Source organism: Octopus bimaculoides, chromosome 1, assembly GCF_046866305.1.
Source record: "Octopus bimaculoides isolate indiv1 chromosome 1, ASM4686630v1, whole genome shotgun sequence".
In the NCBI taxonomy this organism is placed as follows: Eukaryota; Metazoa; Mollusca; class Cephalopoda; order Octopoda; family Octopodidae; genus Octopus; species Octopus bimaculoides.
In genome coordinates, this window is record NC_142928.1 from 148,825,675 (window position 1) to 148,897,763 (window position 72,089).

Here is a 72,089-nt window from a genome sequence, read left to right on the forward strand (position 1 = left end):
ATTTTATTGTTTTGAAATTTCTAGAAAATTTTTGCGAATTTGTATTCTACACACAAGAATTCATACGATTATGCAAAAGCAAAAAAAAAATTTTTTGTGCGTGACTTAAGGCCTATTTAGCTGTTATTTTTTGCACATCTCATAACCACCTCATACCGCATGTGTTTTAAGCATTTAGTAAGCGACAAAAAGAAAACGTAGTAAGCAGCTTGGTAACAGCTTGGCTTGTTACTATGGCAACAGGTACCTATGTGTCTGTGGCTTTCGATTGGTTAAAATTACCCAAAATGTGCAAACTTTAAAAGCTGTTAACTCTCTGTTTATTGATTTATGGCGAAAATGAATTTCATGTCAAGGATTACTTTACAAAACTCCGCCAGTACATCAAATATGAAATCAATTGGAACAAAAATTGAAGAAATTGAAAAGTGGCAGCTAAACAGAAAAGATCTTACAGTATGTTATTTAAAATACTTAAGTCAATGCTGAAGACACCTCCGAAAGGAGGGGCCCCGCCACGTCAAAACGGTAGAGGAGTAGGGGCCGAAACCGGACGTGGTTCCTCCTGATGATGTCTTGAGCTAACTGGATCCACCAAGGGAAGGTATGTCGGAAGAAAGTAATTCAACAACGCGGGTTGATGAACCGTAAGACGTGTGGCCAGAACCTCCTGGAAAATAACCATAGCGAGGGACATTCCACAGTTGAATTAGAACCGTCACAAACAGTGAAAGAAGGCATGCACCCAACACCAGAGCTGAAGACACCTCCGAAAGGGGGTGGCCCCACCACGTCAAAACGGTAGAGGAGTAGGGGCCGAAACCGGACGTGGTTCCTCCTGATGATGTCTTGAGCTAACTGGATCCACCAAGGGAAGGTATGTCGGAAGAAAGTAATTCAACAACGCGGGTTGATGAACCGTAAGACGTGTGGCCAGAACCTCCTGGAAAATAACCATAGCGAGGGACATTCCACAGTTGAATTAGAACCGTCACAAACAGTGAAAGAAGGCATGCACCCAACACCAGAGCTGAAGACACCTCCGAAAGGGAGTGGCCCCGCCACGTCAAAACGGTAGAGGAGTAGGGGCCGAAACCGGACGTGGTTCCTCCTGATGATGTCTTGAGATAACTGGATCCTATAAAGGAGCTGTTGTGGTAGCAGACCACGAAACATGGTTGAAATTCCTTCCTCAGTTTAAAATCACAAACTAAATATACATGATTTGATTTTTAAGTCAGCAGTTTATCAATACTTGATTTAATTTCCACACTTTTAAAGACCATATTGCGTCGTAGCAGTATGACCCTTTGTATCAAATCACTGATATTAAATTGAGAAATGCTACAATAAAATAATAGAGAAACGAAAAAACTCTATGCACTTAGAATCTACCGAGACTTGAACACGGATCGGTGGATTCAGAGTGCTAACCATTATACCATAGAACATTGAAGGTTCAGTCCTGAACATTTTACCTTGAAGTAAAATTCCGCACCGTGCTTTTGTCGTTCATATTATCAGTATGCACTGGAACAGAGAATTAGCAGAATCATTAGAGCGTTATAAAAATGCCATGCTGTATATTCTTCACCTATTTACGTTCATAGTTCAAATCCCATCGGAGTCAACTTTGCTTTTCATCCTTCCAACGTCGATAAAATGAATACGAAGTCGGTTTAACCGACTGTTTCCTTTCCATAAAATTCCTGGCATTTTGTTTTTAATGATTGCGGTATGTTCTATCCATCCAGGTACTCTTTCGATGCCTTCTCTTTGGGTTGACATATCTTGGTACGGTACTCTCCAATTATCGTCGGCCAATTTTTTTTTTTTTACTAAAGGCTTAGCCAATAAACAATTACACTCGAGAGACGGGTGTAAGTTGAACGGCAGACTTACAAAAAATTTTTAAAAACTCTACCTCATGGGGAAGGAAAGGGACAGGCGATTGAATGATTGTTTCCTTTTGTAAAAGAAGTATTTGTCAAAAACATTAATTCTTTACATTTTTGCACTCCAATTCCTTGCTTTTTTTCTGATAATTTTTTACTCGTAAAGAGCTAAGGGCAAAGACCGTATTCTTCCAATATTCTCTCAGTTCTGGAACAAAATTTTCCATTTTACCAATACTATCCAATTCCAGAACTGGGATGATATTGAAATTTAATTACATTTATAGGGATATGATCTCGTTAGAGACAAATACTAAATGTGTTTCCTTATTGAGTAAACCTTTAATGAAAGTATTCATCCTTAAACATGTAGTCCTATCATGGGTAAACAGCAGCTCGCGGGACTTTCTGTGTGTCTGCGCATGCCTAACGAAAAATTATCTTGAATCCTTTTAGTAGTGCGGCCCACCTGATGATCAGCCATGTCTCCTGCAGTTCGCTTCACGAGAAAGGTTGATCATGTCTGCTCTAGTCTTTATTTCTAAGGTAACATACAGTTAATACAGTGGAACCCGTTTATTATAATCAAGGAAAATGTTATTTACCGGTTACTGGCTTTAAAATTGACGGTTCCCAAACTTTACATTTAAAATTAATTGCAATTTATCCGCTTACTGGACTCAAAGCTTGCGATATTGTTATACAACTAACTCTTCATATGAACCGCTTCGCGATCACTACGACAAATATATTGCTTCCAATCAGTACGGGGATCAAAACAAAATTGCGCTACCTACGGAGACATAGTAATCGTATCTCGGTGGTGATGGTGGTTGATAGCAGAAGTGGTGGTAGTGGTGATATAGTCGTATGTTGGTATTGCATATTACCAAATAAATCTGTTATCAGGTAAAAATTGAAATGTTTCATGCAAAATCGTGCCACCCGACTTGACCTTCACGTTCTCATCTCCACCTTACCCAAGTTCCCATAAAAATGACATCCGCTCTCAAATTTCCTGTGTTTTGCATTAAGAAATTTCGTCAGAATTCATTAGAAGTCATGTGACACACCCAGAATTTAATGCACGTGTCAAGAGGTTGGCAATCTTTTATGAAGGCGGACCGAATAGGAAATACTTTTAATGCCTTGCTAGCCAAGACGAGTAAATTTGAAATCGTGACCCTACTAGGTAATGGATTGTTTGTTTGTTCGCTTGTGTGTGTGTGCGTGCGTGTGTGCGCGTGTATGTATGCGTGCGCGTGTGTGTACGCGTGAGTGTGTGCGTGTGTGCGCGTGTGTGTATGCGTGAGTGTGTGTGTGTGCGTCTGTGCGCACGTGCATGTATGTGTGTCAGTGTGTGCGTCTGTATAATTTGAAATGTTTTTCATCATAAGCGTTTAACGTACAATAAAAATTCTTTTCCACAGTGCTGTGTGGAAACCGGCACGCCAAAGAATAGACCCAGCATTTCCTCTGCGTGTCATAAAGGGCAACTAAAAGGGGTTGAGGTAGGATTTGCACTCCACCGTCATAAAACTTTCACCAGCAACGACTACCTAAACAAACCCATGAATTGGAGAGTTGTCGCCTGAGTGGTGCAACGGTGTCATCCGTCCGAAGTAGGGAATCACCAACGAATGGTGAATGCTGTTACAGCGCACAGCGCACACCTCCATACACCTAACAATACCACAGTGAAGGATAACCCAAAGAACAAGCTTTTTCTTAACAACATAATATTTAAAAGATATTTCTTTCGCTAAGCCACAAAGGATCCAAAGATTCAACACAAAATTATTAACATGTAACAAACACGGTAGTGAAAATAGCACAATTCTAGTATGATAATATCTTGAGGGGAGCATGTATTTTGTTATTTGTTTTAATTTCAATATATAATGTCATAAATTTTTTTTTTTAAAAACACTATTAATATCTGGTTTCACTTTTCAGTTCAGATAACTTTGTGGTGCAATGTAAATATATATATATATATATCTTTCATTTCCCGAGAGTCCAGTAACACAATCTGTATCACGTCATCGCGTTGTTGTTTTTTGTTGTTGTTTTTTGTTGTTGTTTTTCTTTTTTGAACCTATATATGTGTGTGTGTGTGTGTGTGTGTGTGTGTGTCTGGACAAACGATGCAGCGGGTTTGATCTGGACCGCAAGCCATTGTTTACCGATCTCTGCTATGGACAATAACGTAATTTGCTTAGTACCCAGCGCCAGTCCTTCATTTTAATAACTATGCTTCTAACAATAAGCATAAGGGCAGAAATTTGGTTAGGGGAAGGTTTAGTCGATTGACTCAACCTCAATAGTTCACTAATACTTGATTTTATCGAACCAGAATAGATGAAAGGCTATGCCAAGGTCAGTCTTTTTTTTTTCTCCCTTTCCTGCTTCAGGGTTTGATAAAATAAAGTACTAATGAAGTACTGTAGTCTAATTTCTTCCCCCGCAAATTTTTGGTCTTATGTCTACGTTAGAAGCAAATGACAACTCCACGAAGCAGTGGTTTCAAGCAAGCAAAAAGTTCTATGGTGAAATGGCTAGAACTTTGGACTCTGAATCCAATGTTCTGGTCTCAAATATCGGTAGGACCTACGGAGTTAACTTGCTTTCTCTTTAAGTATCTGTCGTTTATATAATTACTAATGCATGACGTTGTTCTGCGCCTGAAATAGTTAATACTTTGTTTCATTGAAATATAAGTATAAATGCAAGACAGAATTAATAAAAAGGAGGTAAATCAATATTAAAATAAAGAAACATTTAATTAATCAAAATACTTTGCTGGTCATTTTGCTTGTCACGCTGAGCTAAGCTTAATCATTAAGCGGGCCCTGCTGAGTATGAAGTTTATAAAATTGTGCATAAAGTATATAAAGTGTACATATAAAGTACATTAAGTAAACATCGTGTTTCAATTTCCTTCACTTTTCACTGATTAGCAGATGAGCAGCTATCTTTTTATACAGGCACAGCACAAACTACGCTTTCAGGTTTTTTGGATAAAGTTTTCAGAAATAACCCAACAACTTTACCATTAATTCCGTGAAATATTCACAGATCTCGTTAGTTCTTATGAATATGACAATACTGTCTGGCTTTCAGCATGTATTTACAAACATAAACACACAAATTTCTTAACGCGATCGTTAAAAACATTTAGTCCAATAATAAAGCTACCTCTTTCGAAAATAAGAAATTCCTTATTTTCAATGTGTGTATCTTAATAAGTTGTCATAACTGCAGAAGTTTGTCTCACTCACCCGACTCTGTTACTGCATAACTTACTGGAAAATGTTTTTTTTTAAATTTTCATATGAAATTTTCTACAATTAGGCGCAGGCATCACTGTGTGGTAAGAAGTTTGCTTACCAACCACATGGTTCCGGTTTCAGTCCCACTGCGTGGTACCTCAGACAAGTGTCTTCTACTATAGCCTCGGGCCGACCAAAGCCTTGGAGGGATTTGGTAGACGAAAACTGAAAAAAAGCCTGCCGTATATGTGTGTGTGCTTGCGTGTTTGTGTGTATGTGTTTGTGTTTGTGTGTGTGTGTGTGTGTGTGTGTGTGTGTATGTGTGTGTATGTGTGTGTGTGTGTGTGTGTGTGTGTGTGTGTGTGTGTGTGTGTGATCACCGCTTGACAACTGGTGTTAGTGTGTTTACGTTCCCGTAAGTTAGCGGTTCGGTAAAAGAACCGATAGAACAAGTACTAAACTTAAAGCAACAAGTCCTGAGATCGATTTCTTCGACTAAAACCCTTCAAGGCGATGCTCGAACATGGCTGCAGTCAACTGACAAACAAGTAAACGATTACGGGTGTGTGGGGGGGAGTGTGTCTTTATGTCTGTTTGTTCCCCATCACCGCTTTGACAACCGGTGTTGGTGTGTTTACGTCACCGTAACCTAGCAGTTCACCAAAAGAGGCCGATAGAATAAGTACCAGACTTTAAAGGAAAAAGGCTTACAGTTTGGCTCACAGATGTTTTAATTATTTTTTTTAACTAAACAGATTGAAACTTCATACACTGGTGAAATGTCTCACGCAAAACACGGATTACTTTGAACATTTTTGACAAAATTTAGTATTTTAGAAGTTATTTCATGTTAAAGTTGTCGTATCTGGGTAATTTCAACCAATCAACGACGTGTATTCAGTTGAAGAAAGCTATTGCTGTTTGCGATAGTAAGATAGTGAGACATTCCACCAGTATACGAAATTTCAAACTGTTTAGTTTTAAAAAAATGTAATTAAAAAATCTGTGAGCCAAACTGAACAAATTCGGGAAAAGGGACTGGGGTCGATTCGTTCGACTAAGATCCTTCAAGGTGCCCCAGCATGGCTGCAGTCTAATGACTGAAACAAGCAAAAGATAAACGATAAAAGACAACTAATTCCTGAAGGGTAAGTGTGGAGAATAGACCTTTTTTTTTTTTTTGAACACCATTGTAATCTACATCATCAAATTGTATGAAGAAACAAAGTCCAGATGCACGAAATAACCCCACCAGCATTTTTTCACATTAAATTCAGATATAATCTTAATTTTAATCTACATCATATGAAAGGTATTTGTGTGAAAATTTCATTAAAATATACCCATTTTACTCTAAGTTGTGTGAAAACAAAATCGCAGTTTGTGAATAATTCGAAACTCCTTTCATCCATCCTGAAAAAGTTTTACTTTCCATTGACACAGTCTGAAACGTATATGTAGAAAATTTCATTAAAAAATATCGATTTTTCAGACGGTTATGAGAAAGCAAAGTCAGCGGGGGCACGTTTCTATAGTTATGTCAATAAATTAGCTAAATGTCTGATGAACCTGTTGAGAAATGAATATTTCTGTACATACATACACGCATAAATACGTGCATACATACATACATACAGACAGACAGACAGACAGTACAACTGTCATATTCGTATACATATGCACTTGTGGGCACATACATATATGCATACATAAGGAAAAGAGAGAGAGAGAGAGAGAGAGAGAGAGAGAGAGAGAGAGAGAGAGAGAGAGAGAGCGGAAAGAGACAGAGAGAGTGGAAAGATTTGCGAACCAAGCCTGAAGTTAAGTGGAAGACGGACAGATTTCACGAATCAAAATTTTCTTTGCTTTATAAAACACCGTGGCTCAAAGTTTAATTTCAAGATAAAATGTTGCCAACTGATAATGTGAGGTTCTATGGTGTAATGGTTAGCACTCTGGACTTTGAATCCAGCGATCCGAGTTCAAGTCTCGGCAGAACCTTGTAAACTAAATTTTTTTTATTTTTACGCATCTGTCATTATTATCAAAACGTGTTACACTGATTTTCAACTAACAATAATTTCTTTGATGTTTTAGTATGTCAAATATTGTCATAATCATAAAGTCTCTATATCTATCTCTTCCTCCGAAGGAGAGCAAGTATCCGAAATGTTACACTTCTTTCTTCCTCGTATCATAAATTAAATTCCCTTGTTTGAACACTCTTTATTACTTTATGCCAACACACAACATCATTAATTTCTCGATGTTTACTGTTTCCCAGTTGTGAGTAAAGCAAATTGCTAGACATATGATTATTTGTCAATGACATCACGCTATGACTTGCATAAGAATTGTTCTGCTAATGTTTTTTTTTTGCGTGAGATTGATTAAACGAAAAAGATTAGTGATATGAAATAGAACTAGCAATTGAAACTGCATCACAAACTAAAGTCCACTTTAAGCTGGCTCTTGATGTTCTGTGCTCAAATCTCTCCAAAATTAACTTTGTTTCTCGTTTAGTAGGAGTCGGCAGAATCGTTAGCACACCGAGCTTAGCAGCATTTTGTCCGTCTTCATGTTCTGAGCTCAAATACCGCCGAGATCAACTTTGCCTTTCATCCCTTCGGGATCGATAAAATAACTACCAGTTGAGTTCTGGGTTCATTATAATCAATTTACTCCCTCTCTCGAAATTGCTGACCTTGTGTCAAAATTTGAAACCAGTATTCCTGTGAAATATCATAGATATGATTGGAACTTTAATTGAAAACTATGACTACGTCTTGTTTTATATTGGTTTCCTCTGGAGGAAGGGATATTGTCCATAGTTTTACAAGTTTCTCCAGACTAATGAAAATTGCTGATCAAAAAGAATAAAAATATGGGCAAAGATGGAACTTCAGAATTCCAGATGGTTGAACTTCTAAGAAGAAAGGTCTAGGAATAAATGCTTGTGATGTTACAAGCCTTTAACCATTGAAATTTTTGATACTTTCACACAATTAAATCTATCCACTCTCTACAACACCGTCATGTTTTTTTATGGTGAGGAATAATTAAAAAGAAAAGAATTTAATGAAAGAAAACAATGATGAAATTATGAATATTTGCTGGGGTTTTTTTTTTCTTTTTTCGTTGGACCGTAATGGAAAAAAATAAAATGAACATTTCTCCCAGTCGTTTGAAGATTTATATTTATATACAATTAGAATAATAATGTTATTGCCATAATCATAGGTCTTGTTTTCGATCGCTAGAAATAACAGCTGAAAGGCGGCGAGCTGGCAGACACGTTAGCACGCCGGGCGAAATACTTAGCGGTATTTCGTCTGTCTTTACGATCTGAGTTCGAATTCCGCCGAGGTCGACTTTGCCCTTCATCATTTCGGGGTCGATAAATTAAGTACCAGTTACGCACTGGGGTCGATGTAATCGACTTAATCCCTTTGTCTGTCCTTGTTTGTCCCCTCTATGTTTAGCCCCTTGTGGGCAGTACAGAAATAAGAAATAACAGCTGAAATGAAGCGAAAACACATGAATTGTCAATAAAAGAAAACAATGATGAAATAAAACAATGTAAGAAAATGAATTTTTTCAACTTTTTTTTTTACACAGAATGTAATGACAGATTTTTTTTTCCTGATTTTTAAAATGAGATGCAATAAAAGAAATGGGACTGAGCTATACACTCCGGTATCTTTTCATATAGATCACATCTTTTGTACTTGCGGCGTCAAAAACTCGCAGAGATACGAGTCCACTGTAGAACGGTGAGTATCACAGCATCGCCGTTTATTCCCTCGCTTAAGTGCTTTCTCCTTTTTGAGTATGGATCCCGTCTTGCGAGTTTACAAACTCAGTATAGTAGCTCACCATTCTATGGCAAAATTGGTACCCTGTGTAGTGGATATGTATCCTGTCGTAGTGAGTTGGTCTGTTGGGTTTGAATAAACTGCAGAGACTCGGTAATCGAAGTATAATTTCATTTATTTAGCATAAATGATACAGCGTTGATCGGACATCGAAACATATCACTACATTACAAACGTGTATAACTAGCTACGAGTTATATGCGGAGAAAGCATGTATTTGGTTCAGCTTGATTGATTGCAGTGAAAACCGCTGTTAGTACATGCGAGTATCTTGGCTGAGTTGATAGCAGTTAAAACCGCTTTTCGTACGTTCGAGTCAGAAACTAGATTCAGACTGCCCATCTATTGTTCCCGGTGTTGTATTTATAGTTAGCAGCATGGTAGACGATTTATTTTTAGCTACGGTGAAATTCTGCTGCTGATTTACAAAAAGGGCGTCAATTTGAGGTTTTCACTAAGGGAGCTGTCAATCTATTTTTAGCTATGATGAAATCTTAACTAACTCAATCTAAGGCTATAAGGTGTCCGTTACACCTGGTATCTAAGGAATATGCGAATATGCGTGTCACAGGTCATTGTAAATAGTTGTTTCCGGCAGAATTGATCGGCGAATGTAATCCTCGAGCGTGTCACGATATCGAGATGGCACGGCAGAAAGACAAAAAAAACTTCTCAAGTTTCACAACACACACCACCAAAAACCAACTGTTCGGGTAGCATTCGCCTCCGGTTTTTGTACTTTCTTCTCGAAAAGACTGTTTCGTCTGTAGTAACACCGTGCGCATGCGTAGTCTCACGCATGCGTGGAATTCAACAACCGAGCTTTCCCGCTTCATTCTGACTCTTTCTTGCTGGCCAGCGATTGAGCAAGGACGTGTCTAGCTGTCTCTCCATCTTTCGAACTCACGCTAGACAGCTCACATCAATATACCAACGTCCCAACAACCATGTTCTCACACACCGAAGACGTCTCGACAAACAAGATTAAAGATGTATATTTTCCACCATGAATAAATATTGTTTGTGTTGATAGTCTGGAGTTCAGCGTTCCGTTCAAATTCTTAATTTAATATAGGAAAGTCAGGTATACATCTAATGATGTATAACCCACTTCTCTATAAGTGGTGACCCCGACGTGATTCAGACACGCAGCCCGCTGAGCTACAATAACAACTATTTCTATATAACTGATAACCAACATTCCTATAAAGTGGTGACCCCGACTAAGAAACAAACGCGGCCATGGATTCTGGACTACTAACCTATAACTGGTGACCCCGACTAAAGAACAAATGCGGCCATGGAGACTGAACTACCAAGCAACGATGACCACCAACATCTCCAACCATAGTCAACACGACTTACTATGTACACCAAACTAAACCACCGCGGCAAATCTCTCTCTTCGATTCTGTTAGGTGACTTAGCTTCACCACGATAATAAACAGACAAGAATTACAGCCTGCGATACTTCCAATTGTATACTCAAGAACTTGGTATAAAACTCTCACGTGTACTGACTTTCTATCTGCTGTAATATCTCACATACATATAGACGGCCTGTCTTTTATTATGTTCTTATATGTCGCATTCACACTCTCACATACATATTTATGCCACACTAAATATCTCTTGTTATTCATTTTATACGGTTGTATTTATCATCTTCTATCGTCACATGCGAACAATTTCATCTTGGGTTAAAAATCTCATCAAGGTCGACGCTAATGGTCGTACAGAGATTATCTCTGTACGACCATCTGTAAAAGCGCACCTCTTCAAACACCATCATCACCAAGCAGCCTTTTCGCCACCAGCTTCGTTCAACCAAGATTACCACCGCGACGACAACAACTACTACTACCAACTACAAGCATTCCCCCGACGTCACCAACAGTTTCAACTGGACATCATTACCAACGTCACACCATTACCACCACACATACAGAACACAGCTATAGCAGTTCCTGCGCCGACGTCTTCACCACCAATATACTGTCTACCACAATGTCGTGCGCCAACAACCCCACCACCAGGGACACACCAGATCAACACACTCGGTTTTATCTTTACTGTATGAGTGGAATTTTCCACTCACGCACAACAGTCAGAACTAACCGACTAGGATATTTAATACCAGGTAACAGGTCTCAACTAGCATCCGACGCTCAACTATAGCTCTGCTCACTGACCACGAGATCCTGCGTATTAACATTCCAAATTTCCTTGTGTAACTTTTATAGAATATTCCGTACCAGGTAACCAGTCACAACTAGCATCCGACGCTCAACTACAGCTCTGCTCACGGACCACAACTTCCTGCGTATGGACATACTATAATCTTGTGTAACTCTTATACGAACTGGATCTTTTTCTCTACAGACACTTTTACTATGTTCTGTGTTTTTTCTCACACACACACTTGTGCACTCACACATTTTCTTTCATTTGTACATTGCATGCATGTTCTCACGAGTGCACATTCATTTCTTTCATTTTTCTTTGTGTGTGTTTGTGCTACATCTTGTGGGTGGTTTTCAGTGGCCATCCTGCCTCAGGCGTTCCAACAAAAAAATATATTATCGTGCGTTCCACACTGGCGAGGGGAGCCCTGTAGTAACACCGTGCGCATGCGTAGTCTCACGCATGCGTGGAATTCAACAACCAAGCTTTCCCGCTTCATTCTGACTCTTTCTTGCTGGCCAGCGATTGAGCAAGGACGTGTCTAGCTGTCTCTCCATCTTTCGAACTCACGCTAGACAGTTCACATCAATATACCAACGTCCCAACAACCATGTTCTCACACACCGAAGACGTCTCAACAAACAAGACTAAAGATGTATATTTTCCACCATGAATAAATATTGTTGAGTTGATAGTCTGGAGTTCAGCGTTGCCGTTAATATCTAATTTAATATAGGAAAGTCAGGTGTACATCTAATGATATATAACCCACTTTCCTATACGTCTATTTCAACAATTCTGCCGGGATCTCCAATTTTCATTGGATTGCGAAACAAATCTTCCGCGCAGATCTCCCGTAAATAATTTTGATAATCTACTGGTGCATTGCATCAATTCCAAATTCATCCTTACGAAACCTATTAATTGTTACTTCTCTAATCCAGCAGGAAAATGAACAAAATTAAACTTCTAAACAGAAGGGTTCCCCTTTCCAACCATGTACCTCTTCTAACGGACACAGACTCTCTACATTCTCTTCTACTACATCGCCAGTACAAGCAGCCATAGTGTAGTTTTATGAGTTTTTACGCTTCTTCTCCCTACGAAGAACTCCTTTTTCTTGTAAAAATATCGCCACTTCTTCCTCAGCCCTAATTTTCTCTGACAAAGTCAAACAATTTCTAGAGAAATCATTTATGCGAGACCGTGCACAAATGAAAAAAAATTCGACGAAGCAAATTCGTGACAACAAACAGTTTCGACTTCTGCTGTGAGGACACTGGCTTGAAGTTCATTATCTAAAATTACATTATGCAACTATAAATGATTCTAATCACTTTATTGTCAATTTTCCAAAACAATGAATGCAAAACTACATCAAGAGTACACTTTAAAAAATTTTCAGATTAAAATTTGTGGTGCAAGAATACGAGAAAGCTCCAAATATTGTTTATAATGTGAGAAAGAATAGAAATGTAGCGTTTCGGATATTTCTTCGGAGAAAGAGGAAAATATTAATGGTCTTATTGTGACATAAATCATGGTCGTTCCTTCGTCGATTTTAAAGTAAGCTTTTAATCAATATTCGCTTTGCTTTCCGCAAGTATTTTAAATATCATATTTCATCATACCAAATCATTGATTTTAAACTGATATGTTGAAATCAAAAGAAAACAGATACTTAGGTACTACCGAGACTTGAACTCGGATCGCTGGATTCAGAGTCCAGAGTGCTAACCATTACACCATAGAACCTCACTTGCTCGCAAGTGAACACTTAATCTTAAAATAAATATCATGTCACGTGCTTTTGTTATTTTTTTCATTGTATCAGTATGTAAGAGAGTTGTAGATTGGCCGAATCACTAGAAAATTAGAAAAACGCTACGTGGTTTTTTTATCTGTTCTACATCTTTATGCTCTGAGTTCAAATCCTGCTGTGGTAAAATTTGCCTTCATCCTTCCGACGATGATAAAACAGAGTACCAGTCAAGTACCAAAGTCGATATAACCGACAGTTTCTTTTCCATTAAATTCCTGTCGTTTTGCCTATTATAAATATTGTTATTATATTAAAAATACAGAGGCTTTGTATGAGGTTAAAAGAAACCTGTACTACAGAGTAAAGAGTGCAGTGGGAGTAGTACATTTTAATCCGGTTGTAAAGAATGACGTGTTAAAAATGTTTGACGACACACATGACTGACTCCATTAGAAAATAACATTTAATAATTGATATTGCTTAGCCACAGGTCACGTATCTGAACTGAATAGGCTTATGATCAAATGTTTTCAATTTTTGACCATCTCGTCTTATTTATCAGATGTATCGTATCTACACTTACATTTTATGACATACTAGCAGAGATACCCGGCGTTGCCCGTGTCACGTGGCATTGAAGAATTAGACTTTTCTTTTATATTTTCTCTAATGAACTGGAATACCTATGATTTTAATTTCATCAAAATTGGAGATTAAGAATTTTTAAGAGGGTTCCTTCCCTCTTTACACACCCTAGCAAAAATTCTCATCACGACATATTTATCCCATACTACTCATCTTTATGCCCAGATTCCAAAATCCAAATCTTAGAAAACCTTTTAAAAACTTTTTGCTCCTGAAAAATGGAGCTCTAAAATGTGGGAGTTAAGACCCCTATTAGAGGAGGGGGTCCTAAAGACAACCAGAGAGGTTGAATTGTTGAGAATCTTTTTTAACTTGTGTCTTATATCCATTGTTCAAATTTCTTTGAAATCGGAAATATATGAATGTTCACTGGATTTGTAAAAGCGAGCGAAGCTAGAGGAAACCATAAAACGAATGATCACAATAAGCAGTCAGCTACCCTACCCTAATCGTCACCACTCCCCAATGTAGGATCCTTGACCATAGAGGTGACCGGCACAGTAGTAAGATGCATTACGGATCTATAGCAATTGGAAGGGTATGACCCAACTCAAATAAACATTAACAACTGTGTGACGTGAGGGCTAAGGAGAAATGAAAGTGTCACCTCTGGATTTTTCCAATGATCACTACACCGATAGGTAACTGAACAGAATAAATTTGCAATCTATAAATCTCTCTGAATGACCAATCACTTACCTGTAAAGGACTTGAAATCAGTGTTACCATCTGGGGACTATCTCTGACCCAGTGATAATAAAAGGACACAAAGGAGGTCTGCAAGCAAAATAACTTTTCTCAAAATAACACTTTGCAACTGAATCGATGGAGGCAAAGATGCGTCTCTTTTACTTGACAATTTATGCACCACATTGCAGAAATCACAATCTAAGTATATCTCAAAGCAAACTTTTACACTGTTGTACCATTGAATTACAAATAACGCTCATCTTGTATCCTCGAGTGACGCTACAGCTTCCAAGACTACAATTGTATCCGTCTTGGCTTAGAAAAATTGACTAAATTGTGGGGATTAAGCCCCCACTAAGGGGTCTTACTAACTCTTAAGAAGTTGAAATTTTAGGAATATTTGAAGCTGGGTGGGATTTATTGGTCGTTTTAATTTTTATCAGTAAATTCTGCCTAGCTCTGGGGCAATTTCGCCTACTCTTGGTTAGAGACTTTTTCAAGACTTTTAATGAATTTCAAAGTACAAAACTCTAATCTTCTTGGAAGTAGGATTCGCTGACTTCAGTGCACTTACTGTTGCGCTCCTGCCACTTCATGAGGACCCCTGGAAGGTCTTCAAAGTGAAGGTGTCCAGGACTCTCGTCACAGCCTCCTTCCACTTTTCCTTCAACTTGGAAAACAACCAAAATCAAAGGGTGCAAGGTCTGGACGGTAGGATCGGTGAGAGACAGTCTTGTTGCCTATCTCTGTCAAGTAGATAGGCATCAAAAGGTAGATTCGAGACGCATTCCAGATGTTTTGAGATTTTTTAGGAGAGGCTAAAACTGTTCTAGATTATTAGAAAAAAAATGCAGACGACAGTTATCGACACGATCTGTATTGTATCCTAGTTATATTCCTTTGTATCTTCCCTTTTTCAAAGAGGGACAATTCTCTAAAACTTGTCTTTCTATTCTTCAAACGCGAAAATTTATTCCCAATTCAGAAAACACGATAAATCAAAAATAAAAGATAAAAGATTTCAGTAGCATTGCAAGATGATAAAAAAAAAAAAGGAAAAAAGATTTCAGTAGCATTGCAAGATAATAAAAATGGAAAAAAGATTTCACACACTCCACTACGATGTTTTATTTAAAGCTAAGCGACATCTAGATCGTGTTGATTAACTGTCGTCTGCATGTTAGCTATTAGTTTTAATGCCCAGAGAGACGGTAAGTTTTAACGTAATCCTTTCTACTATAGGCACAAGTCTTGAAATTTGTGGGGAGGGGACTAGTCGATTACATCGACCCCGGCGGAATTTGAACTCAGAACGTAGTGACGTGCGAAATACCGCCAAGCATTTCGTCCAGCGTGCTAACGATTCTGCCAGCCCGCCGCCTTACGTTTTAACACTTAATAAGGCCGAGGGAAAGTACTTTAGTGTAGGGTTCAGGGTACTAAAAATACCCCCATTCTAGGATCTCACATATGTTATTGTGGTAAGTTGAAAAACTTCGATTATTTGACTTTATCCATGCCATTAGCTGACAAAACGACCAACGATTGTCATTGACTTATTAATCCAGCAGGCCGCCGTTTTCGTCTTAAGTCTCTGGACACTTCCTTTATATATACACGGACGTATGTAAGTTTGTATGTGTATATATATTCATATATATGTATATGTGTGTGTCTTTGTGTGTGTGCGCGTGTGCGTGTGTGTCTGTGTGTGTATGTGCGTGTGTGTGTGTGTGCGTGTGTGTATGTGTGTGTGTGTGTTTTGTGCCCTATAACACTTGACAACCGGTGTTGTTTGTTTACAATCCAATATCTTAGCGGTTGGATAAAAATGATCGATGGAATATGTACAGAAGTCGATTTGTTCGACTAAAAAACCTCATCGTTGTGCTGCAATATGGCCGCAATCCAGTGACTGAAACAATAAAAAAAATAATCTTTTCTACTCTAGGCACAAGGCCCGAAATTTTGGGGGAGGGGGCCAGTCGATTAGATCGATTCAAGTACGCAACTGGTACTTAATTTATCGACCCTGAAAGGATGAAAGGCAAAGTCGACCTCGGCGGAATTTGAACTCAGAACGTAAAGACAGACGAAATACCGCTAAGCATTTCAACCGGCATGCTAACGTTCCTGCCAGCTCGCCGCCTAAAATAATAATAATAATAATAATAATAATAATAACATAATGACTCACTCCAAAATCAATGAGAATCAATATTTATTTTTTAAAAAGCCTGTAATTAATAGGTTCTACCGAGACTTGAACTCGGATCGCTGGATTCAAAGTCCAGAGTGCTAACCATTACACCATAGAACCACTCCGCAATCGAGCCAAAGTTTTATCTTCAAATAGAATCTTGAAATAGAATCCATTCTCATCTCATGCATTATAAGGAATATTAAATCAACTCAGTACTTTGGCTCTTATTTCATCAACAACCCAGAAAAATTAAATGTAAAGTTGATTTCGGTAAGATTGGAACACAGAACGTAAAGACGTAGCTTAAAGTGACCGGTGACTCAGAGATAAACTCCCATTGAGTACAGCTTGTAATGCAGTTTCCATGGTTTGTTGTAAGTATTTCACGTCACTGATATGTTCATCAATCTTGAGGAAGGAACAGGAACAGTAGAACAGTACGAGTTCTATTTCTGCCATTGTGTGACGTCATTTATTTATTTATTTTAAAAAATACTGATTTTTTTTTACATACCCATTCTAACAAATAAGTACCGAAACAAAAAAAGGTTCTACCGAGACTTGAACTCGGATCACTGGATTCAGAGTCCAGTGTGCTAACCATTACACCATAGAACCAGTTAAAAGTCGATGCGAAGTTTTATCTTCAAATAGAATCTTGTTGCATGCGTTTTCAACGTTATTTTTATTATGCTTTTATGTATACATGTATATTTGATGTTCTTGCTATCTCCTGACCGATTGTGATTAAGCATATATCCGATCGAAGGCGTTTAAACTGCAACCATTGCTTTGGTTTAAGGGTATCTAAGGCTACATCATCTAGTTATAAGTGGGAGATTTGACTGCTATTTCTTGCAAGTCAAGATACTACAAAGACTTAGACACTCCCGTGAATATATAAATGAAAATTGTCCCGTGATAGTATTATCGAAAATTCTTTGGTATTTCCTCATAATCGAAGATGCCGAAGTGTTTAAAATTCTATTAAAATTTCATTCACGTCGATGACGCTCTGTAGGAATATTTTATTCGCCTCAGGACTTGGCAAGTACTCCCTTTTGTTGTGCCCTAATCACGCAAACACACGCTCAATCACTCGGATATTTTCCACCTAAATGGTAAGCCTGTTGATTAGCATGAATTCGCTCGCCAAGGTACTCCAGCCGCCGTGGGATCTCTTCATTCTATCTTCTCTAAAACTACAACAATTGTCTCTGCTCCTCGAAGTTGACTGGTTTCGCTTCACTTTCACTTAAACACTCGCGACTCACTCGTGCTTCTGTTTCTCATCAATCCACTCCCAAGTGCATGTAGACATGGTGGTACTATCGAGTTGTGGAGCACTCACTGGTGAAACTAGGATTACTAACCTGTATTTTTCTGATGATGTGGTTATTCTTGCTGAGTCTCTTGGGGTCCTAAGGAGTGTGCTCCTGTCACTGAACGAAGAAGCAGAACCACTTGATCGTGGAGTTTCTTTGGTAAAGACAAAGAACCAATCTCAAATCTGTTGTCGGTGGAAATGTCAACGTTATTGACTGCTTCACTTATCTCGTAATTGTGATCCACACCAGCTTTAATTACGAGTTAGGAGTCTTTAGAAGACTTGGACATATTGGTGCAGTTGGAGATGGAACTCGCCAACTGTCGACGAATAAAAGTGACCTATTAATGTATAGGGACATGGTAATAATTAAAGACGGCGTTGTCAAGGTTCAACCCCCAGAAGAGATTTTATTGACAGAGAAAAAAGAAACAATTATATCTAAAACATACAGCCAAAAAGGGAAAAAAATCGAGCGAGTAAGTGAGGAGAAGGTAGAGAAATGTCTAAAGCCCAAGATATCACATCTAGCCAGAGGGAAAAAGTTCGGTACCATCGAAGTACACCTAAAAAACATTGAAACTGCACAACTGCACTCGGTAAAATCCTTGGAAACGGAGGAAGGTTTTAATCAATATTCGCTTTGCTTTCCGCAAGTATTTTAAATATCATATTTCATCATACCAAATCATTGATTTTAAACTGATATGTTGAAATCAAAAGAAAACAGATACTTAGGTTCTACCGAGACTTGAACTCGGATCGCTGGATTCAGAGTCCAGAGTGCTAACCATTACACCATAGAACCTCACTTGCTCGCAAGTGAACACTTAATCTTAAAATAAATATCATGTCACGTGCTTTTGTTATTTTTTTCATTGTATCAGTATGTAAGAGAGTTGTAGATTGGCCGAATCACTAGAAAATTAGAAAAACGCTACGTGGTTTTTTTATCTGTTCTACATCTTTATGCTCTGAGTTCAAATCCTGCTGTGGTAAAATTTGCCTTCATCCTTCCGACGATGATAAAACAGAGTACCAGTCAAGTACCAAAGTCGATATAACCGACAGTTTCTTTTCCATTAAATTCCTGTCGTTTTGCCTATTATAAATATTGTTATTATATTAAAAATACAGAGGCTTTGTATGAGGTTAAAAGAAACCTGTACTACAGAGTAAAGAGTGCAGTGGGAGTAGTACATTTTAATCCGGTTGTAAAGAATGACGTGTTAAAAATGTTTGACGACACACATGACTGACTCCATTAGAAAATAACATTTAATAATTGATATTGCTTAGCCACAGGTCACGTATCTGAACTGAATAGGCTTATGATCAAATGTTTTCAATTTTTGACCATCTCGTCTTATTTATCAGATGTATCGTATCTACACTTACATTTTATGACATACTAGCAGAGATACCCGGCGTTGCCCGTGTCACGTGGCATTGAAGAATTAGACTTTTCTTTTATATTTTCTCTAATGAACTGGAATACCTATGATTTTAATTTCATCAAAATTGGAGATTAAGAATTTTTAAGAGGGTTCCTTCCCTCTTTACACACCCTAGCAAAAATTCTCATCACGACATATTTATCCCATACTACTCATCTTTATGCCCAGATTCCAAAATCCAAATCTTAGAAAACCTTTTAAAAACTTTTTGCTCCTGAAAAATGGAGCTCTAAAATGTGGGAGTTAAGACCCCTATTAGAGGAGGGGGTCCTAAAGACAACCAGAGAGGTTGAATTGTTGAGAATCTTTTTTAACTTGTGTCTTATATCCATTGTTCAAATTTCTTTGAAATCGGAAATATATGAATGTTCACTGGATTTGTAAAAGCGAGCGAAGCTAGAGGAAACCATAAAACGAATGATCACAATAAGCAGTCAGCTACCCTACCCTAATCGTCACCACTCCCCAATGTAGGATCCTTGACCATAGAGGTGACCGGCACAGTAGTAAGATGCATTACGGATCTATAGCAATTGGAAGGGCATGACCCAACTCAAATAAACATTAACAACTGTGTGACGTGAGGGCTAAGGAGAAATGAAAGTGTCACCTCTGGATTTTTCCAATGATCACTACACCGATAGGTAACTGAACAGAATAAATTTGCAATCTATAAATCTCTCTGAATGACCAATCACTTACCTGTAAAGGACTTGAAATCAGTGTTACCATCTGGGGACTATCTCTGACCCAGTGATAATAAAAGGACACAAAGGAGGTCTGCAAGCAAAATAACTTTTCTCAAAATAACACTTTGCAACTGAATCGATGGAGGCAAAGATGCGTCTCTTTTACTTGACAATTTATGCACCACATTGCAGAAATCACAATCTAAGTATATCTCAAAGCAAACTTTTACACTGTTGTACCATTGAATTACAAATAACGCTCATCTTGTATCCTCGAGTGACGCTACAGCTTCCAAGACTACAATTGTATCCGTCTTGGCTTAGAAAAATTGACTAAATTGTGGGGATTAAGCCCCCACTAAGGGGTCTTACTAACTCTTAAGAAGTTGAAATTTTAGGAATATTTGAAGCTGGGTGGGATTTATTGGTCGTTTTAATTTTTATCAGTAAATTCTGCCTAGCTCTGGGGCAATTTCGCCTACTCTTGGTTAGAGACTTTTTCAAGACTTTTAATGAATTTCAAAGTACAAAACTCTAATCTTCTTGGAAGTAGGATTCGCTGACTTCAGTGCACTTACTGTTGCGCTCCTGCCACTTCATGAGGACCCCTGGAAGGTCTTCAAAGTGAAGGTGTCCAGGACTCTCGTCACAGCCTCCTTCCACTTTTCCTTCAACTTGGAAAACAACCAAAATCAAAGGGTGCAAGGTCTGGACGGTAGGATCGGTGAGAGACAGTCTTGTTGCCTATCTCTGTCAAGTAGATAGGCATCAAAAGGTAGATTCGAGACGCATTCCAGATGTTTTGAGATTTTTTAGGAGAGGCTAAAACTGTTCTAGATTATTAGAAAAAAAATGCAGACGACAGTTATCGACACGATCTGTATTGTATCCTAGTTATATTCCTTTGTATCTTCCCTTTTTCAAAGAGGGACAATTCTCTAAAACTTGTCTTTCTATTCTTCAAACGCGAAAATTTATTCCCAATTCAGAAAACACGATAAATCAAAAATAAAAGATAAAAGATTTCAGTAGCATTGCAAGATGATAAAAAAAAAAAAGGAAAAAAGATTTCAGTAGCATTGCAAGATAATAAAAATGGAAAAAAGATTTCACACACTCCACTACGATGTTTTATTTAAAGCTAAGCGACATCTAGATCGTGTTGATTAACTGTCGTCTGCATGTTAGCTATTAGTTTTAATGCCCAGAGAGACGGTAAGTTTTAACGTAATCCTTTCTACTATAGGCACAAGTCTTGAAATTTGTGGGGAGGGGACTAGTCGATTACATCGACCCCGGCGGAATTTGAACTCAGAACGTAGTGACGTGCGAAATACCGCCAAGCATTTCGTCCAGCGTGCTAACGATTCTGCCAGCCCGCCGCCTTACGTTTTAACACTTAATAAGGCCGAGGGAAAGTACTTTAGTGTAGGGTTCAGGGTACTAAAAATACCCCCATTCTAGGATCTCACATATGTTATTGTGGTAAGTTGAAAAACTTCGATTATTTGACTTTATCCATGCCATTAGCTGACAAAACGACCAACGATTGTCATTGACTTATTAATCCAGCAGGCCGCCGTTTTCGTCTTAAGTCTCTGGACACTTCCTTTATATATACACGGACGTATGTAAGTTTGTATGTGTATATATATTCATATATATGTATATGTGTGTGTCTTTGTGTGTGTGCGCGTGTGCGTGTGTGTCTGTGTGTGTATGTGCGTGTGTGTGTGTGTGCGTGTGTGTATGTGTGTGTGTGTGTTTTGTGCCCTATAACACTTGACAACCGGTGTTGTTTGTTTACAATCCAATATCTTAGCGGTTGGATAAAAATGATCGATGGAATATGTACAGAAGTCGATTTGTTCGACTAAAAAACCTCATCGTTGTGCTGCAATATGGCCGCAATCCAGTGACTGAAACAATAAAAAAAATAATCTTTTCTACTCTAGGCACAAGGCCCGAAATTTTGGGGGAGGGGGCCAGTCGATTAGATCGATTCAAGTACGCAACTGGTACTTAATTTATCGACCCTGAAAGGATGAAAGGCAAAGTCGACCTCGGCGGAATTTGAACTCAGAACGTAAAGACAGACGAAATACCGCTAAGCATTTCAACCGGCATGCTAACGTTCCTGCCAGCTCGCCGCCTAAAATAATAATAATAATAATAATAATAATAATAACATAATGACTCACTCCAAAATCAATGAGAATCAATATTTATTTTTTAAAAAGCCTGTAATTAATAGGTTCTACCGAGACTTGAACTCGGATCGCTGGATTCAAAGTCCAGAGTGCTAACCATTACACCATAGAACCACTCCGCAATCGAGCCAAAGTTTTATCTTCAAATAGAATCTTGAAATAGAATCCATTCTCATCTCATGCATTATAAGGAATATTAAATCAACTCAGTACTTTGGCTCTTATTTCATCAACAACCCAGAAAAATTAAATGTAAAGTTGATTTCGGTAAGATTGGAACACAGAACGTAAAGACGTAGCTTAAAGTGACCGGTGACTCAGAGATAAACTCCCATTGAGTACAGCTTGTAATGCAGTTTCCATGGTTTGTTGTAAGTATTTCACGTCACTGATATGTTCATCAATCTTGAGGAAGGAACAGGAACAGTAGAACAGTACGAGTTCTATTTCTGCCATTGTGTGACGTCATTTATTTATTTATTTTAAAAAATACTGATTTTTTTTTACATACCCATTCTAACAAATAAGTACCGAAACAAAAAAAGGTTCTACCGAGACTTGAACTCGGATCACTGGATTCAGAGTCCAGTGTGCTAACCATTACACCATAGAACCAGTTAAAAGTCGATGCGAAGTTTTATCTTCAAATAGAATCTTGTTGCATGCGTTTTCAACGTTATTTTTATTATGCTTTTATGTATACATGTATATTTGATGTTCTTGCTATCTCCTGACCGATTGTGATTAAGCATATATCCGATCGAAGGCGTTTAAACTGCAACCATTGCTTTGGTTTAAGGGTATCTAAGGCTACATCATCTAGTTATAAGTGGGAGATTTGACTGCTATTTCTTGCAAGTCAAGATACTACAAAGACTTAGACACTCCCGTGAATATATAAATGAAAATTGTCCCGTGATAGTATTATCGAAAATTCTTTGGTATTTCCTCATAATCGAAGATGCCGAAGTGTTTAAAATTCTATTAAAATTTCATTCACGTCGATGACGCTCTGTAGGAATATTTTATTCGCCTCAGGACTTGGCAAGTACTCCCTTTTGTTGTGCCCTAATCACGCAAACACACGCTCAATCACTCGGATATTTTCCACCTAAATGGTAAGCCTGTTGATTAGCATGAATTCGCTCGCCAAGGTACTCCAGCCGCCGTGGGATCTCTTCATTCTATCTTCTCTAAAACTACAACAATTGTCTCTGCTCCTCGAAGTTGACTGGTTTCGCTTCACTTTCACTTAAACACTCGCGACTCACTCGTGCTTCTGTTTCTCATCAATCCACTCCCAAGTGCATGTAGACATGGTGGTACTATCGAGTTGTGGAGCACTCACTGGTGAAACTAGGATTACTAACCTGTATTTTTCTGATGATGTGGTTATTCTTGCTGAGTCTCTTGGGGTCCTAAGGAGTGTGCTCCTGTCACTGAACGAAGAAGCAGAACCACTTGATCGTGGAGTTTCTTTGGTAAAGACAAAGAACCAATCTCAAATCTGTTGTCGGTGGAAATGTCAACGTTATTGACTGCTTCACTTATCTCGTAATTGTGATCCACACCAGCTTTAATTACGAGTTAGGAGTCTTTAGAAGACTTGGACATATTGGTGCAGTTGGAGATGGAACTCGCCAACTGTCGACGAATAAAAGTGACCTATTAATGTATAGGGACATGGTAATAATTAAAGACGGCGTTGTCAAGGTTCAACCCCCAGAAGAGATTTTATTGACAGAGAAAAAAGAAACAATTATATCTAAAACATACAGCCAAAAAGGGAAAAAAATCGAGCGAGTAAGTGAGGAGAAGGTAGAGAAATGTCTAAAGCCCAAGATATCACATCTAGCCAGAGGGAAAAAGTTCGGTACCATCGAAGTACACCTAAAAAACATTGAAACTGCACAACTGCACTCGGTAAAATCCTTGGAAACGGAGGAAGGTTTTAATCAATATTCGCTTTGCTTTCCGCAAGTATTTTAAATATCATATTTCATCATACCAAATCATTGATTTTAAACTGATATGTTGAAATCAAAAGAAAACAGATACTTAGGTTCTACCGAGACTTGAACTCGGATCGCTGGATTCAGAGTCCAGAGTGCTAACCATTACACCATAGAACCTCACTTGCTCGCAAGTGAACACTTAATCTTAAAATAAATATCATGTCACGTGCTTTTGTTATTTTTTTCATTGTATCAGTATGTAAGAGAGTTGTAGATTGGCCGAATCACTAGAAAATTAGAAAAACGCTACGTGGTTTTTTTATCTGTTCTACATCTTTATGCTCTGAGTTCAAATCCTGCTGTGGTAAAATTTGCCTTCATCCTTCCGACGATGATAAAACAGAGTACCAGTCAAGTACCAAAGTCGATATAACCGACAGTTTCTTTTCCATTAAATTCCTGTCGTTTTGCCTATTATAAATATTGTTATTATATTAAAAATACAGAGGCTTTGTATGAGGTTAAAAGAAACCTGTACTACAGAGTAAAGAGTGCAGTGGGAGTAGTACATTTTAATCCGGTTGTAAAGAATGACGTGTTAAAAATGTTTGACGACACACATGACTGACTCCATTAGAAAATAACATTTAATAATTGATATTGCTTAGCCACAGGTCACGTATCTGAACTGAATAGGCTTATGATCAAATGTTTTCAATTTTTGACCATCTCGTCTTATTTATCAGATGTATCGTATCTACACTTACATTTTATGACATACTAGCAGAGATACCCGGCGTTGCCCGTGTCACGTGGCATTGAAGAATTAGACTTTTCTTTTATATTTTCTCTAATGAACTGGAATACCTATGATTTTAATTTCATCAAAATTGGAGATTAAGAATTTTTAAGAGGGTTCCTTCCCTCTTTACACACCCTAGCAAAAATTCTCATCACGACATATTTATCCCATACTACTCATCTTTATGCCCAGATTCCAAAATCCAAATCTTAGAAAACCTTTTAAAAACTTTTTGCTCCTGAAAAATGGAGCTCTAAAATGTGGGAGTTAAGACCCCTATTAGAGGAGGGGGTCCTAAAGACAACCAGAGAGGTTGAATTGTTGAGAATCTTTTTTAACTTGTGTCTTATATCCATTGTTCAAATTTCTTTGAAATCGGAAATATATGAATGTTCACTGGATTTGTAAAAGCGAGCGAAGCTAGAGGAAACCATAAAACGAATGATCACAATAAGCAGTCAGCTACCCTACCCTAATCGTCACCACTCCCCAATGTAGGATCCTTGACCATAGAGGTGACCGGCACAGTAGTAAGATGCATTACGGATCTATAGCAATTGGAAGGGCATGACCCAACTCAAATAAACATTAACAACTGTGTGACGTGAGGGCTAAGGAGAAATGAAAGTGTCACCTCTGGATTTTTCCAATGATCACTACACCGATAGGTAACTGAACAGAATAAATTTGCAATCTATAAATCTCTCTGAATGACCAATCACTTACCTGTAAAGGACTTGAAATCAGTGTTACCATCTGGGGACTATCTCTGACCCAGTGATAATAAAAGGACACAAAGGAGGTCTGCAAGCAAAATAACTTTTCTCAAAATAACACTTTGCAACTGAATCGATGGAGGCAAAGATGCGTCTCTTTTACTTGACAATTTATGCACCACATTGCAGAAATCACAATCTAAGTATATCTCAAAGCAAACTTTTACACTGTTGTACCATTGAATTACAAATAACGCTCATCTTGTATCCTCGAGTGACGCTACAGCTTCCAAGACTACAATTGTATCCGTCTTGGCTTAGAAAAATTGACTAAATTGTGGGGATTAAGCCCCCACTAAGGGGTCTTACTAACTCTTAAGAAGTTGAAATTTTAGGAATATTTGAAGCTGGGTGGGATTTATTGGTCGTTTTAATTTTTATCAGTAAATTCTGCCTAGCTCTGGGGCAATTTCGCCTACTCTTGGTTAGAGACTTTTTCAAGACTTTTAATGAATTTCAAAGTACAAAACTCTAATCTTCTTGGAAGTAGGATTCGCTGACTTCAGTGCACTTACTGTTGCGCTCCTGCCACTTCATGAGGACCCCTGGAAGGTCTTCAAAGTGAAGGTGTCCAGGACTCTCGTCACAGCCTCCTTCCACTTTTCCTTCAACTTGGAAAACAACCAAAATCAAAGGGTGCAAGGTCTGGACGGTAGGATCGGTGAGAGACAGTCTTGTTGCCTATCTCTGTCAAGTAGATAGGCATCAAAAGGTAGATTCGAGACGCATTCCAGATGTTTTGAGATTTTTTAGGAGAGGCTAAAACTGTTCTAGATTATTAGAAAAAAAATGCAGACGACAGTTATCGACACGATCTGTATTGTATCCTAGTTATATTCCTTTGTATCTTCCCTTTTTCAAAGAGGGACAATTCTCTAAAACTTGTCTTTCTATTCTTCAAACGCGAAAATTTATTCCCAATTCAGAAAACACGATAAATCAAAAATAAAAGATAAAAGATTTCAGTAGCATTGCAAGATGATAAAAAAAAAAAAGGAAAAAAGATTTCAGTAGCATTGCAAGATAATAAAAATGGAAAAAAGATTTCACACACTCCACTACGATGTTTTATTTAAAGCTAAGCGACATCTAGATCGTGTTGATTAACTGTCGTCTGCATGTTAGCTATTAGTTTTAATGCCCAGAGAGACGGTAAGTTTTAACGTAATCCTTTCTACTATAGGCACAAGTCTTGAAATTTGTGGGGAGGGGACTAGTCGATTACATCGACCCCGGCGGAATTTGAACTCAGAACGTAGTGACGTGCGAAATACCGCCAAGCATTTCGTCCAGCGTGCTAACGATTCTGCCAGCCCGCCGCCTTACGTTTTAACACTTAATAAGGCCGAGGGAAAGTACTTTAGTGTAGGGTTCAGGGTACTAAAAATACCCCCATTCTAGGATCTCACATATGTTATTGTGGTAAGTTGAAAAACTTCGATTATTTGACTTTATCCATGCCATTAGCTGACAAAACGACCAACGATTGTCATTGACTTATTAATCCAGCAGGCCGCCGTTTTCGTCTTAAGTCTCTGGACACTTCCTTTATATATACACGGACGTATGTAAGTTTGTATGTGTATATATATTCATATATATGTATATGTGTGTGTCTTTGTGTGTGTGCGCGTGTGCGTGTGTGTCTGTGTGTGTATGTGCGTGTGTGTGTGTGTGCGTGTGTGTATGTGTGTGTGTGTTTTGTGCCCTATAACACTTGACAACCGGTGTTGTTTGTTTACGATCCAATATCTTAGCGGTTGGATAAAAATGATCGATGGAATATGTACAGAAGTCGATTTGTTCGACTAAAAAACCTCATCGTTGTGCTGCAATATGGCCGCAATCCAGTGACTGAAACAATAAAAAAAATAATCTTTTCTACTCTAGGCACAAGGCCCGAAATTTTGGGGGAGGGGGCCAGTCGATTAGATCGATTCAAGTACGCAACTGGTACTTAATTTATCGACCCTGAAAGGATGAAAGGCAAAGTCGACCTCGGCGGAATTTGAACTCAGAACGTAAAGACAGACGAAATACCGCTAAGCATTTCAACCGGCATGCTAACGTTCCTGCCAGCTCGCCGCCTAAAATAATAATAATAATAATAATAATAATAATAACATAATGACTCACTCCAAAATCAATGAGAATCAATATTTATTTTTTAAAAAGCCTGTAATTAATAGGTTCTACCGAGACTTGAACTCGGATCGCTGGATTCAAAGTCCAGAGTGCTAACCATTACACCATAGAACCACTCCGCAATCGATCCAAAGTTTTATCTTCAAATAGAATCTTGAAATAGAATCCATTCTCATCTCATGCATTATAAGGAATATTAAATCAACTCAGTACTTTGGCTCTTATTTCATCAACAACCCAGAAAAATTAAATGTAAAGTTGATTTCGGTAAGATTGGAACACAGAACGTAAAGACGTAGCTTAAAGTGACCGGTGACTCAGAGATAAACTCCCATTGAGTACAGCTTGTAATGCAGTTTCCATGGTTTGTTGTAAGTATTTCACGTCACTGATATGTTCATCAATCTTGAGGAAGGAACAGGAACAGTAGAACAGTACGAGTTCTATTTCTGCCATTGTGTGACGTCATTTATTTATTTATTTTAAAAAATACTGATTTTTTTTTACATACCCATTCTAACAAATAAGTACCGAAACAAAAAAAGGTTCTACCGAGACTTGAACTCGGATCACTGGATTCAGAGTCCAGTGTGCTAACCATTACACCATAGAACCAGTTAAAAGTCGATGCGAAGTTTTATCTTCAAATAGAATCTTGTTGCATGCGTTTTCAACGTTATTTTTATTATGCTTTTATGTATACATGTAGATTTGATGTTCTTGCTATCTCCTGACCGATTGTGATTAAGCATATATCCGATCGAAGGCGTTTAAACTGCAACCATTGCTTTGGTTTAAGGGTATCTAAGGCTACATCATCTAGTTATAAGTGGGAGATTTGACTGCTATTTCTTGCAAGTCAAGATACTACAAAGACTTAGACACTCCCGTGAATATATAAATGAAAATTGTCCCGTGATAGTATTATCGAAAATTCTTTGGTATTTCCTCATAATCGAAGATGTCGAATAAAATGCCTACCTCCAGACCGAAGTGTTTAAAATTCTATTAAAATTTCATTCACGTCGATGACGCTCTGTAGGAATATTTTATTCGCCTCAGGACTTGGCAAGTACTCCCTTTTGTTGTGCCCTAATCACGCAAACACACGCTCAATCACTCGGATATTTTCCACCTAAATGGTAAGCCTGTTGATTAGCATGAATTCGCTCGCCAAGGTACTCCAGCCGCCGTGGGATCTCTTCATTCTATCTTCTCTAAAACTACAACAATTGTCTCTGCTCCTCGAAGTTGACTGGTTTCGCTTCACTTTCACTTAAACACTCGCGACTCACTCGTGCTTCTGTTTCTCATCAATCCACTCCCAAGTGCATGTAGACATGGTGGTACTATCGAGTTGTGGAGCACTCACTGGTGAAACTAGGATTACTAACCTGTATTTTTCTGATGATGTGGTTATTCTTGCTGAGTCTCTTGGGGTCCTAAGGAGTGTGCTCCTGTCACTGAACGAAGAAGCAGAACCACTTGATCGTGGAGTTTCTTTGGTAAAGACAAAGAACCAATCTCAAATCTGTTGTCGGTGGAAATGTCAACGTTATTGACTGCTTCACTTATCTCGTAATTGTGATCCACACCAGCTTTAATTACGAGTTAGGAGTCTTTAGAAGACTTGGACATATTGGTGCAGTTGGAGATGGAACTCGCCAACTGTCGACGAATAAAAGTGACCTATTAATGTATAGGGACATGGTAATAATTAAAGACGGCGTTGTCAAGGTTCAACCCCCAGAAGAGATTTTATTGACAGAGAAAAAAGAAACAATTATATCTAAAACATACAGCCAAAAAGGGAAAAAAATCGAGCGAGTAAGTGAGGAGAAGGTAGAGAAATGTCTAAAGCCCAAGATATCACATCTAGCCAGAGGGAAAAAGTTCGGTACCATCGAAGTACACCTAAAAAACATTGAAACTGCACAACTGCACTCGGTAAAATCCTTGGAAACGGAGGAAGGTTTTAATCAATATTCGCTTTGCTTTCCGCAAGTATTTTAAATATCATATTTCATCATACCAAATCATTGATTTTAAACTGATATGTTGAAATCAAAAGAAAACAGATACTTAGGTTCTACCGAGACTTGAACTCGGATCGCTGGATTCAGAGTCCAGAGTGCTAACCATTACACCATAGAACCTCACTTGCTCGCAAGTGAACACTTAATCTTAAAATAAATATCATGTCACGTGCTTTTGTTATTTTTTTCATTGTATCAGTATGTAAGAGAGTTGTAGATTGGCCGAATCACTAGAAAATTAGAAAAACGCTACGTGGTTTTTTTATCTGTTCTACATCTTTATGCTCTGAGTTCAAATCCTGCTGTGGTAAAATTTGCCTTCATCCTTCCGACGATGATAAAACAGAGTACCAGTCAAGTACCAAAGTCGATATAACCGACAGTTTCTTTTCCATTAAATTCCTGTCGTTTTGCCTATTATAAATATTGTTATTATATTAAAAATACAGAGGCTTTGTATGAGGTTAAAAGAAACCTGTACTACAGAGTAAAGAGTGCAGTGGGAGTAGTACATTTTAATCCGGTTGTAAAGAATGACGTGTTAAAAATGTTTGACGACACACATGACTGACTCCATTAGAAAATAACATTTAATAATTGATATTGCTTAGCCACAGGTCACGTATCTGAACTGAATAGGCTTATGATCAAATGTTTTCAATTTTTGACCATCTCGTCTTATTTATCAGATGTATCGTATCTACACTTACATTTTATGACATACTAGCAGAGATACCCGGCGTTGCCCGTGTCACGTGGCATTGAAGAATTAGACTTTTCTTTTATATTTTCTCTAATGAACTGGAATACCTATGATTTTAATTTCATCAAAATTGGAGATTAAGAATTTTTAAGAGGGTTCCTTCCCTCTTTACACACCCTAGCAAAAATTCTCATCACGACATATTTATCCCATACTACTCATCTTTATGCCCAGATTCCAAAATCCAAATCTTAGAAAACCTTTTAAAAACTTTTTGCTCCTGAAAAATGGAGCTCTAAAATGTGGGAGTTAAGACCCCTATTAGAGGAGGGGGTCCTAAAGACAACCAGAGAGGTTGAATTGTTGAGAATCTTTTTTAACTTGTGTCTTATATCCATTGTTCAAATTTCTTTGAAATCGGAAATATATGAATGTTCACTGGATTTGTAAAAGCGAGCGAAGCTAGAGGAAACCATAAAACGAATGATCACAATAAGCAGTCAGCTACCCTACCCTAATCGTCACCACTCCCCAATGTAGGATCCTTGACCATAGAGGTGACCGGCACAGCAGTAAGATGCATTACGGATCTATAGCAATTGGAAGGGTATGACCCAACTCAAATAAACATTAACAACTGTGTGACGTGAGGGCTAAGGAGAAATGAAAGTGTCACCTCTGGATTTTTCCAATGATCACTACACCGATAGGTAACTGAACAGAATAAATTTGCAATCTATAAATCTCTCTGAATGACCAATCACTTACCTGTAAAGGACTTGAAATCAGTGTTACCATCTGGGGACTATCTCTGACCCAGTGATAATAAAAGGACACAAAGGAGGTCTGCAAGCAAAATAACTTTTCTCAAAATAACACTTTGCAACTGAATCGATGGAGGCAAAGATGCGTCTCTTTTACTTGACAATTTATGCACCACATTGCAGAAATCACAATCTAAGTATATCTCAAAGCAAACTTTTACACTGTTGTACCATTGAATTACAAATAACGCTCATCTTGTATCCTCGAGTGACGCTACAGCTTCCAAGACTACAATTGTATCCGTCTTGGCTTAGAAAAATTGACTAAATTGTGGGGATTAAGCCCCCACTAAGGGGTCTTACTAACTCTTAAGAAGTTGAAATTTTAGGAATATTTGAAGCTGGGTGGGATTTATTGGTCGTTTTAATTTTTATCAGTAAATTCTGCCTAGCTCTGGGGCAATTTCGCCTACTCTTGGTTAGAGACTTTTTCAAGACTTTTAATGAATTTCAAAGTACAAAACTCTAATCTTCTTGGAAGTAGGATTCGCTGACTTCAGTGCACTTACTGTTGCGCTCCTGCCACTTCATGAGGACCCCTGGAAGGTCTTCAAAGTGAAGGTGTCCAGGACTCTCGTCACAGCCTCCTTCCACTTTTCCTTCAACTTGGAAAACAACCAAAATCAAAGGGTGCAAGGTCTGGACGGTAGGATCGGTGAGAGACAGTCTTGTTGCCTATCTCTGTCAAGTAGATAGGCATCAAAAGGTAGATTCGAGGCGCATTCCAGATGTTTTGAGACTTTTTAGGAGAGGCTAAAACTGTTCTAGATTATTGTAATTTTAATATATCATTACTATACGTCTAATAAGCCCACCTATTAACTTTTGTTATTCCAGATTGATGGAGATGGCTGTAACATTTTAAACACGTCCTTCGAAACGCTGCATATCGAAATTGACTAGTTTGATTTCGTTTCACGGCACCACTTCGTGGGGTTTTTTTTAATAAACATTTTTATATGCGGTATTTACCGGAGTCGAAGATGCTATTCTTTCCCTAAAAGAATTTTCGAAAATATATTGTGCGTCCTAAGAGAAAGAAAAAGACCGGAAAGAAGACTAGCACAGCAAAAGTGGGATGATAATGCGAATAAAATTGTAGTGACGCTCTAATAGGAGACGACTATTATTGTTCACTTTCCGGAAAGCTTATCCACGCATGCGCAGGGACTAGTTGCGGAAGGAACACGAGAAGAGTCTCATGCGCATGCGTGGAGTTCAACATCTAAAACGTTCCCGCTCTTTTCATTCTCTTTCTCGGCCGGCCGGCCATGAGCATGGACGTGTCAAGCAGTGTCTCCAACATTCCAACTCTGGAGACAGTCTCTTTCCAACATTCCAACTCTGGAGCTAGACAAATAACCTCTCAACATCATTGACGGCGTCTCAGCAACCAAAGGGCGAAGTGCTGCCTATTTCCTCTGTAAATAAATACTGTTGTGTTGATAGTTCAGAATCTGCGTTCCGTTGTTTCTTCAGAATTTAATGTACGGAAGCGGGTATACACCTAATGGTGTATAACCACTTTCCTATAAAATAATTGAATTTCGCATCTTCATAATCAGTGCAAAAATAGAGAGAGAGAGACAGACAGACAGACAGACAGACAGACAGACAGAAACATACAGAGACACAGAGAGAGATACAGAGAGAGACAGAGACAGAGACAAACACAGACAGACAGACAGATAGACACAAACACACACACACGCATACATAAACACACACGCAAATACATATACACACGCGCGCGCGAGCACGCACGCACGCACACACACACACACACACACACACACACACACACCACAAACTGGCTCATATCGAAAACATAGATAAGGCGCAATCAACGTTTGATGCGTTATCAACAAGGACAGAGACTGTTTTATTGAGCAAAAACCGTAACTCTGAACAGTAAAACTGATAGAAAAAAAATGCAGACGACAGTTATCGACACGATCTGTATTGTATCCTAGTTATATTCCTTTGTATCTTCCCCTTTTCAAAGAGGGACAATTCTCTAAAACTTGTCTTTCTATTCTTCAAACGCGAAAATTTATTCCCAATTCAGAAAACACGATAAATCAAAAATAAAAGATAAAAGATTTCAGTAGCATTGCAAGATGATAAAAAAAAAAAAGGAAAAAAGATTTCAGTAGCATTGCAAGATAATAAAAATGGAAAAAAGATTTCACACACTCCACTACGATGTTTTATTTAAAGCTAAGCGACATCTAGATCGTGTTGATTAACTGTCGTCTGCATGTTAGCTATTAGTTTTAATGCCCAGAGAGACGGTAAGTTTTAACGTAATCCTTTCTACTATAGGCACAAGTCTTGAAATTTGTGGGGAGGGGACTAGTCGATTACATCGACCCCGGCGGAATTTGAACTCAGAACGTAGTGACGTGCGAAATACCGCCAAGCATTTCGTCCAGCGTGCTAACGATTCTGCCAGCCCGCCGCCCTACGTTTTAACACTTAATAAGGCCGAGGGAAAGTACTTTAGTGTAGGGTTCAGGGTACTAAAAATACCCCCATTCTAGGATCTCACATATGTTATTGTGGTAAGTTGAAAAACTTCGATTATTTGACTTTATCCATGCCATTAGCTGACAAAACGACCAACGATTGTCATTGACTTATTAATCCAGCAGGCCGCCATTTTCGTCTTAAGTCTCTGGACACTTCCTTTATATATACACGGACGTATGTAAGTTTGTATGTGTATATATATTCATATATATGTATATGTGTGTGTCTTTGTGTGTGTGCGCGTGTGCGTGTGTGTCTGTGTGTGTATGTGCGTGTGTGTGTGTGTGCGTGTGTGTATGTGTGTGTGTGTTTTGTGCCCTATAACACTTGACAACCGGTGTTGTTTGTTTACGATCCAATATCTTAGCGGTTGGATAAAAATGATCGATGGAATATGTACAGAAGTCGATTTGTTCGACTAAAAAACCTCATCGTTGTGCTGCAATATGGCCGCAATCCAGTGACTGAAACAATAAAAAAAATAATCTTTTCTACTCTAGGCACAAGGCCCGAAATTTTGGGGGAGGGGGCCAGTCGATTAGATCGATTCAAGTACGCAACTGGTACTTAATTTATCGACCCTGAAAGGATGAAAGGCAAAGTCGACCTCGGCGGAATTTGAACTCAGAACGTAAAGACAGACGAAATACCGCTAAGCATTTCAACCGGCATGCTAACGTTCCTGCCAGCTCGCCGCCTAAAATAATAATAATAATAATAATAATAATAACATAATGACTCACTCCAAAATCAATGAGAATCAATATTTATTTTTTAAAAAACCTGTAATTAATAGGTTCTACCGAGACTTGAACTCGGATCGCTGGATTCAAAGTCCAGAGTGCTAACCATTACACCATAGAACCACTCCGCAATCGAGCCAAAGTTTTATCTTCAAATAGAATCTTGAAATAGAATCCATTCTCATCTCATGCATTATAAGGAATATTAAATCAACTCAGTACTTTGGCTCTTATTTCATCAACAACCCAGAAAAATTAAATGTAAAGTTGATTTCGGTAAGATTGGAACACAGAACGTAAAGACGTAGCTTAAAGTGACCGGTGACTCAGAGATAAACTCCCATTGAGTACAGCTTGTAATGCAGTTTCCATGGTTTGTTGTAAGTATTTCACGTCACTGATATGTTCATCAATCTTGAGGAAGGAACAGGAACAGTAGAACAGTACGAGTTCTATTTCTGCCATTGTGTGACGTCATTTATTTATTTATTTTAAAAAATACTGATTTTTTTTTACATACCCATTCTAACAAATAAGTACCGAAACAAAAAAAGGTTCTACCGAGACTTGAACTCGGATCACTGGATTCAGAGTCCAGTGTGCTAACCATAACACCATAGAACCAGTTAAAAGTCGATGCGAAGTTTTATCTTCAAATAGAATCTTGTTGCATGCGTTTTCAACGTTATTTTTATTATGCTTTCATGTATACATGTAGATTTGATGTTCTTGCTATCTCCTGACCGATTGTGATTAAGCATATATCCGATCGAAGGCGTTTAAACTGCAACCATTGCTTTGGTTTAAGGGTATCTAAGGCTACATCATCTAGTTATAAGTGGGAGATTTGACTGCTATTTCTTGCAAGTCAAGATACTACAAAGACTTAGACACTCCCGTGAATATATAAATGAAAATTGTCCCGTGATAGTATTATCGAAAATTCTTTGGTATTTCCTCATAATCGAAGATGTCGAATAAAATGCCTACCTCCAGACCGAAGTGTTTAAAATTCTATTAAAATTTCATTCACGTCGATGACGCTCTGTAGAAATATTTTATTCGCCTCAGGACTTGGCAAGTACTCCCTTTTGTTGTGCCCTAATCACGCAAACACACGCTCAATCACTCGGATATTTTCCACCTAAATGGTAAGCCTGTTGATTAGCATGAATTCGCTCGCCAAGGTACTCCAGCCGCCGTGGGATCTCTTCATTCTATCTTCTCTAAAACTACAACAATTGTCTCTGCTCCTCGAAGTTGACTGGTTTCGCTTCACTTTCACTTAAACACTCGCGACTCACTCGTGCTTCTGTTTCTCATCAATCCACTCCCAAGTGCATGTAGACATGGTGGTACTATCGAGTTGTGGAGCACTCACTGGTGAAACTAGGATTACTAACCTGTATTTTTCTGATGATGTGGTTATTCTTGCTGAGTCTCTTGGGGTCCTAAGGAGTGTGCTCCTGTCACTGAACGAAGAAGCAGAACCACTTGATCGTGGAGTTTCTTTGGTAAAGACAAAGAACCAATCTCAAATCTGTTGTCGGTGGAAATGTCAACGTTATTGACTGCTTCACTTATCTCGTAATTGTGATCCACACCAGCTTTAATTACGAGTTAGGAGTCTTTAGAAGACTTGGACATATTGGTGCAGTTGGAGATGGAACTCGCCAACTGTCGACGAATAAAAGTGACTTATTAATGTATAGGGACATGGTAATAATTAAAGACGGCGTTGTCAAGGTTCAACCCCCAGAAGAGATTTTATTGACAGAGAAAAAAGAAACAATTATATCTAAAACATACAGCCAAAAAGGGAAAAAAATCGAGCGAGTAAGTGAGGAGAAGGTAGAGAAATGTCTAAAGCCCAAGATATCACATCTAGCCAGAGGGAAAAAGTTCGGTACCATCGAAGTACACCTAAAAAACATTGAAACTGCACAACTGCACTCGGTAAAATCCTTGGAAACGGAGGAAGGTTTTAATACCAATATACATGGGTATGAGGGCATCCAAAATACGAATACCAAGGGTCCCACCTCAAGTCGACCCTATGTGGTTGATGGCGGCAGTCCTGGCAAAAAGAGTAGATGAGGTAACAATACTTCAAGCTACTGTTTCAGAAAAGGCAAATTGGACCGGCCACACGGTCCACCTGTTAATTCAAGCGGAACAGGCTGTATTAGAGCAGCCTCCGGAAAGGATAGAAGTCGGGGAGGAGTTCTTCAACGATTTTGTCGAGGGGCATAAACCCCGATGTTTTCAGTGTGGCCAGCTAGGCCATGTAAAAAAATACTGTAAGGAAGGCGAGGAGGAATCTGAAGGTGAGGAGGAAGAGAAAGATAAAGAAACAGAAGAAAAAGAAAGTTACTAACAAAAGAAAAATCGAAAATGCAAACCAAACAAAACAAGTAGAACTACGACCAAAAAAAAAAACAGCAAAAAGAGTCCAACCAAAAATAACAAGGAAAGAAGTAGCGAACAGAGGGATAGTGATACTACATAATAAAAATGATGACTTAATGAGAGAGATAAAAACAAAAAAATCAGCCACCAGGATAGCAGAACTGTCGGACAAATATAAAAATTATGAACTATACGAAATGGATAAAAAGACTCATAAGATTTTATTAAATACCTATAGAAAATCTGTATCAGTAATGAGACTGGATTTTAACCAATCCATTTTCCAAGACCTGCTACCTCCGACCCTATGTCAAGAAAAGGTGGAGGGTCCCTCTCCACAGGACACCCCATATTAACAGGTTAGTTATGTCTATTCACATTGATTGTGTAAATGTTCGTGGCCTGATGTCTAGCTAGAAGCAAGGACGCTTCCTAAATTACATCAGGTCAAGAAAATTGGATGTGATTGTTGCAACGGAAACTCGGGTAAAGGGGCCAAGAGATCTGCTCCCCCTCCTGAACGACTATGAGAAATACGTTTCTCCGAGTCGGGCGGGAGGTGTGGGTGGGGTGTTGATCCTACTAAAAAGAAGCCGGGTAGCCGAGAAAAAGTTGGTTTTTTTCTGACCCAAAAGGCAGGTTGGTCGTTCTTGACCTGACATTCAGTTGTGGCAAGATAATCAGGCTAGTTGCTATTTATGCCCCCAACATTATGGGCCTGCAAAGTGAATATTTTCGTGACCTGGGCAAGTTCCTGGCCATGTCGCATTCGCTAGTATTGTTAGGAGACTTTAACACAATATGTGACGCACACACAGATTGTGTTGGCTCGAACATGAACAGAAAATGTAACCCTGGCTTACGGGATCTGCTTACTCACTTTCAGCTAGCAGATCCATATAGGTTTCTCTGATGATTTTTAAGTGCATAGTGCCAAAAGATTGACAAAAAACCGTCCGGAGAGATGTAGTGAGGGGGTTAGGTGGAAAAAAAAATCATATATTTTCACAAAGATTTTTTTTTTCATCAAAAGATGACCCACGTCATTTCGAAGGCCGTGGTCAAAAATAAAAGGGGAATCCCCGTCAAAACGGAGAAAATCCAACTTATGTGGGCATTCTGATCCGAAATTCCGACAAAAATTTTTGAAAATTTATTTTTTTCATCCCCTGCTCCAGCCGAACCGATTTTGGTCAATTTTTTTTTTTTTTTTTTTTTGCATTACGCGCTTACAAACGATGGGAGAAGCCTCTTCGGTAAAATAAATAAATAAATAAATAAATTGAAAATATTTTCTGAAAAGGGTGTCGGATGTAGAGAAGTTATTGTTTCCAGCACATCCTACCTGGTACCTTATTCGGGGGCTGAGGGTAAAGATTTAAATTTCAAATCTTTTTGTTGCTAAAATCCCAGCAATGGACCACACTTGGCTAAACATTCCATAATCATCATCATTCCATAAAATGTGTTAATAGGGAGCAAAATATTGAAAAACATCAATATATGTGAGTGTGACAAAGAAACGTGGAAGGTGGTTGTAGGATGTGCTAGAAACAACAACCAAATCTTCCTTAAATCACATACCTTTTCGTCTGAAAATATTTTCAAATTTTTAGAACTTTCCCCCTTTTTTTTTTTACCGAAAAATTGGCAAAAATCGGTTCGGAGGGGGGGTGAGGGGGGATAAAGGTGAAAAATATCATAGGTTTTCAAAAATTTCTTTTTCATCAAAAGCTTCACCTCATCATTTATTTGCAAGGCAGCGGTGAAAAAAAATTGAAAAATCCAACTCATGTGGGCGTCCTGATTCGAAACTTTATGTTCTTAACGCTTAGCACCAATGATCTTAAGATATCCAGTCGTGACCATAGTTTATCTAGGACTACATTATCCAATATCTTTAAAAAAAAAAACGATAGTATTTGTCTTGAAGGAGATTTGGTTGCTATATCTAACAGGTCGACCAATATCGTGATACGATGCAATTGTTGATAATAATAATGATGATGATGATGATGATGATGACGACGACGATTAGCACCCTCTCCATCAAGTCAGCCCACGCCATACAAAAATGTCCTATTGTTTTTAAAAAAACCTGGGCGTGGTTTGAGAGACATTGTTGCTATTTATAGAAACCACGTACAGCTTGGCCTGTGTATATAGTAAACCACATACAAGTAGCAACTCAATTGCCCATTGTCATCATCACTTTACGTTCGCTTTCCATTGTAGTAAAAGTTAAGCAGGTCGCCATTGTTCGAATTTGTTCATATTCGTAGTTACTGCCTTCCTGGATTTGTTGGAGGACCGCATCTCGCACTTTTCTTTTTGTCTTGATTTATACGACCGGATGTCTTTTCTAACACCAACTACATTACTGGTGCATTTTATCGTGACACCAATATTAGTGAGGTATCCATGTCCTCGGCCAGTCTAAAGAGATTTCTTGACCTTGCTTTGTCTCCTCTCGTTCACCAATCACTTTACAGAGTGTAGTAGAAGTATTTGATCATGGTATCAGCAAAGGCATAAGTAGCCTCACTATTGTATTGTATCTCTAAACTTTCAATGCAGTGTAATGAAGAAGGTGAATGGAAGAGTGAGTGACAGAGAGGGAGCGAGCTGTGACAGAAGGGCGTAGATGAATGCATGAAGAGAACAAGTGTATGAAAAAGAAACTGAGGAAGACACTTGTCCAAGGGGCCACGCTGTAGGATTGAACCCGAACAAATGTGGTTGGGAAGCAAGCGTCTTCAATAAAAGATACTTTCATTTGTTTCCGTCACTAGGCTGCAGCTGTGCTGGAACACAAACCTGAAGTTTAGTCGAACAAAACAACAAATTTTAGTACTTATCTTATCGGTGACTTTAACTAAACAGTTAAGCTACGGGGACATAAATAAACCAACAACGATCGTCAAACGGAGTGGGAGGAAAAACACATATATGTATACATATACACGACGAGCTTTCACATAGTTTCCGTTCACCAAATTCACTTACAAGGCACTGGGTGATCCGGAGCTATAGTCAAATTCCCTTACCCACGGCTCCCACTGTGCCTACGATGCCGCGCAGTGGACTGAACCCAAAACCATGCGGTTGCAGAACGAACTTCTGAACCACACAGCCATTCCTGTGCAAATATAAAATATGTGCAGGCGTGGCTGTGTGGTAAGAAGCTTGTTTCTCAGCTATATGGTTCTGGGTTCAGACCTACTGCGTGGCATCTTGGTAAAGTGTCTCCTACTATGGCCTCGGGCTGACCAAAGCCTTGTGAGTCGATTTGGTAGATGGAAACTGAAAGAAGCTTGTTATATATATATATATATATATATATATATATATATATATATATATATATATGTGTGTGTGTATGTATGTATGTATCTGTACGTATGTGTGTGTGTCTTTGTGTCTGTGTTTGACCCCCATAACCGCTAAACAACCGGTTTTGGTGTGTTTACGTCCCCGCAATCTAGCAGTTCAGTAATAGAGTACTAGGCTTAAGAAATAAGTCCTAGATTCGATTTGTTCCATTAAAACCCTTCAGAGTGGTGCTCCAGCATGGCCGCAGTTAAATGACTGAGACACGTAAAAAAAGAAGAATATTTTCTACATCTTTTTGTACTAGAACGAAAACTTGGCCTGTTGACTTTCTAATTCCTATAATATCGGAATTTGTTTTAAAAAATACAAGTAATAATCGATTATAAGTAATAATCGAAATAATTGCTAAATGTCGTTCAACCGTGACTATTTCATCTATTTTTTTTATCCCTGGTGTATACATTCAACTTCTAAATGTTTCTCGCCTTTTAAGACGATAATAGTTTCCCCACATTATTTCGAATATGCGTCAGTAGTTGTTGAAACTTAGGTCATCCAAGTATTAGCAACTCATCATGGGAGGAACTATTTTATATACACTACATTTTTTTACTCAGTGTCATTTATAACACTGCACATTCCTTTCCAGTGATAAGGAACTCCCATCCCAACCCCACTTGTAATACACCTTCAATGCACAAGTATCAACCATAGGCAGCCTATTTATCTCATAACCGGACCTACATGGCTGCCATAAACAAAAACCAATGGAGCATCCTAGTTTTTTTTTTGTCTGTGCAGTATCACAACACTTATCAAAGAGATAGTCCTATATATTACGTCCTTTAGTCATGAATAATAGACAATCTAAACGCTTAAATTCACTAAAATCTATGATTCGCGCAGAGACCCACATACATAACATTACTTAAACAGTATTGATAAAAGAACAATATTGAGATTATTCTTTAGAGCTAGAAAAATTTTCAGCTTTAATTAGTTTCTGGCCTGCTTCCGTTGGTGGCTAATGAGCCCTGCTCTTGACAAGCATACACGACTGCAAACATTGCAGACCAAGCTTTCCCCATTCACTATACGAGCCGTGCGCTTTCGCGCAGCTCGCTTAAGTTCTTCATGCTGGATACGTGCTCTCTCAAAAGTGTCGATCTCCTCCTTAACCTGCTTCCTCCATCCGTGGCGATGACAGGCATTGTTCTCCCAGTCCCGGCCTATAACATGCATATATATATACATACAAACATACATACATACACACATACATACATACATACATATATATATATATATATATATATATATATATATATACATATATATATATATATATATATATATATATATATATATATATATATATATATATATATACGAGGAATGTATGAAAAGTCTTGAGCCTCAAAAAAATAAAACATAGTACAAGACTTCAAGGCTCAAATGTTTTCATACACCCCTCGTATATATATATATATATTATTTTGTTTAAAAGAGTTCCAACACTGTCTGTTAAAGTCTGTCATACCGGCCATGATGAAATACTACAAAGTATAGAAAATATGAAATACCACAAGGAATATAAATAAAACATAAAAAACAGACAGTGTTGGAACTCTTTTAAATAAAATAATATATTCCTCTATACACAATCATACAAAAAAACCCCCCTTTTTTTGCATTTATTTTTACTCGCATATATATATATATATATATATATATATATATATATATATATATATATATATATATATATATATGCATATATAATATATAATATATGCATTTTGGTGTTAATTACTGGTACTGCATCACCAGGGTAAAATTCAACTACATTTTGTGCATACTAAAAATAGCCTAAATTTTGAACTTTTGAACTTTTCTTCTTTACCGACACTATGCAGTCTCTATAGAGACATATAGAGGATTTACCGAGTATAGTAAAGTCAACCAACTGGAGCTCATCTACATTCACTGAGGTTAGCCAGCATTGTTGACCGATAAAGCGAACACGGTGTGTGTGTGTGTGTGTGTGTGTGTGTGTGTGTGTGTGTGTGTAATATAATAAATGCGAATGTCTGTGTGGCGGTGTGGCACACTTTTTCAACTTTATTCCCAGACGCCATAGTTCAATATATCATACCATTTTGGGATCAGGCTGACTCCGTGAGTAAATTAAAAATATTCCGGGCCGATTCCCAAACCGCAATCCTGAAATTTTGAATTCCCAAGTTTTCATTACTGCGATTGTTTTCGGCGATTTATTTTACGTGAAAACTTCATGGAAAACATAAAAAATGTAAGTATCTGTTATAGTGACTTCATTTAATAACTATCGAATAATTATGGGCATAACTACAAATGTATACCCCCACCGACTTTGTTGCCTTATAAATTCCATCTATATCTATAAAATTCACTGTCTGTGCGAATGTGTGTGTGTCCCCCCTCTATGCACGATCAAACCGCTGAATCAATCTACTAAATTTGGCATGAAGGTTTTTCATTACTCGGGGAAGGTTCGGGGAGGGTCAAATTTTGACCTTTGCCTGTATAGGGGCTGTAGTGCCCCACCACGTCTACGACTCTGCCAATTTTTTTTTTTTTTTTTTTTTTTTTTTTCCAGTGGATCTCTATGTTTTCGGTGACGGAGATTCCGAATATGCAAAAAACCATATTTTCAAAATTTTAAATTCCACACTCCACAAATTAAAAATTTTAAACTTTTTCAAATTCTTTTTTTCAATCTACGTGGACAAATACGGAGATTAAGAATATGGGGAAAAAATATTTTAATTTAAAATTTTCTATTAAGAACTCCAAAATTGATCCACGTATCCCTCGTCACCCCATCCCGTTGTCTGAAATGAAAATGAAAATGAACTGCTAAAAATAAAAGCTAAATGTCTGGAAAATTTCTGTTTATGTGCGCGCATGCGCAACAATTTCTACAGTTTATGCGAATGAACAGAGAAAGTAAACAGAAATATGTTTTACATACCTGTTGTATACGTCGGTTTTCTTTTTTCGCTTTAAAGGTAAACGATTCTAATAGAAGCAAATACGATATTGAATAATTTTCCGTCATACGTCTACGACCCCCACATCTTTTTTTAAGTAAAGATAAACGCTTTTTAATTGTGATAATGAAACAAATGGTTTAGTCCTTACCGCCAAAATCAATTTCTCTTGCAAAAGAGAGGGTGACATTTTCTCTCTTTTTCAATATTTAATCAGAAGAGAGAATGTGTTGTTACCAAAAGCGTTAAATCTTTACTAACTTGATTGAACTGTCATTGAACCAGGATTTTTAATTTCATTTGATACACACTTTCCTATCATTTACAGCGTTGGCCAAAAGTCACCTGACAGTAAATAAAAAAAAATCATTCAATTCTAGGATTAAAACAAAAAATTGTTTTTTGTGGCACTTCGCTAATAAATAGACAAATGTTGAAAAAAAAAACGGTGATTTTAACTCACAGCATTCAATTATTAAACATTCATAATTGGAATGAATAAATAAAATTGAATATTAAGTATTTATGGAATTTTGATTTACTGTCGGGTGACTTTTGGCCAATCCTGTAAATAGAGAATTGCAAACATGGCATATAAAGATAACTTATTTTAATAGAATTTTTATGAGTACATTTCCGTGAATGTTTTTCTTGCGCTCTACCCCCCCCCCCCCCCCCACACACACACACAGACCTGCACATATACGCACGCGGATACACATGGACGAAGTCTCATTTTGGGAGTATATTAAAGAATTTATTATTTTGGAATGAAGAACACAAATATAGGTGCTGAGCCAGTGACTAAACTTGTAGAATTTTGTTGGGATTAATCCAATGAATTGACAGCAAGGTATGTAAGAAGTACTTTTCTGAAACGAAATTTCTGTGTACTGTCCTGTCCCACGCGCATTCACACTAACACTTTCACACAAAGGTTGGTTGATAATAAACATAAAAATTTGGTAATTATTTACAATAACACCATATTCGCTAAATACTAACACTGACTGTAACCCTAAACCATAAATTTGTTTACATCAGGGCCAGCGCTAAGCCCCTGCAACCCCTGCGGTCTCAGAGAGTCTCCGCGAAGAACTGGAATTACTATAATGTAAAACTTAAAATTTGATGTTACACACAACTTATGTAATTTTCAGAAGAAAAAAAAACAGTAAGGTTTCTAAATAACGAAAGGTCTTCATACGGACGCACCACGGTGATAACTCTTGTTACATTGATATAACTCATTCGTTCATTCGGTCCTTTAGGCAATATACACTGTAGGATATCTTTCAATTTATGCGATAAACTTTATAAATTTTAAAGATCAATATTCCCGTGACATAAGTATGAGATATCGACATGAGTTTTTCAAATAATTGTTTGTGGAATGGACCTAATAAAATTAGCTAGAGTACACTCGATATTTCATATTCAAATCCGATGTGACTATTCCTATTTGGATAAGGATTAGAAAATTTTATATCTTGATAAACTTCCAATATATATTTTGGATATTTTTGAACAATTCACCTTATTAACACTTGATATTTCACATTTAAGTCCGATGTGAGTATTTATTCTTTGATATGGATTGAAAAATATTATATGCTGATAACTTACATTACCTATTTTTAATATTTTTGGAACAACTCGACTTATTAACACTGGATATTTCAATTTCAAATCAGAAGTGAGTAATTATACTTGGATAGAGATTAAAAATATTGTATGCTGATAACTAACATTACATACTAGCCGGCAGGGGCTGCGAAAAATTGAAGTCGGCAATAGGTGGATTGTGCCGTATTGTCCCCTTCTATCAAAGATTTTCAAAGCGAACAAGAGGTCAGACATGGCTGTTTTTGGATTTCAGGAGGTAAACAAAAATGATGAACTGACATGCTACCAGATGGCACGCCACATTAGCAGCAATGAAGCAGCCGGAAAACTGTTTAACTTTCCGCTGCATGAACGGTATCCAACTGTTATCCATCTAGCTACACATCTAGAGAATGGCCAAAGAGTCTACTTTAATCCAGACAATCCACAATGACTCCACCAGCAACTTGAAGCTCCACGTTCAACAACATTGCCCGCTTTTTTTTTTTGAGCTTTGTGGCACAGATCCGTTTGCTTCCACTCTCTCGTACCAAGAAGTCCCTCAATATTACACATGGCTTACCAGATCCAATAAGAGGACAGCACAGAACAGACCAGGAAATTTTATGGGAGACATCCTATAACATCAATAATCTCAATGAGTATGTGACTGAGAATGAGCCAAAGCTTTTGACTGAACAACGGACAGCTTGAAATTGCATTATTCGAATGACTTAAGAGCATAAGGGTGGCCTATTCTTTTGAGATGCTCCTGCGGGCACTGGCAAGACGTTTTTGGTCAACTTTTTGTTAGCAAAAGTCCGTCTAGATGGGTGCATTTCATTGGCGGTAGCATCTTCTGGAATCGCAGCAACTCTCTTGACAGGTGGTCTAACAGTTCATTCTACTTTCAAGCTTCCCTTGAATTTAGTTAGCACAGAGACTCCAATTTGCAACATCTCTAAGACATCAGCATAGGCCAAGGTCTTGCAGCAGATGTGCTTGATTGTCATCGATGAATGCACCATGTCTCACCGTGGAGCACTTGTAGCTGTTGACCGTAGCCTAATAGATTTGAGAGGAAAGGACATTCTCATGGGTGGTATCACTGTAGTTTTGGCTGGGGATTTCAGACAAATTCTTCCTGTGGTCCAAAAAGGCACAAAAGTAGATGAACTAAAGACCCGTCTCAAGCAATCCTATCTGTGGAGGGAAGTGAACAAAAGTGCACCTGACAGTTAACATGAGGACCCTATTATTTGGTGGTCAAACTGCTGGGCTGTTTTCACGCGAGCTTTTGCACATAGGGAATGGGCAACTACCTTATGTCCACCAAATGCAACAACACAAGCTACCCTATGGTGAGATGGTACCAACTATCAATAATCTCAAAATGCATGTTTCCAAACATTCCATAAAGTTTAGCAACAGTCAATGGCTAATGATGCTGTCGACAAAACCAATTGGGATCTCTTGCAGCTGTTGCCAGGACAAGAACAGTCTTTCAAATCCATCGACACTGTCATTGATCAGGACCAAGCTGTAGTTTCTCTAACTGAGTTCCTGAACTCTCTACAGCCATATGGGATGCCACCTCACAACTTAACACTTAAAAATGGAGCTCCATTCATGCTGCTCAGGAATCTGGATCCACCTCACCTGTGCAATGGCACCAGACTGGTGCTGAAAGCGATGTCACCCCTGTCCTAGAAGCAGAAATTATCACTGAAAAATATAAGAGTGGGGATGCCTTCATTCCACGATCCCGTTAATCCCAATGGACCTCCCCTTTGAATTTAAACGGTTCCAGTTCCCAGTGAAACTAAGTTTTGCTATGTCGATAAACAAATCTCAAGGTCAATCTCTCAAGGTTGTTGGACTTAACCTTCCTTCTCCTTGCTTCTCTAATGATCAATTATATGTAAGATGTTCACGAATTAGAAATCCCAAAACTCTTTTTATTTGCATCCCAGTTAAAATACACGCTGAAAAAAATGGTATATTTGAAGTTCTACAAAATTAAACTGTGATTGATTTCAGTATTTGGTTTAATAACTTTATTTATACTCACGTCATCTGATGGATTTTTTCTGAAAATATATTTTTTATCAGAATAATATATCTATTTCCTCTAACATTCTTTAAACTTCCGAGCAACGCCGGTTACTTAGGCTAGTTATGTATAAAATCATCTATTGTTAATCAGTATACGAACTTACAAACAAAGTTTTGCAGGACCTTCAAGACTGCATGATCAACAACTTTAAATGTATTTACGTTAGTTTTTTGGTTCAATTGTCCTGAATAAACATAATAAATTATTAAATGAGAGAACACGGAATATGGAAATACACACTTACAAACATACACATACACACACCCACACACTCATTGACTCACTCACTCACTCACAAACACACATTACCAAAATCCTAATGGCGAAATAACGGAAGGCAGAAAATATGCTCGATGGTTTATCCTCAAACTGGAAACCCGGGACAAAAACTTGCTTACAACAGAGTGAAATCCGCTCAAGAAATTCAAGAGATATAAGGTGGTGTTAAACCATACGAAAGATGCTGTCTACCACCAAGGAGTAGGTCCAGCTCACAAGACAAACTTCCAAGTAGTTTTTGTGTATCTAATTTCAATTTCAACGTTCGGATCAATTTGAGGATACGACGCAAAACACGTCTAAAGTGCCGCGTGGGAGCGAACACGGTACCACGTGGTTATAAAGCAAACCCTAACCACTTAACCATACTTTTTTCTCAAAATGATATTGTGTGCCATTTATGCCTTCCTCGAAACATCCACCAGCGCTGTAAATTAATGAGATTATGTTTGTGGATTGAAACTGAATTTTACTTCACCACACTATACCGTAATACATCATATAAACAGCCATTATTGTAAACTAATTCAATACGATTCGGATTTTTTTAGTCCGTGTAGTTGATACGGTAAATTATTGAAAGATTATTTGTCTTAATGTTGTCTTTTCCGCGCCGCATAAATATTCAGTCATCAAACAGACATAATGACGTGAATTCATTTCGCACTCTTTGATCGTGTATGACGTAATCAACAAGCTGAATGGAAATGACAATACGTTTCAAATCTTATCAAAACAAGAAGAAAAATGAAGGAACTGCACGAAGGAGTCTAATCATAACCAACTAACGAAACTTCCCGTAATCATATCTGGGCAGCTTGCTTTGATAGAAGTATAAGACTATGTCAATGGAAGTATATACAGATGCATATCGCGAGATAATGTTTATGACGAATGCCTACTACACTTACTCACTTCACACTTAGCATGTAGGGGACCTGAAGTCCAATAAGTCAAGTATTATTTTAAAACAGGAAGCTGACGCATTTGTCTCTTTTTGGATTGGGAAATACGACTGTATGCAATAAAGTATTATTGTTATTATTATTATTATTATTATTATTATTATTTTGTAATATATGAACGTGCGAAAAAATATCTAAAAGATACAACAGCCTGCTATATAAATTATCTAAATTTCAACTCTGGAAATTTCTCAGTATCCGGTTGTCTTTGATTTGCTTCTTTTCTCTCCCCTCTCCCGCTCACATGCCTATTAAAAGAAGCTGATTCGATTAAGTGATGTTTGATTCCAGAACACTTAAAGAAATTTTGATGATTCTTTACAAGACCAGGAAACAATATTTTCATGACAATATTTATCAGAATATTGAATTTCAAATATCAGACACCAACTTAACTGGGGGCTAAGATCTCTTTTTATCTCTAAATCAAAAATTACAGAATCAACAAATGTAATAGAAGTGGCAATGCTGTTTAAGCCTAGAAGTATCATTTTATTTGGAAGTCGGGCCTTTTTTTAATGCAAGCACCGTTACTTAAACATTCTTATATGTGGGTGTGTGCGTATACATAATTTATATAGAGAGAGCACGTATATGTCTTACTACTAAATATGTATGCTTTTAGAAAATTTATTCTATATTGAGCAATTTCATATAAATTTTCTTCATATAACAGTTTCTTCTGATTAAGTACAAAAATGTCAGTTTTTCTCTACATTTATCCATTCCAAGCAGTCATAAATTCAACCTCGTGACAGCTGGCCACAAAAGTGTTCCGTATTTTTACGCTGCCTGATGAGAGATGTTGTTCTCAAAACAGAAAGTTCTGCAGACGAAAAATTTTTACGGGGTAAGATCATGCATTGTATCAGAAGTTAGTTCTTTCTGTAATAATATATTGCAAATGCCTGATTGAAACGAAACCACAGAAACTTGGATACATTGCTTATTAGAAGTACGTTCTCCTAGCCACAAAAGGTGCTTCAAATCATCGGTATATACGAACTTCACTGAAAACATGATAGTTGTAAACTTCAAGACTCAAACTGTATTTTGTTACAATAAACGTGTAAGTACGATATTTTCTCTTTGGCTAACTATGTATTTAAAACAAAGAGCCATTACAGCTCATTATAATACAGAACATGAAACAAAATTAAATATAAAAATATTAGTTGGTTGCACGACTTTATAAAGAACTCCTCTAACAATTAGAACATTAGCTATTTAAGTTTTATTAAAAGCAAAATACAAATCAAAATTAGCATACAGATACAACAATACAACTCCCGTGAATAAATTGAAAACAATTGCTAATTGCTGGAAATAACTAGAAGATAACAGCAATAACGTTAACAATATAATTCCAATTATATTGCAACACATTACAAAAATAATGTAACAGCAAAAAAAAAAAAGAAAAAACATCTCGAACAACTACTTTATCAAAAAAATAAGCCTAAATTGTTCTAGAAATGGTGATGGATCTCTTTCATTTTAAACTAAACATAAAGGACAAATAAAGAAATAGGAGAAAAAATGAAATACAGTCATATCTTCAGTATAAACATGTTTGAAAGAAAAATGTTTTCCCTATGTAGTGTGGTTATGAAGAAAGGCTTGTTGTAAGTACGTATATATATATATATATATATATATATATATATATATATATATATACATATATATATATATATATATATATGTGTGTGTGTGTGTGTGTGTGTGTGTGTGTGTGTGTGTGTGTGTGTGTGTGTGTGTGTACATCATTTATTGTTACATTAAATTAGAAGGTGTTCATGCAATAGACGAAGGGTAAATTTTATATGAAACTATGTATATTACATCAAAAATTCACATTTAGGATGATTTTTACAAATCAATGCATATTCTTGTTGCCTTGTTGCCGCGGTATGTTTCTTCATCTATCGCACCGGGCTGGATATATAGCTGTGAGAACAGCTTTGAGTTGAGAGAAAACTCCACTCTGATTTCACTCTGCCCTTTTCGCACTAAAAAGAGCTGCATTTGTAGGGCTTGTTAATCCCTAAATACACAATCACGGTCTCTCTCTCTCTCTCTTTCCTCTTCCCCCTCTCTCTCTCTCTCTCTCTCTTCCCCTTTCTCCCCATCTCTTTTCCCCTCTCACTCTCTCGCTTTCCCTCCCTCACACGCACACACACGTCGCATGTGCGCATGTGAAAAAGAGTACAAATTGCGACAGCCATGTCTGGAACGCCTTTCATCATACATCTTGCTCAATTAGATCCAACTAGGAGTACATCAGCAACAAGAACATATTCCAGATGTTAAAAATGTTTTAATGTTCAGTGAGAGACGCATAATAAAAATTGTGAACAGTTGCTATAATAGTACGATCATTAACGAGACCAGAAGTGGATTGATGTAACGGTGTCAACGATGTATTAATAGGGATCACTGAATAATGCTGAAACTGAGATTAATATCAACAGTCAATTCCCTGTGTTTAATGAATATATATTTAGTATCGCTGTTAAATTACGTAGTTGTGGTTAAACCATGCAACCGTCGGCAGGGACGAAGATCGAACTGACAACTTTCACCTTTCTTTACTTTATTCTTCCAAACCAACCCTTACATGGACAGTGCGCAGCTAGGACCTTCAGTACTGGATTTCACCATCACTAAAGATTTCTACTATTGAAAGCGTATCCTCAGCATACCAATGACTGTATCACAGTGGTTGTCTTCCTCTCTAGGAACAGAATATACTTCAGCCCTTCTTACAACTACTAACCCTCAACAAAGCTCAAATGAGAACACACGTAGGATAGTATGTTGAGGCATCCTAGATTGCATGCCCCAAAAGATCAACCAACTGATTGATATGAGGTACCTCACCAACATACTCCAGCATCTGGACCACTGTGAAGAGTGCCCTTTCTTGTTGATTGTCTATGCTTTGGTTCTTGAGCCATTATTAAGTAGCTTTCCACTCGAGCAGATACGCAAAAAGATGATGTCGGTATACACGGATGACATGACTTTCGATGTATGCAACACCGCATATCTTTCCTGCTCATCGGCCAATACACTTCAACCGGTTCAGTGTGGTATACGAATCTCATTGTGTCATCAATACCTGGTGGCACCTATCTTCTCTCCAGGTATGGTGGGTCATTTGCTTCTCTGTGATATGTTCGTCGACCTTTGTTGTTGTTGTTGATGTTGTCGTTGTCGACTTTGTCGCCGTTTATGATGAGCAGAAGACTGCAATGCATATCTAGAGAAAGGTTTAGTTTAACCATGTTTGATGGTGTAGGATGGAAAACTTTCTTGTTACACGTAGGGAAATAAAATCCACTTGAAAGCTTTCTCCCCAGAGGAGAAAGTAAAGGCACAAGATGAAAGAGGGCAGTGAACAACAGCAAAGGAATTGCAACTATAGAAGCAAACCTCAGAGGTTGTTTCTAAAGCAAGGATAAAAGGGTAAAGACCCCCTTCGGTCATGAATGACTATGGATGCACCTAGAAAATTACCCCCACAAGGCAGAAGTCTGGGCAAGGTTGTTTTATGGAAGACTAGCAGTTGCCCATGCATACCAACCTCCCCTCTCCTTCCCACCAATGTTATCCAAAGAAAAGGCTAAGGCCGATACAGTTTAGCACTAGTAATGACGCAACTCATTTCTACAGCTGAGTGAACTGAAGCAGCGTGAAATAAAGTGTCTTGCTCAAGAACACAACACAGATTCCGGTCCGGGAATCGAACTTACTACCTCATGATTGAGAGCCCGACGCTCTAACCACTGAGTCATGCGCGTTGACTTGTTTCTAGAGCACCACCAGACAAAAATTCAAAGATAGTCAACATGAGTGGTTCTCAATAATTTTTTACCTATGGACCCCTTTGATTACTATTTTATTCCATTGCGACCCCATAGCCATTCCATGTTTAAAAACTAGTTTTATAGATGCTTCTTTCAAAATGGCCGGAAACATGTTAAACTATGTAAAACATTAGATAAAGAAACAGCTGTTTCTTGCAATAAATACATCTAAAGCAAACTTTTTTTCACGAGCACTTAAAATACTATTGTAGATCACCAATTTTTCTATTTTGCTTGCGTAAACACCCAAAAATCTTATATGGACCCATAGACTCCATATGGATCCCGATTGAGAACAACTGATTCACATTAATCGGTGATGAACTAAACATTATACTGATTACAAAGGACTGCCAAGCCCTGCTTAATGAGAGACATTTAATAAAAACTACGTTTGCGTCCACGAACAATTGGCGATGGTTACAACCAAGAAATTGGGCTTTCTATTGGCTGGCAAGAGATAAAAATAATCATAGGAATATTTGAAGAGCCCAGTTTGCAAAACTTGATTCAATCTCGGTAATACATATAAATAAATACACACGCACACACACGCATGCACACACACGCGCACACACACACATACATACATACATTGTTGGCACTCCGTCGCTTACGACGACGAGGGTTCCAGTTGATCCGATCAACGGAACAGCCTGCTCGTGAAATTAACGTGCAAGTGGCTGAACACTCCACAGACACGTGTACTCGGGGATATTCAGCGTGACACAGAGTGTGACAAGGCTGACCCTTTGAATTACAGGCACAACAGAAACAGGAAGAAAGAGTGAGAGAAGGTTGTGGTGAAATAATACAGCAGGGTTCGCCACCATCCCCTGCTGGAGCCACGTGGAGCTTTAGGTGTTTTCGCTCAATAAACACTCACAACGCCCGGTCTGGGAATCGAAACCGCGATCCTATGACCGCAAGTCCACTGCACACATACATACATACATACATACATACATACATACATACATACATACATACATGCACACACACACACAAGTAACACAAATATAGACAACCAGCTCACTCTGGTAGTGTGATGTCACCTAGAATATAACCGGATCCAAAACTACATAGTTAGGAAGATTGCATGTGCGTGTGTATGTGTGTGTGTGTGTGTTTGTGTGTGTGTGTGTGTGTCTGTCTGTCTACACACGCATAAACGTTCATACATGTTGATATGTGTGTGTGTGTGTGTGTGTGTGTGTGTGTGTGTGTGTGTGTAAAAAATACATTAAAAAATACAAATGGGACAAGAACGCAAAACATTCAGACAGTTAGGTGATACAAGAAAGGGACAACAAAACATCAAGATAGACGATACAAAGAAAACAAGGACGGGTCATTCGGAGTTTTCTTTCCTCAGTCGAGTTCCAGATTATCTTCGCAATTTCAGCTAGTTATACTCGAGATTGCTCCAATCTGGCCAGCCCCAAGGAAAATTTAAGCTAAGAGCATTAGATTCCTTGGAAGAAAGCAGCGAATGTATACGAAAACAAGGACGGAAAAAATGGAGAAGGTTACACAAATACAAATAACAGGACATAACAACAGGTGTCTTTCGACTAAGGACGAATTAAATTAAGCTGGCGTGCGTGGAAGTAAAGCCTTACGGCAGGAATACAGGACTTCACAGGCACAGGGAAGAATATAGATGTTGCATGGGTGGTAGTCGAACCAAGAAAGAAAGATCAGGCTTGGCCGAACACCGGTCACGTGGAGGAGAGAAGAGAGAGAGGTAGAGGTAGAGGGACAAAAGAAATAAGGAGAGGCGAGAAAATATGACAGGGACACAGTGAAGTGTAAAGAAGAGAGAAAGTGAGCATGAAGAGAAGGCAATGAAATGTGAGAGAGGAGGAACGAAAGAACGAAGAGTGGAATGAATGAAGTAAGCGTGAAAGGGCTGATAGAAAGAATGAAAGAATAAAAGAATAGAGTCGTACAAGATTTAGATAAATATTTACTTACATTTAAGAGACCAAAGTGTACGTACGCCGCTATATATATACGCTGAAGCATCTCTAGGTAGAATGTGGAGGAGTTCATGGTTTATTTTATCAATGCTTTCATTCCGAGGTGCTAAAATAGCTTTCTCTGCGAACCAAGCTATGTGTTTGAAGTTATCTTATAATGTGGGAAATATCTTTTCTTTAAGCTCGGCCAATTTAGACATCATGTGCCCATATTGCATTACATGCTGCTGCAGGGTGTTATTCAACGGTAAGGCGCCATTTCCAATTTGTAGAAGTTGATGAGAGAATTCCTCATTGTAGAGATGAGCTCGCATATTCTTCTTTATGTATAGGCGAAGATTTCAAATATGCATAGATCTCGTCGTCAACTCGTGTACCCCTTGGTATGATTGGTAATATTTGAAGGAAATCCCCTGCAAGGACAACAGTTCAGCCCCCCCCCCCAATATTGACAGTATTGTTTCTAATACCCCTTAGTGACCTATCTAGGGCTTCTAGTGCACCACGGTGTGCCATCGTGCATTCATCCCAGACAACAAATGTAGTTTGCAGCAGAACTTCCACCGTCGGTGATCGGTTTGAAATATTGCACATTTGGGCATCCGTTGAAGTTAAATTGAAATGCAATTTGAACGTTGAGTGAGCTGTTCGTCCACCGGCTAACAAAGTTGCCGCTATCTCTAATGATGCGACTGCAATCGCTGTTTCCCATCTGCCTTATTTTTGCCAGAAGTAAATTAAGTAGAAATGTTTACCCCATCCCTCCTGGTGCACCAATAAAGAAAAGACGTCCTTCTTGCAAGGTAGACACTACTATTTTATTGAAAACAGACCTTTGTTCAGCTTGCAATAATGGTTCACTTTCATCAAGTTGCCTTTTCAGGGCATCCAGATCGTATGCTCTTTCTCGAGCGACTTCCCTTGAAAGGCCGTGATGTTCAGCTGAAGGTGTTGGAATACCATAGTCGGATAAGCTTTTGCCCCCTATGGAATTAAGCATGTCTTTTAAATGCCGTTATGCTTCAGTGTAGATAACGTCCGAGTAGGAGACACTTGGCACATGCAACCGTCGAGTTTCATGAAGGATGTCTTCAGATAGGCTGTCTTTGTGGTTTTCCCGAAGGTGTAGTGGATTCGGTAAATCGCAATGGTACAACATGATGGCGAAGAATTTTCTTAATTGGTAAGCTGTGCATGCGGTTGCTGTGTCAGAAAGAGCTAAACTCCAGTAACCGCCATCTTCGAGAAAATGTTTCGCAAATCAAGTAGTTTACTATTTTAAGGTCTTTGAATGACGTTGGTCCAGGAACTTTGTGGAGGAGCATCCGGAGACAGTAGCATTCGATCTAGAGCATTACTTTTTTATGTGTGGATGCCCTTCGACGATTACACCAAGCTTTCTCCTCTTCCACTTCTTAACTTGGTTATTCCAGGTGTAATACTTCGGTACGTCTGGGTAGAGGATGGTCGCGGCGAATGCGTCACATCTACACAGGTCAAAGAATGCTGTGAGAGTCGTTGCCTGTGACACAAATATTTGTCTTCTAACTTTTTCGGGATTCAGTGGATAAAAATAAAGTCTTTTGCTATTTTCTAAATGAAAAGAGAGGTGGACGACTGTGTGATATCTGCCACGGATGGGGAAATGAAGGAGTCTCCAAGCAGCTTCATTACTGTTTACATAATGGTCCATTAGATATTGGTGTACCTCATTGGTCCTACCAGCATCTGAAAGGCCAACGACAGCCATGTCGGACCCTTTGTTTATATATTTGCATACATACTTGATGGAGTGGACAGAATTGCCCTGCAAGTGGATGTAAGATTCAGCATGAAGTTTTGTTGGCTATTTTTTATCTAAAGAAGGCGCTCACTCTCCACTTTAGCGTACATGTCTGCCATAAACTACTGGGAAAGGTCACGACATTGGAGTAAGTGGCTGGCCGGCTCACGAACCATGATCATGAAGGAACATTTAAGATGGAAGACACAGCAATTTGAAGTTGTGCATTGTATAATTTCATTTTTTAGTAACGAATGAAGAGATGTGGAAAAATTCATGTCAATTTGTGTATCGTTATACCGTTATTATGAGAAGAAGCGGTAAACTCTCAATGATTTGGCTGTTCTGTGTTGATAAGCGTAATCCATTCTGTTAGCTGATATATAGTAGAGTACTGGCGTAATGGAAGTTATTGTTCGTCTAGAAGTGAAGTGGGGAGGGAACAATTTGCATGAAAGTGATTTATGTTTTTAAGAAGGATCACAAACTATGTACAGTTTCATCGAATAATAAAGAGGTTAATGTGATTTTGCCCAGAAATCACGTTTTCAAAATTATAATTTCCCCCCTTCCCACTGAAACTTCCTAATTTCTAACTGTTTTTCGAATTTTGTTTTTTATCCACGTGGAAAAATACAGAGATTACGAATCTAGGAAATATGATTTGTTTTTGGAAGTTTAATTTTTTTGAAAGAAATACTGAATGCCCCTTCCCCCACCTCGATCACCCATCAGCTACCTGCTTTCGGGCGAAATGCAAATCTCTTGTATGGAAAACATAGGAATGTGTGTAAATTGAGAAAAGAAATAAGGGGTGGGTATGCAAATGTCATCTTGGACATGCTAGAAACAACAGTTGAAGGATATGATTTCTGAGATAACTTCCTTGTAAGTTTAAATGGAAGATCAGGTTTTGAATACGCTCATCACAAACAGGAACGATATCTGAGATAACTTCCTTGTAAGTTTAAATGGAAGATCAGGTTTTGAAATATGCTCATACAGGAAATACACAATACAGGAATGATCGAATAGGAAAAGGTAATTTCCATAGGATTTGAGCTGTAATTTAGCGCACAGCAAGAAATATCATAATTCATACAGAACTTTAACTCCGTGTGTGTGTGTGTGTGTGTGTGTGTGAATTTATTTTTGCATACCTTTCTTAATTCCAAAAGAAGGAAATAAAGTTAGTAAAGTTGTAACATGTTGACAGCACAAGGTCTCCGTACATTATAATGAAAAAGTGAAAGAGAGAGATAATGCCTAATTCTATGCAAGCGTGAAACATGGGACGAAAGTGAAAATGACCCAAATATTATGCGATCCGACCTCGTTTCTGGGGTTCTCAGCGTCTCCTTCTCTCCCGCTTTCCTCCTCTCTTTGTGCCGGCTTTCTTTCACCTTCACCTATAGAACATACATACAGTATCAAATTTCTGTCGGCTTTCTTTCACTTTCAACTATAGAACATACATAAGATATGAAACATCAGCGTCTCTCTCTCACCTGCTGTCCGTGTCTTTCAACTTCGCCTATAGAAACTTGTTTTCTGTTTCTGTTTCTTTCTCTTGTCTCTCTGTCTTTTTCTCATTCTGTGTTTTTCTTGCTCATTCCGTAAAAATTTATTTCTTTATGCTTTGAAGAGAGCAGAAATTGAAAGATGTATGTACTTGTATATGAAATGGACGTGTGTGTGTGTGTGTGCGTGCGTGTGTGAGAGAGAGAGAGAGAGAGAGAGAGAGTGAGTGAGTGAGTGAGTGAGTGAGTGAGTGAGTGAATGAAGGTGTATGTCGTGATGATGGATGTCTTTTAAAGTACACACTCATACAGAAAATGTGACGTCGTCGTCGTCGTCGTATAAAATGTTTACGATAGTTGAACTTATGGAAAAGATTATAATGTTAAATTTTTGTAATGCAAATATGTGAATGAAAATAAAGTTTAGTTGGCAGCCGAAATAGCACTGAATCTTTTGATAACCCATACGTCAAAATCGGCAACTCGGTTTTGGAATGCATAAGGAACATACGCACACACACATACATACAAACTCTCTTTTAAAGATATATATATATATAGTATAGATATAGATAAGTATATGTCTATAAGTATATGTATGTATATATGTATATGTATATAGATAGATATTATAGATATACATAAGTATATATATATATATATTTATTCAAAAAAAGTTCATATATATATATATATATATATATATGTGTGTGTGTGTGTGTGTGTGTGTGTGTGTGTGTGTGTGTGTGTGTGTGTGTGTGTGTGTGTGTAAGGAACGACCGTGCGAACTCATAAAAGGAGAAATGGTGACGAATGGAAAAACAGAGGACTCCTTTTATTTAAACGCGTCGCACGGTCGAACACACAATTATATATCAATGATGATATACATAATATGTTATGCTACGATAACATAGATGACCAGTAATGAAAGACCACAACCGTATTAGATGAATAACAGAGATATTTATTGTGGCGTTAAAGATGTATGTTTATATGAGAGTGTGAATGCGACATATAAGAACATAATCAAAGACAGGCTGTCATACAAAGAAAAGTATGTATGTGAGTGATACATGTGTGTGTATGTGAGTTATTACAGCAAATAGAAAGAGTCAGTAAATAACACGTGAGCAATTATACCAGTTCTTGTGTACCCAATAGTATGAGTCTGTATGTGAAAGGAGGGAAGGCTGAGTGTGGCAGTGCTGATCACTAGTTGTGATGTCGTGGCATCGATGCCGGGCCGTGATTCTTGTTATACAGATGTTCGTCGCTGGCTGAGAACTCTTGTCTGTTTATTTACCGTGGTGAAGCTGAGTCACCTAACAGAATCGAAAAGAGAGATGTGTGCCGCGGTGGTTTGGTTTGGTGTACATATAAAGTCGTGTAGACGCTGGTGGGGATTGAGGCTGCTTGGTAGTAATCGTGTTGGTCATGGCGATGGTGCTGGTTAGTAGTCGTAGACTCATGTTGCTGATGCGGCGACGGCGGTGGTCATCGTTGGCTGGACGAAGCTGCTGAAGTGGTCGCTGGCTGCTGCTGCTGCTGCTGTCGTGTAGTACACGGAACAGTCTCTAAGAGAAACTGGACCGAGACAAATTGTTGGGTATGAGTTGATCTATTTAAGGCGTTAAGGGGGCTCCAAGACGGTAGTAGGAAAACACTATCACGTGACCATATTAAGGGCTGTGATTGGTCAGTTTGCATTCTGGCGGGAACGGTTAGAAGAAGTTGCCGATTCGAATAATGATCAGTCACGTGATGACAAGGTTGATGTTTTCCGCTACGTCCGCGTTTGTTTATATTTAAATGAGAAGAATGGCGATAGCAGTCTTGTATCTAATGGCGGTAGGTAGTTTTGTATGTAATGGCTATCGAGGTGTTAGTTTCACTACACTAGCCTCGCACCAGTCGGTCTGTCGAAGACAAACAGACGAAATAAAAAAGATGTTGTGAAAAAGACTGATAGAACGGTTGGTCTATTACTGGCATTTAGTCACCATTTTTGGAAAAGTTATGTGAACTTTTCACGTTGGGCTGTACAGATCAGAAGGGCTGTATGAACGAATCAACGTCAGGGGTCACCAATTGTAAGGAACGACCGTGCGAACTCAAAAAGGGAGAAATGGTGACGAATGGAAAAACAGAGGACTCCTTTTATTTAAACGTGTCACACGGTCGAACACAAAATAATATATCAAATGATGATATACATGATATGTTATACGACGATAACATTGATGACCAGTAATGAAAGACCACAACCATATTAGATGAATAACAGAGATATTTATTGTAGCGTTAGAATGTATGTCTGTGTGTGAGTGTGAATGCGACATATAAGAACATAATCAAAGACAGGCCGTCATACAAAGAAAAGAGTGTATGTGAGTGATACATGCGTGTGAGTTATTACAGCAAATGGAAAGAGAGTCAATAACACGTGAGCAATTATACCAGTTCTTTAGTACACTATAGGAAAAGTTCTGTATGTGAAAGTGAGGAGGCTGAGTGTGGCAGAGCTGATCACTAGTTGTGATGTCGTGGCATCGATGCCGGGCCGTGATTCTTGTTATACAGATGTTCGTCGTTTGGCAGAGCTTACCACTAGTTGTGTTTTGGCTTCGATGCCAGAGCCTTGAGGCCAGACGTTTATCGCAGGCTGAAATCTCTTGTCTGTTTATTATCGTGGTGAAGCTAAGTCACCTAACAGAATCGAAGAGAGAGATGTGTGCCGCGGTGGTTTAGTTTGGTGTACATAGAAAGTCGTGTTGACGCTGGTGGAGATTGAGGCTGCTTGGTAGTAATCGTGTTGGTCATGACGATGATGCTGGATAGTAGTAGTAGACTCTTGTTGCTGATGTGGCGACGGCGGTGGTCATCGTTGGCTGGACGAAGCTATTGAAGTGGTCGCTGGCTGATTGTTGCTGCTGCTGTCGTGTGGTACACGGAACAGATCTCAAAGAGAAACTGGACCGAGACAAATTTGCTGGGTATGAGTTGATCTATTTAAGGCGTTAAGGGGGCTCCCAGACGGTGATAGAAAAACACTATCACGTGACCTTATTAAGGGCTGTGATTGGTCAGTTTGCGTTCTGGCGGGAACGGTTCGAAGAAGTTGCCGATTCGAATAATGATCAGTCACGTGATGACAAGGTTAATGTTTTCCGCTACGTTCGCGTTTGTTTATATTTAAATGAGAAGAATGGCGATAGCAGTTTTGTATCTAATGGCGATAGGTAGAAGAGACGATAGGTAGTTTCACTACATATATATATATATATATATATATATATATAACTATATTAAATTCAACTACCGTTGAAAGTTAACAAAGTTTGCTTTAGAAGTGTTGAGATGTATTGAAAGATACAGATAAGGAAATAATTTTATTCTCAAACGCAGGATAATGCTAATAATATAGCATGAACAATATAAATTATCTATATTTTGCAGAAAAATATATACCGCTGTTCCTATGTTTACATTATACTCGTTTGCAGTTTCACTTCAACGCGACTTTGGTTTTGATCAACTTTCTTTCTCATTTAAGTACTCTGAAACACCGTTAACCATTTCCGTTTCTTTTCTTTTATTTTTATTTCACTTCTTGTATAGTGAGAGGTACAATCCACTCTAAGCTAACACTTACGTCAGAATAATTTTTCTATATACGTTTTATTAAATGTTTTCAAGACTGAATAAACAAATGTTTCAAATGTCAAGAAAGTCGATTACTCTGGAAATGGATAGTTAATGTACTAAATCAACTTGAAAAGTAAATAGTTCAACAGAAACTAGGAAATACTTAAACATACACGGAACAACTGTTTGAAAAATTAACAGAAACGAAATAAAAATCAAGCCCAGTACCATCGCAGGATCATCGACAAATTCAAAACACACAATACGTGATTAGTAACACAAAGGAAACCATAGGAATAGTTCTGTTATTTTGCACAGAAGGCAAACCCCAATATTACGACAGTACCTACATATACTGCAATGTAACTTCACGTGTTCCATTTGTGATTTCTTCCTCTTCTCTTTCTCCTTGTCGACGAACAGCTATGCTCGAAACGTTCAACATATATATACATAGATATATATGCACATACACACACATATATATAGATAGATATATTATATACACATATATGTATACATATATATATGCATATATATACATATGTATACACATATATATACACATACATAGATATATACACATACATATACACATATACACATACATATATACATATATATACATACATATATACATATATACATTTATTTATTTATTTATTTATTTATGTGTTTCAGCCAAGTGGCTGCGGTCATGCTGGTGCACCACCGTGATTTTCACGTTCCTTGCATGGCTCTTCTCCCCCACCTGACATGGTCCAATCAAGAGTTTTGATGGCACATCTGGTGTATAAGAGAATTTGACACAGCTGCCCTAAACTGCGTCTCATTACGAGCCATTGGTTCGTCTGGTATCGTGGAGAGGAAAGCGTCAAGTTTTGTCTTGAAGACCTCCGCATCCATGTCTTGCATGTCTCTCAAATGTTTTGGCAGGGCATTGAAGAGCTGAGGTCCTCTGAAACCGAGGCTGCTGCAGTATCTCGTTCTTATGTGAGATGCAGTGGACGGTACCTTTGGCACCATGCAGTGGCGACCCGTGCGGGCATTCCTGTAGTACTTGATACCAAAGTTTGGCACCAGTCCTTCCAGTATTTTCCATATGTATATTATTACATATCTCTCCCGCCTGCGCTCCAGGGAGTAGAGACCTAGTGCCTTCAGTCGCTCCCTGTAGTTCATCTGTTGGACTGTGGCGATCTTTTTTGTATAGTGCCGCTGAATTGCCTCGAGTTCTGCTGTCCGCTTAACACTGTGTGGTGACCACAACTGAGAGCAATAGTCTAGGCGGCTCAGAACAAATGTCTTCCATAGAATCAACATGACTTTTTGATCCCTTGTACAGAAAGTCCTCAGTATCCACCCCGCCAGTTGTCTGCACCTTGCTGTCAACTTGATAATGTGCATGTGAAATGATGCATCACTACACATGTTGATGCCCAGATCTCTAACTGTTTGTGGTTCTGGGATTGCAGTACCTCCAGGCCCTGTGTATGCCAGTTGGGAGGTACTCATGGTCTTGTAGCGCAGTACTTGAAATTTTTTTGCATTGAACTGCATATTATTTTGCTCTGCCCACTCATATATTGCATTTAGGTCATTCTGCAGGCTTACAATATCATCAGGATTCTTTATTGCCTGAGATATCTTTGTGTCATCAGCATAGCTAGTGACAGTGGCTCTCCGAGTGACCGTGGGCATGTCCAGAAGGGCCACTATGAACAGTAGTGGCCCCAGAACAGTTCCCTGTGGAACACCGCTCAATATATACATTTATATATGTACATATATATATATCCATACATATATATGTATACATGCATATATACATGCATATATATACATATATATATACATATATATATACACATATATACACATATATATACACATATATACGTACACACATATATATACACATAAATACATATATATACATATATATACACATATATATACACACAAATATATACATACACATATACATACACATATATACGCGCACACATATATACACATATATACATGCACATATATACATATACATATATATACACATATATATATACATATATATATATACATATGCATATATACACATATATATAAACATATATATATGCATATATATGTATATACATATATGTACAGATATACGTATTCATACATATACATACATGTACCTATATACATATACACATATATATACATATATATCTACACATATACATATATACATACATGATAATTGTCACTTCTTTACAGAAGAAATCCATCTCTTCAATTAATAAATACTGTCATGACATCTTATATGACTAGCAAGTCCTGCTCTTGACAAACAAACTCTACTGCAGATATTACATATATTTTTAAGCAGAAAAGTATCTGGGATTGTAGTTAAGTATTGTCTATGAAGTGTTCGTTTTAAGATAGATTGTTCAATTCTTCGAGCTTCACATACGTCTTTTGTAGATCATTTGTTTCCAAACCGATCGATCTTGCGTCATCTGCTCCCAGTCTTCAACTTTCACATTAAGAGCCATAAGGTTGCTTTTAACAGCATCCCTAAAACGTTTCTTGGGTTTATGTCTCGGACGTTTGTCACGCTGCAACTCCCCGTAAAACAACTGCTTTGGCAACCTGTCATCCTGCATCCTAGCAAGGTGCTCAACCCAACGCATCTGATTGCATTAAAGACTTCCATTTGATGTCTAGTATCCTCCTTAGGCAAGTCTGATGGAATCTTTCTAAAGCTTTGATGTGGCGCCGATATGTTGTCCAGGTCTCTTAAGAGTACAGGAGGGCAGTTAAAATGCAAGATTCATAGATACTAAACTTGGTTTTGAAGGTGATACCTCTATCAGACCACACACGATTTTTAAGCCTTCCAAAGGCTTTGCTGGCTTTTTCAATTCTCAGGTTTATTTCAGAATCAAGGGATCCATCTCTAGAGAGAGTGCTGCTAAGGTAGATGAACGAGTCAACCACATCTAATCTTGTACCCTGGACAAAGATGTTAGGTTCCACATACGGTTGGCTTGGTGGCTGAGGGAACATGATCTTTGTTTTCTTTCGACTGATGGTCAGTCCAGAAGCAATACAAGCTCTAGAGAAGCGGTCCAATACAGCCTGCATGTCCGCCTCGCTGTGAGCAGCGAGAACTATATCATCAGCATAAAGGAGCTCTCGAACAAGGGCCTGGAATGTCTTCGATGTTGCATTAAAGCGTTTAACATCAAATACTTTACCTGTGGTTCTGAAACGAATACAGAGGGGGAGAATTCACAAAAAAATAAAAGATGAAGATAGGTTTCGTAGACAAAAAACAGATGTATTAGTTTAACGCTTGGGAAGTGAAAAAGTCTTTAACGTTTCGAGCCTACGCTCTTCCACAGAAAGAAACAAGGAGAGAAAATAAAGAATGTGTAGTGATTAGCGATCTATCATGGCGAATGCCGGACATAAGGGTCGCACAGGAGAGATAGGAAGAAGGGAAGATATAGACAACAGGCTAGATTTCAATGCCCACAACTTTTTAATATTCTCCCAAAGAGCCTGAGGGACTTACACAAAGTGGATATAGGTGTTTTCAAAACAAAACTGGATCGCGGCAGGAGGTGCAAACGAGGGAAACGACATCAAACTCCCTTACTGACCGAATGCCACATATCAGAGGAGGGTCTCAATAATAACAGTGTAGCAAAACGGCAGTGCCCCAGCATGGCAGTAGCTTTGAGCTGAAACCGATAAAAAATAAAAGGAAAGATGTGTGTGTGTGTGTGTGTGTATGTATTATGGATGTATGTATAACATAGTGACCTGTTGTTGAGACGCACATTTCTTTCGTCCTGAATATCCTGAAAGTTTCGAAGAAATTGAGAATAATTTCGTTCTAATCGATTCCAAGCCGACTCTGACGCCTTAGTACTTATTATAAATCCAATACTGATCGAATCCACACCAGAATCTCCGTGGAAACCGGTCTTGTTGTTACATTTAAATGCTTCGAAAAAAACACGTGTTGACGATCGATCGAAAAATCTAGAGTCAATAATTTAAGTTCTCAAATTTCAGTCTCATGGTGACATATTTCGTTTTCTTCAACATTATACAGGATCACACGTATGTATTGCAATTTTTGTTTTATTTTGCCATTGAATATTATCTGAAGCTGAAATTTTTTTGAGGTAAATTTTTTGACAGTGTTTGCATTTATCGGAATTCCACGCAACGATGAATGTGTAACTGTTTTCTTCTCGGATAGCTTCTCTTTTCATGGTAAACAAGCAGGCATTAGATATATACTTTGCAGGTTTTCAGGCAAAGTATACATACGTCCCCGTATTTATTTATTGATTTTCAGGTGAATGTACTCTGAAACAAATAAACAACTCGAAACTAAGCGCCCATCAAGTTTCAGACAAATAGTATTTAATCAATTACAATGCGACGGACCGGCGTCCCGACCAGGTGGGAAACCTATACGTCAATGAAACGGGGAATCCGGTCCTTATGAGCCAGGCATGGCTCGAAAAGCAACAAACAACTACACACAAGTCTCACGATTATCAAGTGAGATGGTAATTGACTTGTAAATGTGGGATAGCGCGCCACTACAAACTAATTGATAACACAGTCTTCAATCTCTTTCTTTTGGGTTAAGAACGTCTCCCCTTTAAATCTCTCTCTCTCTCTCTCTCTCTCTCTCTCTCTCTCTCTCTCTCTCTCTCTCAACATCCACTCGTACACCTCTCCTTTCCCGTACATACCGATTTATTTGTTTCTTGTTTGTATTTTCTCTCTCTCTTCGCTCGCTATATCTCTCTTTTACTCTCGCGGTACATACATACATACATACACACATACATACATACATACATACATACATACATACATACATACATACATACATACATACATACGTGCGTGCGTGCGCAAAAATACTTATGGTTGAGGTAGTATGCTGGTGCAGTGATTACAAATACAGTGTACAAGTGTTGAATATGCCGGTGATTAAGGTAGTGATGGATATACCTGCTGATGCATGAGGTATTAAATGCCTTGAACGTGCAGGAGCAAAAGTGTGACATGCTGGCGCGTTGCAAGGGACAAACAACTTTCTCTGTGTATACGTGACTGATCTAGGGTCTTACAGGGATGAGTTGTGTCTACAAGGGCGCAGGGAGCATGAAAAATAAGCGAGAAAGGCATGTGTGGTGCATGTATGCTTACCCCCTCTTCCAGAACCGCCACAGCCTTTCAGATTACTTCTTTCGGGGCTAACGTTGTCACAGACAGTGGTTGGATGCCTACTTTCAAGGTACAGGGACAAGTGTACCATCTTAATGGGTCGCTCCAGCCACTACAAAATTGCAAGCCTTCCTTCCTCCAAATTTACTTCATTTCCAACTATAGTATGCAACTTGATGTGCGGTTCGGCGTTATTCCACCACCTGCAAACACTGACGCTGACGCTTTTGACAGGGACGTTCTACTCAGTCTGCAAAACATGCTTCATGAGCACAACAGCTATATTTGCAGTTTCAAATGCGCCTTGTAAACAGCCCCTTCACCAAACTTTAGCATTGTCACCGATGCTGACAAAAGACCTTCTGGGATGCACGCACGCCGTTATAACGCTCCTTCGTGCAATGAAGTGGCTCTACTTCTCCATGGTGAACAACACAATAAGCGAGACACACTTATTCATAGCTGTGACAGTCGTCTTCAACTAGAGCTGATACAGTACGTGCGTGTCTTAAGTCATCCACATTGTGGCGCCTGGTAAAGACTCTCATACTTAACACTAACATGCGGGCTCATATGCGAGGTGACATAGCATCAGCCGAATTTTCTAACATCCTCCTTGCACTTGGCGAAGGCAAAACTCCCTGCGACGAAAAGGGTAATGTTGCCATCGATTCACTTTGTACCATTGTTAATACGACTTCTGATCTCACGGATGTAGTGTTCCCAGATCCCCAAGCAAATTATCAGAATATGGATTGGATTGGCCAAAGGGCTATTCTGGCTCCGAAGAATAAAACTGTTAACCATATTAATGATCAAATGGTAAAACTCATTCTTGGGGATTGCTATATATATAAGTCTATCGATAGAACTCCTGACCCCGAGGACGTCAGCAACTATCCAATAGAGGTACTAAATTCCTTTGAGCCCCCTGGACTACCCCACACATTCTGAAACTGAAAGTTGGTGCCCCTATAATGCTCATTCGAAATTTGGTTCCGCTGAAACAATGCAATGGGACACGTTTGATCGTTAAGTCCTTATCTCCCAATCTAATTGAGGCCACAACAATCACAGGGTGCGGTTGAAGCAACGTTGTGCTCATATCGAGGATGCATCTTTTCCCATCAGGAGCAGACCTACCTTTCACATTTCGGAGGTCCCAGTTCCCAGTCAGGCCATGCTTCGCAATGTCAATTAACAAAGCACAGGGGCAAACGCTGTCTGTCGCGGGAATACATTTGGGGGAGCCATGTTTCTCTCATGGTCAGCTTTACGTTGGCTGCTCGCGTGTGGACAGCAAGAGTGGAAAACAAAAAAACATTGTGTACAAGGAGGTTTTATAGGATTACTTCGCTTCCTAATTTTATAACTTTTTCAATGTTTTTAAAATGTTTGCCTTTTCGTCAGTAATTTCTAAGTAGGTGTAGGTTAATATTCATTGCAGTTCATTTGATACTCCCAACCATCAGCTGTAAAAAGGCTGATTCTCGCGGCGTTACAAAGCTTCATTACAAATCAGACCCTGCTCAAAAATCAGCTGTTCTTCCTCACCAACCCCCATTCGGCGGGCATCGGAGGATCATGGACACGTTACTATTTCATTTCTGCACGACTCTCAAAGGGTCAACAATACTTTTATGACAACATTTACATTTTTAGGCGGTTCCCTGCTATTACTTCACACTTCGCCTACACCTGGCCTCCACTCAGCTCTATTTCCCTCCCTTCGTCAGCACAGCAGCCTCATCTTCTACATCCGACGTACATGAGACATCTCCCCACCCCTTCCATCTCCTCTCTCAACGTTACAGTTTACATCAGTGGCAACAGGATCGTAACATACAATTTGAAAACCAAGCAACATATCATTTTTTACAACAACAAATGTAATCATAACGACGATCAATGAAACAAATGCATTAAAATAATTACATGAAGTAACTATCTCTGACACGCCATTACAATTTACATCAAATAACAACACTTCAAAAGTCGATAAAACTAAATACATACATCCTCTCTCTCACCATTATATTTTACACCATTACATTTTTTAGTTGAATCGCTTATGTTAATGTATGTTTTGTCTTTGAATTGTGTGCATGTATATATGTATATTTGTGTAAGGACTATGTTTATGTATTTTTTGTTTATATATGTATGTGTTTATGTGCGTATGTATGTATATTTGTGTATGTACATAAACAGTACTTACACAAATATACATACATACATGCACACAAACACTTAATACATACACAAAAAATACATAAACATAAGCGATTCAGCTGAAATAAAATTAAAGAAATGAAAGACTTTTACGAAAATTGCTGAACAAGCATTTTCATTATCCCTCTTCCTTTATCGAAAGATAGCCAACACTTATATAGACTATCAAGAACTTTTTCCTTGCATGCACCTATTTTTTTCTTGCTTCTCAGCACTAGATTTCTTGCACCGGACACCTCCTCCCATCAAGTTTGTTGTTTCATATTTCTTTTCTTTGTTTACATTGTTTCGTACTGTTTACAATTCTGTCTGTACTGCAAACTTCTATTTGTTTACATGTTAGAACATTTATAAACTGCGACATTATATTTCAATTTGATTCCGCGACGACTCATTCCACGACGACACATTTCCGTGCCGACCCATTTTGACGACGATACGTTTCCTGGACGACTCAATTTCGCGAAGATTCATTTTCACAAAGATCCATTCCGTGAAGACGTGCATATGTTTTTATAATATTCCATTTTTTTAATAATGTATCTCTCTTTGGTCGCTTGCTAGTTATTTCATGCACACGTATCGTACACGGTTTTCTCCAACTGCATGGTTTTTTGCTACATATTTCTCTTAAATGTTTGCAGATTTTTCGCAATTTGAGCTTCGCACTATAACATTCAAAATAAATGCATGCATCCCTACACCCAGTTACACACATGCACCTCGCTATTTGTGCGTTATTTGTGCTCTTTTCCCCGACTCACAGTACATCCGATGTTTGATCATGCTCCCTTGCGCCCTTACTTCCAGTTGCAACTTACCTCTGTAAGACCCCAGGATGGTCACGGTATGTATATACAGAAAGTTTGCCTGACTTTCTCAACACGCCAGCATATCACTAGTAATTTATCGTTTTTCTTAACCACAACAAACGTATATGACCACAACGTCAAACTCATTTTACCTCTGCAATACTTTTAAAGCACTTAACACAACATACACACTTCTGCCCAATAATTTTCAAGTTATATCACGGATTGAAAATGCACTCTCTCACCTCAGCTCCGTTCAATAAAAAAGTCCGTGGCTGCCCCTTCTCCCAGACATGTACACACAACTCATTACTAAATCACGCTCACGCCTACTTAACGCTGGTCAAAGCCAGTCCGCACACTATACACACAAAGCAACCTTGAACTATTCGGACCCACTCGAATAAAAACTTGTCTCGTTACATCACCTCAGTTACTCTCCCCTGACATCCATGATTTTTCTGGCCTGGAATCACATCCATCTGCAATTTAACACTTAACAATCACAGTTTTGAACGTTCTACAATTTTCATAGTGCACATACCTACAATTTTTCCTATTATCGATCCTTTGTCTGCGTCAAACTGAATGGAAAGTGATATAGCGAACAGCAACAGTATAGTTAAGCTGGGATTCGAAACTAAATCCACACTTTTATGCCTGGTCAAGCAAATCCACGATCTATTGTCGTAGCCTTATTGCACTCAGAGATTAATGAGAAGTTGACCTCTTGAGCTTTCTCCAGTCAGTCTTCGGTCAGAACTAATAAAGACAACGAACCTTATTGTTCTACTTGACCGAATTCAGTTACCGTTGTTGTTGGCACTCCGTCGCTTACGACGTTGAGGGTTCCAGTTGATCCTATCAACGGAACAGCCTGCTCGTGAAATTAACGTGCAAGTGGCTGAGCACTCCACAGACACGTGTACCCTTAACGTAGTTCTCGGGGACATTCAGCGTGACACAGTGTGACAAGGCTGGCCCTTTGAATAACAGGCACAACAGAAACAGGAAGTAAGAGAAAGTTGTGGTGAAAGAGTACAGCAGGGTTCGCCACCATCCCCTGCCGGAGCCTCGTGGAGCTTTAGGTGTTTTCGCTCAAGAAACACTCACAACGCCCGGTCTGGGAATCGAAACCGCGATCCTATGACCGTGAGTCCGCTGCCCTAACCACTGGGCCATTGCGCCTCCACATTTAGTTACCAACAAGTTATAAAAACACAAACAAATGGCTGTCTTCCTCTCTTTGGCCAATCGTTTCTGGGCAAACAACTCTGTCAGTAAGCTGATCAACGCGTGCGACGGAAGACCTCTTAATGTATCGTTCTGCCTAGATTATTTTGCTCTGTCTTTCTGTTTAGCAGCACAGTGATGAAGCTAGCTCCTTCACACAATGTCCATGGAACCAGAGACAAATATTCTACAAAAAGTTGTGTACGCACAAACAACTCGCCGAACTTGTATATTTGTTATGTATTGTAACGACTTGCATTATAATCATCATCATCAAACATTGTAGCAATATGATAATCGACGTGTAATAAATGGCCATAATAAGCAAGCAAGCAACTATTGTTTCTGCTATCATTTCTTTGCTGCACTATGACATAAAACTTCATCGTCGTTACAAATTATAATTTAAAGTTCTAATAATTAGTTACATGATAACTCTAGGGCTGAACAGAAAATTACATATTTAAATCGGTTTAGAAAAAATAAAAGGTATAAAATATAGGACACATCTGCAAAATATATATACAGAGTTTAAAAAGAAGTTTTCAAAAATACATATTCAGTTAAGCATCAGAATCAATAAAACAATGTAGCCCATTGTTAATAATTCTTCTAAATTGGCAACATACAAAAATTCTCAGTATACGCATACATTCTTCATGAAAAGTAAAAATAGCTTTTATTTGAGCAAATACATTTGACTGTTTCTGTTTCTCCATTTGGCTCTCTCTGTTTTCTGTCTAGCACGGTAATCTAGTCCGTAAAGAGGAGAATAGAGTCGTTGTTTAGCTCTAGCTCAATCCCAATTAAGTAAACCTGTGACCTCACCATCATTTATTTCGGACGAAGTGTTTATCTAACTCTGTTGGGTGTGATTTGCGGGAGGTCTGACTGCTATTTCTAACATTCGAACTCTATTCGTTCGAGGCAAGAATCGTAATATAGTAAGAATAACACGAAATATAAAACAACAAAAATTATCAAAATTAATGCATAATGATAAACATTGTTTGCACTTATTGTTTAGTTTAAAGATAGTTCAGACCTGTTCCAACCAACATACGGTTAATAGAATTCAAACCAAAACATCTTTATCAACGATCTTTTGGTTTATATATATATATGTAAGAACGACCGTGCGAACTCAAAAAGGAGAAATGGTGACGAATGGAAAAACAGGAGAACTCCTTTTATTTATACGCGTCACACGGTCGAACACAATATATATATATCAATGATGATATACAAAATATGTTATACTACGATAGCATATGTGAATTCGTAAATACCAGT

General features: G+C 38.3%; 13 non-coding genes across 13 annotated transcripts; 1 reads left to right on the plus strand and 12 right to left on the minus strand.

Annotated features, from left to right (window-relative positions):
* The first annotated feature begins 7,096 nt into the window (after positions 1 to 7,096).
* Positions 7,097 to 7,168, plus strand: Trnaq-uug (transfer RNA glutamine (anticodon UUG)). Its single transcript has one exon. It is a non-coding gene; the product is annotated as a tRNA-Gln (tRNA).
* A 5,741-nt stretch (positions 7,169 to 12,909) lies between these two features.
* Trnaq-cug (transfer RNA glutamine (anticodon CUG)) lies at positions 12,910 to 12,981 on the minus strand. The gene has a single exon. It is a non-coding gene; the product is annotated as a tRNA-Gln (tRNA).
* A 3,590-nt stretch (positions 12,982 to 16,571) lies between these two features.
* On the minus strand, positions 16,572 to 16,643 carry Trnaq-uug (transfer RNA glutamine (anticodon UUG)). Its single transcript has one exon. It is a non-coding gene; the product is annotated as a tRNA-Gln (tRNA).
* A 429-nt stretch (positions 16,644 to 17,072) lies between these two features.
* Positions 17,073 to 17,144, minus strand: Trnaq-cug (transfer RNA glutamine (anticodon CUG)). Its single transcript has one exon. It is a non-coding gene; the product is annotated as a tRNA-Gln (tRNA).
* A 1,445-nt stretch (positions 17,145 to 18,589) lies between these two features.
* On the minus strand, positions 18,590 to 18,661 carry Trnaq-cug (transfer RNA glutamine (anticodon CUG)). The gene has a single exon. It is a non-coding gene; the product is annotated as a tRNA-Gln (tRNA).
* A 3,590-nt stretch (positions 18,662 to 22,251) lies between these two features.
* On the minus strand, positions 22,252 to 22,323 carry Trnaq-uug (transfer RNA glutamine (anticodon UUG)). Its single transcript has one exon. It is a non-coding gene; the product is annotated as a tRNA-Gln (tRNA).
* Positions 22,324 to 22,752: 429 nt separating this feature from the next.
* On the minus strand, positions 22,753 to 22,824 carry Trnaq-cug (transfer RNA glutamine (anticodon CUG)). The gene has a single exon. It is a non-coding gene; the product is annotated as a tRNA-Gln (tRNA).
* Positions 22,825 to 24,269: 1,445 nt separating this feature from the next.
* On the minus strand, positions 24,270 to 24,341 carry Trnaq-cug (transfer RNA glutamine (anticodon CUG)). The gene has a single exon. It is a non-coding gene; the product is annotated as a tRNA-Gln (tRNA).
* Positions 24,342 to 27,929: 3,588 nt separating this feature from the next.
* On the minus strand, positions 27,930 to 28,001 carry Trnaq-uug (transfer RNA glutamine (anticodon UUG)). Its single transcript has one exon. It is a non-coding gene; the product is annotated as a tRNA-Gln (tRNA).
* A 429-nt stretch (positions 28,002 to 28,430) lies between these two features.
* Trnaq-cug (transfer RNA glutamine (anticodon CUG)) lies at positions 28,431 to 28,502 on the minus strand. Its single transcript has one exon. It is a non-coding gene; the product is annotated as a tRNA-Gln (tRNA).
* Positions 28,503 to 29,971: 1,469 nt separating this feature from the next.
* On the minus strand, positions 29,972 to 30,043 carry Trnaq-cug (transfer RNA glutamine (anticodon CUG)). Its single transcript has one exon. It is a non-coding gene; the product is annotated as a tRNA-Gln (tRNA).
* Positions 30,044 to 34,776: 4,733 nt separating this feature from the next.
* Positions 34,777 to 34,848, minus strand: Trnaq-uug (transfer RNA glutamine (anticodon UUG)). The gene has a single exon. It is a non-coding gene; the product is annotated as a tRNA-Gln (tRNA).
* Positions 34,849 to 35,277: 429 nt separating this feature from the next.
* On the minus strand, positions 35,278 to 35,349 carry Trnaq-cug (transfer RNA glutamine (anticodon CUG)). Its single transcript has one exon. It is a non-coding gene; the product is annotated as a tRNA-Gln (tRNA).
* Positions 35,350 to 72,089: the final 36,740 nt, after the last annotated feature.